The sequence below is a fragment of the Hordeum vulgare genome, chromosome 5H, assembly GCF_904849725.1.
Source record: "Hordeum vulgare subsp. vulgare chromosome 5H, MorexV3_pseudomolecules_assembly, whole genome shotgun sequence".
Taxonomy (NCBI): Eukaryota; Viridiplantae; Streptophyta; class Magnoliopsida; order Poales; family Poaceae; genus Hordeum; species Hordeum vulgare.
This window is the reverse complement of record NC_058522.1, coordinates 17,214,783-17,286,871: the sequence shown is the minus strand read 5'-3', so window position 1 is coordinate 17,286,871 and position 72,089 is coordinate 17,214,783. Positions and strand designations below refer to the sequence as shown.

General features: G+C 44.5%; 2 protein-coding genes, 1 long non-coding RNA gene and 1 other non-coding gene across 5 annotated transcripts; 2 read left to right on the top strand and 2 right to left on the bottom strand.

Moving 5' to 3' along the window:
* The first annotated feature begins 48,827 nt into the window (after positions 1–48,827).
* On the top strand, positions 48,828–52,304 carry LOC123398388 (transcription factor PCF8-like). 2 transcript variants are annotated; one of them, XM_045092867.1, is made up of 3 exons: positions 48,828–48,909; positions 49,857–50,792; positions 52,075–52,304. In XM_045092867.1, exon 2 carries the CDS (start codon positions 49,890–49,892, stop codon positions 50,775–50,777), a length of 888 nt encoding a protein of 295 aa, XP_044948802.1. In that variant the 5' UTR covers positions 48,828–48,909; positions 49,857–49,889; the 3' UTR covers positions 50,778–50,792; positions 52,075–52,304. The 2 variants fall into 2 exon arrangements, with proteins under 2 accessions (XP_044948802.1, XP_044948801.1); XM_045092866.1 differs by lacking the exon at positions 48,828–48,909 and having other exon boundaries at positions 49,271–50,792.
* A 795-nt stretch (positions 52,305–53,099) lies between these two features.
* On the top strand, positions 53,100–53,206 carry LOC123400538. The gene has a single exon (XR_006610772.1). It is a non-coding gene; the product is annotated as a small nucleolar RNA Z279/snoR105/snoR108 (small nucleolar RNA).
* Positions 53,207–54,768: 1,562 nt separating this feature from the next.
* Positions 54,769–55,318, bottom strand: LOC123398624. The gene is made up of 2 exons (XR_006610223.1): positions 54,968–55,318; positions 54,769–54,879 (listed from the first exon to the last, which is right to left on the bottom strand). It is a non-coding gene; the product is annotated as an uncharacterized LOC123398624 (long non-coding RNA).
* A 2,895-nt stretch (positions 55,319–58,213) lies between these two features.
* Positions 58,214–60,079, bottom strand: LOC123398623 (pentatricopeptide repeat-containing protein At1g11290, chloroplastic-like). The gene has a single exon (XM_045093072.1). The coding sequence runs from the start codon at positions 60,044–60,046 to the stop codon at positions 58,241–58,243; it is 1,806 nt and encodes a 601-aa protein (XP_044949007.1). The 5' UTR covers positions 60,047–60,079; the 3' UTR covers positions 58,214–58,240.
* Between the last annotated feature and the right edge of the window lie 12,010 nt (positions 60,080–72,089).

Here is a 72,089-nt window from a genome sequence, read left to right as displayed (position 1 = left end):
CATGGGAAACAAAAATTTTCCTACGCGCACGAAGACCTATCATGGTGATGTCCATCTACGAGAGGGGATGAGTGATCTACGTACCCTTGTAGACCGTACAGCAGAAGCGTTAGAGAACGCGGTTGATGTAGTGGAACGTCCTCACGTCCCTCGATCCGCCCCGCGAACAATCCCGCAATCAGTCCCATGATCTAGTACCGAACGGACGGCACCTCCGCGTTCAGCACACGTACAGCTCGACGATGATCTCGGCCTTCTTGATCCAGCAAGAGAGACGGAGAGGTAGAAGAGTTCTCCGGCAGCGTGACGGCGCTCCGGAGGTTGGTGATGACCTTGTCTCAGCAGGGCTCCGCCCGAGCTCCGCAGAAACGCGATCTAGAGGAAAAACCGTGGAGGTATGTGATCGGGCTGCCGTGGAAAAATCGTCTCAAATCAGCCCTAAAACCTCCGTATATATAGGTGGGAGGGAGGGGGCCTTGCCTTGGGGTCCAAGGACCCTCAAGGGGGTCGGCCGAGCCAAGGGGGAGGACTCTCCCCCCCAAACCGAGTTGGACTAGGTTTGGTGGGAGGGAGTCCTCCTTCCTTCCCACCTCCTCCCTTTTTTTTTCTTTTCCTCTTGATTTTTATTCTCTTGGCGCATAGACCACTTGTGGGATGTCCCACCAGCCCACTAAGGGCTGGTGTGTCTCCCCCAAGGCCTATGGGCTTCCCCGGGGTGGGTTGCCCCCCCCCCCCCCCCCCCGGTGAACTCCCGGAACCCATTCGTCATTCCTGGTACATTCCCGGTAACTCCGAAAACCTTCCAGTAATCAAATGAGGTCATCCTATATATCAATCTTCTTCATTTCCGGACCATTCCGGAAACCCTCGTGACGTTCGTGATCTCATCCGAGACTCCGAACAACATTCGGTAACCAACCATATAACTCAAATACGCATAAAACAACGTCGAACCTTAAGTCTGCAGACCCTGCGGGTTCGAGAACTATGTAGACATGACCCGAGAGACTCCTCGGTCAATATCAAATAGCGGGACCTGGATGCCCATATTGGATCCTACATATTCTACGAAGATCTTATCGTTTGAACCTCAGTGTCAAGGATTCGTATAATCCCGTATGTCATTCCCTTTGTCCTTCGGTATGTTACTTGCTCGAGATTCGATCGTCAGTATCCACATACCTATTTCAATCTCTTTTACCGGCAAGTCTCTTTACTCGTTCCGTAATACAAGATCCCGCAACTTACACTAAGTTACATTGCTTGCAAGGCTTGTGTGTGATGTTGTATTACCGAGTGGGCCCCGAGATACCTCTCCGTCACACGGAGTGACAAATCCCAGTCTTGATCCATACTAACTCAACTAACACCTTCGGAGATACCTGTAGAGCATCTTTATAGTCACCCAGTTACGTTGCGACGTTTGATACACACAAAGCATTCCTCCGATGTCAGTGAGTTATATGATCTCATGGTCATAGGAATAAATACTTGACAGGCAAAAAACAGTAGCAACAAAATGACACGATCAACATGCTACGTCTATTAGTTTGGGTCTAGTCCATCTCGTGATTCTCCCAATGACGTGATCCAGTTATCAAGCAACAACACCTTGTTCATAATCAGAAGACACTGACTATCATTGACCAACTGGCTAGCCAACTAGAGGCATGCTAGGGACGGTGTTTTGTCTATGTATCCACACATGTAAATGAGTCTTCATTCAATACAATTATAGCATGGATAATAAACTATTATCTTGATACAGGAATTATAATAATAACCATATTTATTATTGCCTCTAGGGCATAATTCCAACAGTCTCCCACTTGCACTAGAGTCAATAATCCAGCCCTCACATCACCATGTGAATTACATTGTAATAAATCTAACAGCCATACAGTTCTGGTGTCGATCATGTTTTGGTCGTGGAAGAGGTTTAGTCAGCGGGTCTGCTACATTCAGATCCGTGTGCACTTTTCATATATTTACGTCCTCTTCCTCGACGTAGTCGCGGATGAGGTTGAAGCGTCGTTTGATGTGTCTGGTCTTCTTGTGAAACCGTGGTTCCTTTGCTAAGGCAATGGCACCAGTGTTGTCACAGAACAAGGTTATTGGATTCAGTGCGCTTGGCACCACTCCAAGATCCGTCATGAACTGCTTCATCCAGACACCCTCCTTAGCCGCCTCCGAGGCAGCCATGTACTCCGCTTCACATGTAGAATCTGCTACGACGCTTTGCTTGGAACTGCACCAGCTTACCGCACCCCCATTAAGAATAAATACGTATCCGGTTTGCGACTTAGAGTCGTCCGGATCTGTGTCAAAGCTTGCATCGACGTAACCTTTTACGGCGAGCTCTTCGTCACCTCCATACACGAGAAACATCTCCTTAGTCCTTTTCAGGTACTTCAGGATATTCTTGACCGCTGTCCAGTGATCCACTCCTGGATTACTCTGGAACCTACCTGCCATACTTATGGCCAGGCTAACATCCGGTCTAGTGCACAGCATCGCATACATGATAGAACCTATGGCTGAAGCATAGGGGACGGAGCGCATATGCTCTCTATCTTCATCAGTTGCTGGGCACTGAGTCTTACTCAATCTCGTACCTTGTAAAACTGGCAAGAACCCTTTCTTGGACTGTTCCATTTTGAACCTCTTCAAAACTTTATCAAGGTATGTGCTTTGTGAAAGTCCTATCAGGCGTTTTGATCTATCCCTATAGATCTTAATGCCTAGAATGTAAGCAGCTTCTCCTAGGTCATTCATAGAGAAACTTTTATTCAAGTAACCTTTTATGCTCTCCAAAAGCTCTATGTTGTTTCCAATCAGTAATATGTCATCCACATATAATATTAGAAACGCCACAGAGCTCCCACTCACTTTCTTGTAAATACAAGATTCTCCAACCACTTGTATAAACCCAAATGCTTTGATCACCTCACCAAGCGTTTGTTCCAACTCCGAGATGCTTGCACCAGTCCATAAATGGATCGCTGGAGCTTGCACACCTTGTCAGCATTTTTAGGATCGACAAAACCTTCGGGTTGCATCATATACAACTCTTCCTTAAGGAAACCGTTAAGGAACGCCGTTTTGACATCCATCTGCCAGATTTCATAATCTAAAAATGCAGCTATTGCTAACATGATTCTGACGGACTTAAGCATCGCTACGGGTGAGAAAGTCTCATCATAGTCAACTCCTGGAACTTGTGAAAAACCCTTTGCCACAAGTCGAGCTTTATAAACGGTCACATTACCGTCAGCGTCCGTCTTCTTCTTAAAGATCCATTTGTTCTGAATAGCCTTGCGGCCCTCAGGTAGTATCTCCAAAGTCCACACTTTGTTCTCATACATGGATCCTATCTCGGATTTCATGGCTTCTAGCCATTTGTTGGAATCTGGGCCCACCATTGCTTCTTCATAATTTGCAGGTTCATTGTTGTCTAACAACATGATTGATAAGACGGGATTACTGTACCACTCTGGAGCAGCGCGTGATCTGTCGACCTGCGTGGTTCAACAGAAACTTGAACTGGAGTTTCATGATCATCATCATTAACTTCCTCCTCAACCGGCGTCGCAACGACAGAGGTTTCCCCTTGCCCTGCGCCACCATCCAAAGGGATGAGAGGTTCGACAACCTCGTCAAGTTCTATCTTCCTCCCACTCAATTCTCTCGAGAGAAACTCCTTCTCGAGAAAAGCTCCGTTTTTAGCAACAAACACTTTGCCCTCGGATTTGAGATAGAAGGTGTACCCAACTGTCTCTTTTGGGTAACCTATGAAGACGCACTTTTTCGCTTTGGGTTCCAGCTTTTCAGGCTGAAGCTTTTTGACATAAGCATCACATCCCCAAACTTTAAGAAACGACAACTTTGGCCTTTTGTCATACCACAGTTCGTATGGTGTCGTCTCAACGGATTTTGATGGTGCCCTATTTAAAGTGAATGCAGCTGTTTCTAATGCATAACCCCAAAATGATAACGGCAGATCAGTAAGAGACATCATAGATCGCACCATCTCAAAGTACGATTACGACGTTCGGACACACCATTATGCTGTGGTGTTCCAGGCGGTGTTAACTGCGAAACATTTCCACATTGTCTTAAGTGAGCACCAAACTCGAAACTCAGATATTCACCCCCACGATCAGACCGTAGGAACTTGATCTTCTTGTTACGATGATTTTCCACTTCACTCTGAAATTGCTTGAACTTTTCAAATGTTTCAGACTTGTGCTTCATCAAGTAGACATAACCATATCTACTTAAATGTCAGTGAAGGTGAGAAAATAACGATATCCGCTGCGTGCCTCTACGCTCATTGGACCACACACATCGGTATGTATGATTTCCAACAAGTCACTTGCACGCTCCATTGTTCCGGAGAACGGAGTCTTAGTCATCTTGCCCATGAGGCATGGTTCGCACGTGTCAAGTGAATCAAAGTCAAGTGACTCCAAAAGTCCATCAGCATGGAGTTTCTTCATGCGCTTTACACCAATATGACCCAAGCGGCAGTGCCACAAAAATATGGCGCTATCATTGTTTACTCTAACTCTTTTGGTCTCAATGTTATGTATATGCGTATCGCTATCAAGATTCAATATGAACAATCCTCTCACATTCGGTGCATGACCATAAAAGATGTTACTCATAGAAATAGAACAACCATTATTCTCAGACTTAAAAGAGTAACCGTCTCGCAATAAACAAGATCCAGATATAATGTTCATGCTCAACGCAGGCACTAAATAACAACGATTTAAGTTCATCACTAATCCCGATGGTAGCTGAAGTGACACTGTGCCGACGGCGATTGCATCAACCTTGGAACCATTTCCTACGCGCATCGTCACTTCGTCTTTTGCCAGCCTTCGTCTATTCCGCAGTTCCTGCTTCGAATTGTAAATGTGAGCAGCAGAACCGGTATCGAATACCCAGGCACTACTACGAGAGCCGGTTAAGTACACATCAATAACATGTATATCAAATATACCTGATTTTTCTTTGCCCGCCTTCTTATCTGCCAGATACTTGGGGCAATTGCGCTTCCAGTGACCCATACCCTTGCAATAGAAGCACTCTGTTTCAGGCTTAGGTCCAGCCTTGGGTTTCTTCGGCGGATTGGCAACAGGCTTGCCGCTCTTCTTCGAATTGCCCTTCCTACCTTTGTCGTTTCTCTTGAAACTAGTGGTCTTGCTCACCATCAACACTTGATGCTCTTTACGGAGTTCAGACTCTGCGACTTTCAGCATCGCAAACAACTCGCCGGGAGACTTGTCCATCCCTTGCATGTTGTAGTTCAACACAAAGCCTTTATAGCTTGGCGGCAGTGATTGAAGGATTCTGTCAATGATAGCTTCTTGCGGGAGTTCAATCCCCAGCTCATCTAGACGGTTTGAGTACCCAGACATTTTGAGCACATGTTCACTAACAGACGAGTTTTCCTCCATCTTGCAAGCATATAATTTATCGGAGGTCTCATACCTCTCGATCCGGGTGTTAAAACTTCAACTCCTGGAACATCTCAAATGCTCCATGATGCTCAAAGCGACGTTGAAGTCCCGGTTCTAAGCCATACAAGACTGCACATTGAACTATTGAGTAGTCCTCCTTACGTGCTAGCCAAGCGTTCTTAACATCCTGATCAGCCGTAGCGGGTGGTTCATCTCCTAGCGCAGCATTAAGGACATAATCCTTCTTCCCAGCTTGTAAGATTAGCTTAAGATTACGAGCCCAGTCTACAAAGTTGCTTCCATCATCTTTCAACTTAGCTTTCTCTAGGAACGTATTAAAATTCAGGATGACTGTCGCGTGAGCCATGATCTACAACACAAATATATTCAAAGTGGACTTAGACTATGTTCAAGATAATTAGAGTTCAACTTAATCAAATTATATGCTAAACTCCCACTCAAAAAGTACATCTCTCTAGTCATTTGAGTGGTTCATGATCCACTTACACTATCCCAAGTCCGATCATCACGTGAGTCGAGAATAGTTTCAGTGGTAAGCATCCCTATGCTAATCATATCAACTATATGATTCATGATCGACCTTTCGGTCTCATGTGTTCCGAGGCCATGTCTGCACATGCTAGGCTCGTCAAGCTTAACCCGAGTGTTCCGCGTGCGCAACTGTTTTGCACCCGTTGTATGTGAACGTTGAGTCTATCACACCCGATCATCACGTGGTGTCTCGAAACGACGAACTGTAGCAACGGTGCACAGTCGGGGAGAACACAATTTCGTCTTGAAATTTTAGTGAGAGATCACCTCATAATGCTACCGTCGTTCTAAGCAAAATAAGGTGCATAAAAGGATTAACATCACATGCAATTCATAAGTGACATGATATGGCCATCATCACGTGCTTCTTGATCTCCATCACCAAAGCACCGGCACGATCTTCTTGTCACCGGCGCCACACCATGATCATCCATCAACGTGTTGCCATCGGGGTTGTCGTGCTACTTATGCTATTACTACTAAAGCTACATCCTAGCAAAATAGTAAACGCATCTGCAAGCACAAACGTTAGTATAAAGACAACCCTATGGCTCCTGCCGGTTGTCGTACCATCGACGTGCAAGTCGATATTTCTATTACAACATGATCATCTCATACATCCAATATATCACATCACATCGTTGGCCATATCACATCACAATCATACCCTGCAAAAACAAGTTAGACGTCCTCTAATTTTGTTGTTGCATGTTTTTACGTGGTGACCAAGGGTATCTAGTAGGATCGCACCTTACTTACGCAAACACCACAACGGAGATATATGAGTTGCTATTTAACCTCATCCAAGGACCTCCTCTGTCAAATCAGATTCAACTAAAGTTGGAGAAACCGTCACTTGCCAGTCATCTTTGAGCAAAGGGGGTTACTCGTAACGATGAAACCAGTCTCTCGTAAGCGTACGAGTAATGTCGGTCCAAGCCGCTTCAATCCAACAATACCGCGGAATCAAGAAAACACTAAGGAGGGCAGCAAAACGCACATCACCGCCCACAAAAACTTTTGTGTTCTACTCGAGAAGACATCTACGCATGAACCTAGCTCATGATGCCACTGTTGGGGAACGTCGCATGGGAAACAAAAATTTTCCTACGCGCACGAAGACCTATCATGGTGATGTCCATCTACGAGAGGGGATGAGTGATCTACGTACCCTTGTAGACCGTACAGCAGAAGCGTTAGAGAACGCGGTTGATGTAGTGGAACGTCCTCACGTCCCTCGATCCGCCCCGCGAACAATCCCGCGATCAGTCCCACGATCTAGTACCGAACGGACGGCACCTCCACGTTCAGCACACGTACAGCTCGACGATGATCTCGGCCTTCTTGATCTAGCAAGAGAGACGGAGAGGTAGAAGAGTTCTCCGGCAGCGTGACGGTGCTCCGGAGGTTGGTGATGACCTTGTCTCAGCAGGGCTCCGCCCGAGCTCCGCAGAAACGCGATCTAGAGGAAAAACCGTGGAGGTATGTGCTCGGGCTGCCGTGGAAAAATCGTCTCAAATCAGCCCTAAAACCTCCGTATATATAGGTGGGAGGGAGGGGGGCTTGCCTTGGGGTCCAAGGACCCTCAAGGGGGTCGGCCGAGCCAAGGGGGAGGACTCTCCCCCCCCCAAACCGAGTTGGACTAGGTTTGGTGGGAGGGAGTCCTCCTCCCTTCCCACCTCCTCCCTTTTTTTTTCTTTTCCTCTTGATTTTTCTTCTCTTGGCGCATAGACCACTTGTGGGCTGTCCCACCAACCCACTAAGGGCTGGTGTGTCTCCCCCAAGGCCTATGGGCTTCCCCGGGGTGGGTTGCCCCCCCCCCCCCCCCCGGTGAACTCCCGGAACCCATTCGTCATTCCCGGTACATTCCCGGTAACTCCGAAAACCTTCCGGTAATCAAATGAGGTCATCCTATATATCAATCTTCGTTTCCGGACCATTCCGGAAACCCTTGTGACGTCTGTGATCTCATCCGGGACTCCGAACAACATTCGGTAACCAACCATATAACTCAAATACGCATAAAACAACGTCGAACCTTAAGTGTGCAGACCCTGCGGGTTCGAGAACTATGTAGACATGACCCGAGAGACTCCTCGGTCAATATCCAATAGCGGGACCTGGATGCCCATATTGGATCCTACATATTCTACGAAGATCTTATCGTTTGAACCTCAGTGTCAAGGATTCGTATAATCCCGTATGTCATTCCCTTTGTCCTTCGGTATGTTACTTGCTCGAGATTCGATCGTCAGTATCCGCATACCTATTTCAATCTCGTTTACCGGCAAGTCTCTTTACTCGTTCCGTAATACAAGATCCCGCAACTTACACTAAGTTACATTGCTTGCAAGGCTTGTGTGTGATGTTGTATTACCGAGTGGGCCCCGAGATACCTCTCCGTCGCACGGAGTGACAAATCCCAGTCTTGATCCATACTAACTCAACTAACACCTTCGGAGATACCTGTAGAGCATCTTTATAGTCACCCAGTTACGTTGCGACGCTTGATACACACAAAGCATTTCTCCGATGTCAGTGAGTTATATGATCTCATGGTCATAGGAATAAATACTTGACAGGCAAAAAACAGTAGCAACAAAATGACACGATCAACATGCTACGTCTATTAGTTTGGGTCTAGTCCATCACGTGATTCTCCCAATGACGTGATCCAGTTATCAAGCAACAACACCTTGTTCATAATCAGAAGACACTGACTATCATTGACCAACTGGCTAGCCAACTAGAGGCATGCTAGGGACGATGTTTTGTCTATGTATCCACACATGTAAATGAGTCTTCATTCAATACAATTATAGCATGGATAATAAACTATTATCGTGATACAGGAATTATAATAATAACCATATTTATTATTGCCTCTTGGGCATAATTCCAACAGTTTAATCACATTTAATACTACTGTGTATCTAAGCGGGATAGAACTAAATAATAAAACGTGGACTTTCGTCAATATGCAACTCGTTGCATATTGAACTTCACTTAATGTGTAGTGTTTGATTGTGTGAATTGTCATGCCATGACTTGCATATATTCAGCTGCTCATGCATCATATGTGTTGTGCATCATGTGGTGAATATCGTGTGTTGATTCTTGTTTCCGGTTTCCTTCGTCTCGATAGAGTTCCGCAAGTGTGTCGGATTGTGAGGACCCGTTCGACTACGTCGGTTCGTCTGCTTCACGGAGTCATTCTTCTTCTAAGTGGGATCTCAGGCAAGATGACCATTTCCCCAGATACCATTACTATCATTGCCATGCTAGTTTTATCGCTTCTATCGGTTATGTCTCGTTGCCTACCACCTGTTAAATATCAGCCTCTCAACAATGCCATGTTATCCTTCAACCTGTTCGACCTACCAAACCACTGATTGGCCTTGTTACCGCTTGCTTAACCCTGTGTTAGCGTTGCTAGTTGCAGGTGCATTGCTTCCATGTGAAATCATGGGTTCCTTGTTATATCACCATATTAATTGCTATTTAAACTTAATGCACCTATACACTTGGTAAAAGGTGGAAGGCTCGGCCTTTCTAGCCTGGTGTTTTGTTCCACCTTTGCCCCCTTAGTTCCGACTACCGGTGTTAGGTTCCATAAATGAGCGCTCCTAACTCGATCGGGGTTGTTATGGGGACCCCCTTGATAATTCGTTTTAGATTAAAGCTGGTCTGGCAGGGCCCAACTTTGGTACTACATTTGCCTAAACACCTAATAAAATTGCATAGGGACTTTCCGGACCCCGAGGATAATTTAATCAACCCCTGGGCCAGTGCTCCTCATGAGTGTTGGCCCCACCTGAGCGATGTCCGGCGCCCCTCTGGTCACCCGGAGGTTTATCGATCCTGACGTCTAGCTCATCCGTCGTGTCCTGAGAACGAGGTACGCGACTCCTATCGGGATCGTCGACACGTCGGGCGGCTTTGCTGGATTAGTTTTACCTTTGACGGAATATCTTGTGCATCGGGATTCCGGTGATGCTTTGGGTAATCTCAGAGTTGAGGTTTTCACCTAGACTATCCGACGAGATCGTGAGCTTCGTGATTGAGGATTTGTATGCGGCTTGTGGTAATTTGTGATGGACTACTTGGAGCACCCCTGCAGGGTTAAATCTTTTCGGAAAGCCGTGCCCGCGGTTATGTGGCAACGTGGAAACTTTGTTTAACACTGGTTCTAGATAACTTGAAGTTAACTTAATTAAAATATGCCACGGTTAAACACAGTTGGCAAGTTTTAATTAAGTTAACTTCATGTTATCTAGAACCAGTGTTAAACAAAGTTTCCACGTTGCCACATAACCGCGGCCACAGCTTTCCAAAAAGATTTAACCCTGCAGGGGTGCTCCAACTAATCCATCACAAATTACCACAAGCCGCCTAGAAATCCTCGATCACGAAGCTTGCGATCTCGTCGGACTCCTTAGTGGAAAACCTCAACTCTGAGATTACCCAAAGCATCATGGGAATCCCGATGCACAGGATATTTCGTCAAAGGTAAAACTAATCTAGGAAGGCCGCCCGACGTGTCGACGAACCCAATAGGAGCCGTGTATCTCATTCTCAGGACACAACGGATGGGTCACACTAGGAGAAACCAAACCTCGGGTTGCCCCGCGGTGGCCCCGTAGTCTGCCAGTTTGGACCAACACTCATGCAGAGCACTGGCCCGGGGGTTCATTAATTATCCTCGGGGTCCAGAAAGTCCCTATGCAATTTTATTAGGTGTTTAGGCAAATGTAGTACCAAAGTTGGGCCTTGCCAGACCAGTCTTAATCTAAAACGAATTATCAAGGGGGTCCCCATAACAACCCCGATCGTGTTAGGAGCGCTCAATTATGGAACATAACACCGGTAGCCAAAACTAAGGGGGCAAAGGTGGAACAAAACACCAGGCTAGAAAGGTCGAGCCTTCCACCTTTTACCAAGTATATAGGTGCATTTAATTAAGTAGCATTTAATAGGGTGATATAACAAAGAACCCATGTAATCACATGGAAGCAACTGCACCTGCAACTAGCAACGCTAACACATGGATAAGCAAGCGGTAACATAGCCAATCAGTGGTTTGCTAGGTTGTGAACAGGTTGAAGGTTTTCATGGCAATGTTGAGAGGCTGATATTTAAAAGGTGGTAGGTAATGAGACATAGCGACAGAAACGATAATACTAGCATGACAATGATAGTAATGGTATCTGGGGAAATGGTCATCTTGCCTGAGATCCCGCTTGGAAGAAGAATGACTCCGTGAAGCAGACGAACAGATGTAGTCGAACGGGTCCTCACTTTCCGACACGCTTGCAGAACTCTATCGAGACGAAGGAAACCGGAAACAAGAATAAACACATGATATTCACCACGGCATATGCACGACAAGATGCAAACCACATATGATGCATGATCAGCTGAATATATGCAAGACATGGCATGTCAATTCACAACAATCAAATACTACACATTAAGTGATGTTCAATATGCAACGAGTTGCATATTGACGAAACTCCACATACAAATTTATTTAGTTCTATCCCGATTAAGTACACCGCAATATTAAATGTTGCATAAACAAGGCAAGAGGTGACGCATAATTAAACTACCTATCTAGGCATTTTAAATGAGGTCGAAAATGAAATATAGCACCTCCGAGATGACCTCATATGTTAATTTGTAATTCTGTCCAGATCTGAACTAACACTTTTAAATATTTTTAAAACAGCAACATAAATAAGTTCACGTGATTCTACGCGTTGTTACAACCAATTTACACATAGAGAACATCTCCAACGGAGCTATGGTTAAAAAGACACGACACCGCAAGATATGATGGCATGAATGCAATATGTGTGCAAATGGCAGTCACAAGCATTTCAAAACATACAACCAACAAGATAATATGAAACTACACGAGATTCTAAGCAAGTTTCATGTAGGACACGATCAAAATGGAGCAACGGTTCAACAACTACGAGCAAAACAAGATATCACTACAATCTGCCAAAATCAGCCACATAGCATTTTCTACACCCCACAACTACGAGCTACACAAAACAAAATTGCTCAAACAAGGCATGTGATAGTAGAGGGCAAGATGCACTATAACATACAACTAATAACCCCTAGCATGGCAGACTTGGAGAAAATATCAGTTCATGACAGTGCAGTTTTCGATCTGAAGGCATATTGACAGCAGCAAAACCATAAGCTACAGGATTCCAAATGGCATGAAAATTCACAACATGCTAGAGAACCCTAAAGTCTACAACTAACTCCATTGCACCAACCTCAAAAGAGCTATAGATCACTAGATAAACTCAAGACAAGACAGCAACAAAATATAATAGATTTCACACTTAGAAATATTTTAGCATCTCCAAATCAGCACTATTTTCTAGCAAGTTGAGAGCAAGCAAACCACACCTAAACATGGATTTCTATTGCAACCAAAATTACCAGGGCTTAGCCTACACATCCAAGGGCATATCTCTAGTTGACAACTCATTCATATCAAGCACGGATTAAATCCCACAAAATAGACAAGAGGGCAACATGGCAAAATATCACGCAAACTAACTTGCTCAAAAGCTAAAACTAAATGCACAGTTAAATTCTATGGATTTTTTCTACCCCGAAAACATATATAACATGTGGGGTTGCAACACAAAAATATCGCCACACGTATATGCGAGATTATGTCCTAAATGCGGTATAGCAAACTAGCAACAAAATCCTACATGCAAAAATACCAACAACTACTCTAAAATACATGGCAAGAGGTCCCTGAAAACATTTATCTACGAGATTTGAGAAATCCGAACACGCACGAAAATTAATACGGGACAAAAACATAATAGGAAAGCACGCGTTTCTAGGCATTCGGCGGGTCAAACTATTTCAAACATCCATGCAAGTTGCAAATTCATAATCTACGCGAAATTATACACGAGGTACATATATAATTCATTGTAATCCGACGCACGGTTTAGATTCTACGGGCGTTTGAAAAATATGGCATTTTTCTGAAATTAACAAAATCCCACAGAAAATTCCCAAATTACTAAACAGGCTGAATCTAGCTACTGGGCCGAAACGGGAGCACGTCTTAGCTACTATGCGCGGCGGCGAGGGATAGAGGAAGTGGCTGCTCACCTAGTGGGCCAAGGACCAGGAGAGGAGGCGGCCGATGGGGAGCGGGGCCTCGGCGCTTCTGGAGCTGGTCGGGGCGCTGCTCGATCGGGCCTCGGGGTTGGAGGAGCCGGCCTGGCGGCTCGGTGCTGCCCTGGGCCTAGGGCGTTCCTAGGCCGGCGCGGAAGGAGGCCGGCTGCTGGCCCAGCTAGGCCGGGGCGAGGCAGGAGGCCCACGCGAGCGACAGGGGCGGCGCTCGGCTCCCTCGCACGAGGCAACGCATCCACACGGGAGCTTCGGCGGTAGTGCAGGGGCTAGCCGGGGCAACCAGATCCCGGCGAGATCCGGCGGCTGCGACCCAACCCGGCGACAAGACTCGGCCGGGGCAGGGCATGGCGCCGCATGAGGCTCCGATGGCCTCGGGAGTTGCGAGCTGGGCAAGGAGGCTGATGGATGGCAGCGGCGGCTGGGGGCTCCGGCGAGGTCCGGCGGCGGGGCACCGGCAACGGGGCGGCGACCGGCGAGGGTCCCTCCTCCGTGACCTGGGCTGGAGCAGGGAGCACGAGGAGGCGGTCGGGAGCACCTCGACCGTGGTGCTGGCATGGGAGGAGATGAGGTCCTCCAGATCTGGAGGTGGGGGCGGATGGGCCTGCTCGGGCCCGATCAGGGATCGGCGAGCCCGAAGGCTGGAGGAAGGTGGGAGGCGATGCTACGGTAACAAAAGTCCTTCCTTGGCGCTAGGAATTCTTCTTGCTACTTCTCTTGGTTGCGTCCGTTTTTCCCTTGAAGAGGAAAGGGTGATGCAGCACAGGAGCATTAATTATTTCCCTCAGTTTGAGAACCAAGGTATCGATCCAGAAGGAGGGTCTCGTCAAGTCCGGAGTACCTGCGCAAACACAAACAAGCTTGCACCCAACGCTTCAAAGGGGTTGTCAATCCCTTCAAGATTGTTTGCAAAGTGAGATCCGAAGGCGGAAACTGCAACGAAGTAAAAAGTGTAAGGCTGAAAATATGGTGTGGAGTAGACCCTAGGGGCCATAGTGTTCACTAGAGGCTTCTATCAAAATAGCAAGTATTACGGTGGGTGAACAAATTACTGTCGAGCAATGGATAGAACCACGCAAAGTCATGACGATATCTAAGGCAATGATCATACATATAGGCATCACGTCCGAGACAAGTAGACTGATACTTTCTGCATCTTCTACTATTACTCCACACATCGACCGCTATCCACCATGCATCTAGTGTATTGAGTTCTTGACAAACAGAGTAACGCCTTAAGCAAGATGACATGATGCAGAGGGATAATCTCAAACCAATGATGAAGACCCCATCTTTTACCCTTGATGGCAACAACACGATGTGTGCCTCGCTATCCCTTCTGTCACTGGGTGAGGTCACCGCATGGTATGAACCCAAAACCAAGCACTTCTCCCATTGCAAGAATTATAGATCTAGTTGGTCAAACAAAACCCACAACTCGAAGAGAATTACAAGGATATGAAATCATGCATAAGAGAGATCAGAAGAAACTCAAATAAGATGCATAGATAATCTGATCATAAATCCACAATTCATCGGATCTCGACAAACACACCGCAAAAGTAGATTACATCGGATAGATCTCCATGAAGATCAAGGAGAACTTTGTATTGAAGATCCAAGAGAGAGAAGAAGCCATCTAGATACTAGCTATGGACCCGTAGGTCTATGGTGAACTACTCACGCATCATCGCAGAGGTCATGGTGTTGATGAAGAAGCCCTCCGTGTCCGAATCTCCCCTCCGGCAGGGCACCAGAACATGCCCAGATGGGATCTTGCGGAGACAGAAGCTTGCGGCAACGGAAAAGTACTTTCGATGATCTCCTGATTTTTTAGGGATTTTTAGGGAATATATAGGAGCAACCCCTAGGGCAGAGGGCTCCCAGGGGGGCCACAAGCCTGTGGGCCCCGCCCTCCCCCCCCCTTGCCACTGGATGGGGGCTTGTGGGGCCCCTGAGGCCCCCTTGCCTTGGCTCTCAAGCTTCCTGATCTTCTTCCGTTACGGAAAAAATCTTTTCGGGGATTTTCTTTCGTTTGAACTCTCTTTCAAAATCTCCTCTGAAAGGGGTCAAAAACATGGAAAAAACAGGAAGTGGCACTTGGCACTGAGTTAATAAGTTAGTCCCAAAAAATATATAAAAGGCATGCAAAACATCCAAAGTTTGACAAGATAATAGCATGAAACCATCAAAAATTATAGATACGTTGGAGAAGTATCAGGCGATTAGGTGGCGGTTGGGGGTTTGATCTGCACGGAAATCGAGGGGGTTAGGGTTGGCTGGCTAGGGGTCTATATATTGACAAAACAGGATAGGGTTATCTGAATTAGGATCAGTCTTCGACCACGCAATTGCGATCAAACGGCCACGGACGCGGGAATGGCTAGGTGGTTGTGTAGAGTGGCTAGGCGGAGGTGAGAGGGAAATAGCGCGGCACGGCACCACGATTTAAAACACTGAAACACGTCCAACGAAAGACCGAATACGGTGCCGCTACGGTCGACCGTTCGGGTACAAGACGAACTCCGATTGCGACGAAATTTGACAAGTGGTCTACCTATAATATATTAAGACCGCACACCACGTCTCAACCCAAACAGAGGAAGTTTTATACACATCTTTAAAAACAGGGTTTGACGATGCCGCGGGCGCGTGCGAGTGTGGTCGGGCTAAGGACGGGCAACGACGAGAAAGGAGAGAACCGGCAACTACTAATGGATGTGATACGTCTCAAATGTATCTATAATTTTTGATGGTTTCATGCTGTTATCTTGTTATCTTTGGATGTTTTATGTATCTTTTATATCTTTTTTGGGACTAACTTATTAATTCAGTGCCAAGTGCCAGTTCCTGTTTTCTGTGTTTTTGGCTCTTTTCAGATCTGATTTTGGAACGGAGTCCAAACAGAATAAAATGCCCGAAATAATTTTTTCCCGAACGGAAGAAGATCACGGGGCTTGTGGTCCAAGCCAGGAGTGCTACAGGGAGACCACAAGCCCTGTAGCCGCCACCAGGGGGCGGCGGCTAGCAGGCTTGTGGCCTCCCTGGCGGCCCCTGACCTGGCTCCTTCGCCTATATATTCCCTAAAATACAGAAAAAATAAGGGAATCCACGAAAACACTTTTCCGCCGCTGCAAGCTTCCGTTTCCGCAAGATCTCATCTGGAGACCCTTCCCGATGCCCTGCCGGAGGGGACTTTGGAGTTGGAGGGCTTCTACATCAACATCATCGCCCCTCCAATGACTCATGAGTAGTTCACTTTAGACCTACGGGTCCGTAGTTAGTAGCTAGATGGCTTCTTCTCTCTCTTGGATCTTCAATACAAAGTTCTCCATGATCTTCATGGAGATCTATCCAATGTAATCCTCATTGGCGGTGTGTTTGTCGAGATCCGATGAATTGTGGATTTGTGATCAGATTATCTATGATATATATTTGAGTCTTTGCTGATTTCTTATATGCATGATTTGATATCCTTGTAAGTCTCTCCGAGTCTTGGGTTTTGTTTGGCCAACTAGATCTATGATTCTTGGAATGGGAGAAGTGCTTGGTTTTGGGTTCTTACCGTGTGGTGATCTTTCCGAGTGACAGTAGGGGCAGCAAGGCACACATCGTGTAGTTTCCATCAAGGGTAACAAGGTGGGCTTTGTCGTAGATATGAGATTGTCCATCTACATCATGTCATCTTGCTTAAGGAATTACTCTGTTCTTTTGGACTTAATACACTAGATGCATGCTGGATAGCGGTCGACGTGTGGAGTAATAGTAGTAGATGCAGAAAGTATTGGTCTACTTGTTTTGGACGTGATGCCTATAGATATAATCATTGCCATAGATGACGTCACGACTTTGCGCGGTTCTATCAATTGCTCGACAGTAATTTGTTCACCCACCGTCTACTTGCTTTCATGAGAGAAGCCACTAGTGAACACTACGACCCCGGGGTCTATTCACACCTATCGTTTCCACTTTCGCTTTTACTTTGCTTTGTTACTTTGTTGCTTTCAGTTCTCACTTGGAGAACAATCTATAAGGGATTGACAACCCCTTCATAGCGTTGGGAGCAAGCTTTTTGTGTTTGTGCACGCACTTGTGATACTCCTTCACTGGATCGATACCTTGGTTCTCAAACCTAGGGAAATACTTACCACCGCTGCGCTACATCACCCTTTCCGCTTCGAGGGAACACCAACGCAAGGCTCCAAGGCCACGGGGGAAATCCTTTGCATATTTGCCTAGGAAGTCCCTTAAGGCGTAGCCCTAGCAGAAGGATTCCTGGTGCCGTTGCTGAGGAGTATCAAGACAAGAACAGTCTCCCGTCAGCACGTTTCTGGCACCGTTGGAAGGTCTTTTGTTGCAGTAGCAGAAGTATTTCTGGTGCCGTTGCTGAGGAGTATCAAGACAAGAACAGTCTCCCGTCAGCACGTTTCTAGCGTCGTTGGAAGGTCTTTTGTTGCAGTAGCAGAAGTATTTCTGGCGTCGTTGCCGGGGAAGGAGAGATCTATCCAAGTAGGTCTCACAAATTCATCTCTTGCATTTACTTTTTTTGCCAGTTGCCTCTCGTTTTCCTCTCCCCCACTTCACATTTGCCGTTTTCATTTGCCTTTCTCCTTTGTCTTTTTCTTTTGCCTTTTTTTGCCGTTCCCTTTCGCCCGTTTTCCTCGTCTGCTCTTAGGCTTGTTCGTGAGAGACCTTTCCTGATGGCCAAACCAAACTATTTCAGAAAATTGGAGGAGATTGAAGCTAATGTCAAAGGTTTCATGTCTTCTCAGTTTGACCAAAATAGTTACTTCCGTAGGGAACTAAAAGAGCAAAATTCCTTTTTGGTCTGTTTGAATAAAGAAGTTGATGATCTGGCCAATGATTTCCTTGCACTTAATTCTCAGCTTGCTCACCTTGAAAAATTGGTGGGCCAAATTTCAGACAAGCGGGCTACCTTAATCAATAAGATGGCAGCTAAACCTAAAATTTGTGATACAAATCACGAAGATCTTAAAGTGCTTGGTGTGACTCCTCTTGAATCTTTGTTTTCGCGTGTCAAACCTATTGATGAAGGGGCTGGATATGAATCCACTTTGGTTGAAAAATGCCCCAATGATTCGGAGTCCACCCATCTTGATGATAGAGGTGTGGAGAGTGGAGTAGAAGAAATCAAAATTTTGGGTAGTGATGAAACTCCCACTTTGGAATTCAAGGAATTCAATTATGATAATTGCTCCTTGTTTGAATGCATTTCTTTGATGCAATCCATTGCAAACTCTCCACATGCTTATAGCCAAAGCAAAGCCTTTACCGCGCATATCGTAGATGCTATGATGAAATATCTTGAAGAGAAGCTCGAATTAGAAGTCTCTATACCTAGAAAACTTCATGGTGAGTGGGAACCTACTATCAAAATCAAGATCAAAAACTATGAGTGCAATGCTTTGTGTGATTTGGGTGCTAGTGTTTCCGCGATTCCAAAGTCTTTATGTGATATTCTTGGTTTTCATGAGATTGAAGAGTGTTCTCTTAATTTGCATCTTGCGGATTCTACTGTCAAGAAACCCATGGGAAGGATCGACGATGTTCTTATTGTTGCAAATAAGAACTATGTACCCGTGGATTTCATTGTACTTGACATAGATTGCAATCCTTCATGTCCCATTATTCTTGGCAGACCTTTCCTAAGGACTATTGGTGCTATCATCGATATGAAGGAAGGGAATATTAGATTTCAATTTCCTTCAAATAAGGGCATGGAACACTTTCCTAGAAATAAAATAAGATTGCCTTATGAATCTATGATGAGGGCTACTTATGGTTTGAGCATCAAAGATGACTATACGTGATTCCATCACCTTTTGCCTAGCTAAGGGCGTTAAACAAAAGCGCTTGTTGGGAGGCAACCCAACGAATCAATCCTTTTTCTTTCTGTTTTGTGTTTTCCACACTTTCATAATTCTGTTATGTTTGTGTTTTTTGTGTTTCTTTTTGCGTTTGTGCCAAGCAAAACCGTTATGATTAGTCTTGGGGATGATCGTTTGGTCATGCTGGAAAAGACAGAAACTTTCTGCTCACGAAAAGAATTTTCATGTTTTTTCTGTAAGAGCTTTTGAGTTGATTATTTTTGCTTCTGATTTCTACGCAAATTCTACAGACTGTCATAATTTGTCAGAATTTGTGAAGTACCAGAAGTATACGAAGTATACAGATTGCTACAGACTGCTCTGCTGTTAACAGATTCTGTTTTTGTTGTGTTGGTTGCTTATTTTGATGAAACTATGGATAGTATCGGGGGGTATTAGCCATGGAATATTGAAAATACAGTAACCCAACATCAGCATAAGTAGAATATAAGTTTGCTATAGTACCTAAGGAAGTGGTGGTTTGCTTTCTTATACTAATGTTAGCACGAGTTTTTGTTTAAGTTTCGTGTTGTGAAGTTTTCATGTTTTGGGTGAAGTTCTTATGGACAAAAAGATAAAGAGTGGCAAGATCTCAAGCTTGGGGATGCCCAAGGCACCCCAAGAGATTCAAGGATGCCGTAAAAGCCTAAGCTTGGGGATGCCCCGGGAAGGCATCCCCTCTCTCGTCTTCAATCCACCGGTAATGTTACTTGGGGCTATATTTTTATTCACCACATGTTATGTGTTTTTGCTTGGAGCGTCTTGTATCATAGGAGTCTTTTTTTGTGTCACAATCATCCTTTCTGCACACCTATAGAGAGAGACATGCACTCACCATGATTTTTTCGAGCTTCACTTATATCTTTTGGTAGACAATTCAGCTCACATGTGCTTCACTTATATCTTTTGAGCTAGATACTTTTGCTCTATGTGCTTCACTTATATATTTTAGAGCACAGCAGTGCGTGGCTTGGTAGTTGATCTATGCTAAGAAAGTAGTCTCAAAAGGGGTAGTTATCCAACGGGATACAAAAACTTCCACCTTCCTGTGCATTGAATAGTTAGAGAAGTTTGATTCATCTCAATTAGTTTTGAGTTGTGGTTATGGTAATATTGAAGTTATGCTAGTAAGGTCTTGTGGATCTAGAAATACTTGTGTTGAAGTTAGTGATTCCCGTAGCATGCACGTATGGTGAACCGCTATGTGATGAAGTCTGAGCATGATTAGTCTTTTGATTGTCATCCTTTGTGTGGCGGTCGGGATCGCGCGATGGTTTATACCTACCAACCCTTCCCCTAGGAGTATGCATTGAATGCTTTGTTTCGATTACTAATTAAACTTTTGCAACAAGTATATGAGTTCTTCATGACTAATGTTGAGTCCATGGTTTAGATGCACTTTCACCTTCCACCATCACTATCCTCTTAGTGTCGTGCAACTTTCGCCGGTGCACAAAACCCACCATTAGCCTCCCTCAAAACAGCCACCATACCTACCTACTATGGCTTTTTCAAAGTCATTCCGATATATATTGCCATACAACTACCACCATGACATGTGCCACCACTTCTACATTTCCATTGCATGATCGTAAGACAGCTAGCATGATGTTCCCACTAATGTCTATGCCATGCTAGATAATTGTCACGGTACACTACCGGAGGCATTCCATATAGAGTGATCGTGGCTCTAAGTTTTGAGTTGAAAGTGTGATGATCATCATTGATAGAGCATTGTCCCATGTGAGGAAATAAAAGAGGCCAAAGATACCCACCAAAATAAAATAAATATATATATATATAAAGAGGCCAAAGAGGCCATCCAAACAAATGAGAGAAAAAGAGAGAAGGGACAATGCTACCACTTTTCCACACTTGTGCATATTACGCACTATGATCTTCATGATTGAGAGTCTCTCGTTTTGTCACCATCATATAGCTAGTGGGAAATTTTCATTACATAACTTGGCTTGTATATTCCAATGATAGGCTTCCTCAAATTTGCCTTAGGTCTTCGTGGGCAAGCAAGTTGGATGCACACCCACTAGTTTTCTTTAAGAGCTTTCACATACTCTTAGCTCTAGTGCATCATTTGTATGGCAATCCCTACTCATTCACATTGATATCTATTGATGAGCATCTCCACAGCTCATTGATATGCCTAGTTAATGTGACCATCTTCTCCTTGTTTTTCTTGCAACCTCCACCACACTCCACACCACTTATAGTGCTAAAACCATGGCTCACGCTCATGTATTGTGTGAGAGTTGAAAAGGTTTGAGAAAGTAAAGGTGTGAAACAATTACTTGGCCAATACCGGGGTTGTGCATGATTTAAATTCGTTGTGCAATGATGATATAGCATAGCCAGACTATATGCTTTTGTAGGGATAACTTTCTTTTGGCCTTGTTATTTTGAAAGTTCATGATTACCTTGCTAGTTTGCTTGAGTTATTATTGTTTCCACGTCAATAGCAAACTATTGTTTTGAATCTAATGGATCTAAACATTCACGCCACATAAGAGGAGTTACAAAGGACATCTATGCTAGGTAGCATGAAAGCATCAAAATTCATTATTTATCACTTCCCTACTCGAGGACGAGCAGGAGTTAAGCTTGGGGATGCTTGATACGTCTCAAACGTATCTATAATTTTTTATGGTTTCATGTTGTTATCTTGTCATCTTTGGATGTTTTATGTATCTTTTATATCTTTTTTAGGACTAACTTATTAATTCAGTGCCAAGTGTCAGTTCCTGATTTTTCTGTGTTTCTGGCTCTTTTCAGATCTGACTTTGGAACGGAGTCCAAACGGAATAAAATCCCCGAAATAATTTTTTCCCGAACGGAAGAAGATCAGGGGGCTTGTGGGCCAAGCTAGGAGAGCTACACGGAGCCCACAAGCCCTGTAGTCGCCACTAGGGGGCGGCGGCTAGCAGACTTGTGGCCTCCCAGGCGCTCCCCTGACCTAGCTCCTTCGCCTATATATTCCCTAAAATACAGAAAAATCAGGGAATCCATGAAAACACTTTCCCGCCGCCGCAAGCTTCCGTTTCCGCGAGATCTCATCTAGAGACCCTTCCCGGTGCCCTGTCGGAGGGGACTTTGGAGTTGGAGGGCTTCTACATCAACATCATCGCCCCTCCAGTGACTCGTGAGTAGTTCACTTCAGACCTACGGGTCCGTAGTTAGTAGCTAGATGGCTTCTTCTCTCTCTTGGATCTTCAATACAAAGTTCTCCATGATCTTCATGGACATCTATCCGATGTAATCCTCTTTGGCGGTGTGTTTGTCGAGATCCAATGAATTGTGGATTTCTGATCAGATTATCTATGATATATATTTGAGTTTTTGCTGATTTCTTATATGCATGATTTGATATCCTTGTAAATCTCTCCGAGTCTTGGGTTTTGTTTCGCCAACTAGATCTATGATTCTTGCAATGAGAGAAGTGCTTGGTTTTGGGTTCTTACCGTGTGGTGACCTTTTCGAGTGACAGTAGGGGCAGCAAGGCACACATCGTGTAGTTGCCATCAAGGGTAACAAGGTGGGCTTTGTCGTAGATATGAGATTGTTCATCTACATCATGTCATCTTGCTTAAGGCGTTACTCTGTTCTTTTGGACTTAATACACTAGATGCATGCTGGATAGCGGTCGACGTGTGGAGTAATAGTAGTAGATGCAGAAAGTATCGGTCTACTTGTTTTGGACGTGATGCCTATAGATATAATCATTGCCATAGATGACGTCGCGACTTTGCGCGGTTCTATCAATTGCTCGACAGTAATTTGTTCACCCACCGTCTACTTGCTTTCATGAGAGAAGCCACTAGTGAACACTACGGCCCCCGAGTCTATTCACACCTATCGTTTCCACTTCCGCTTTTACTTTGCTTTGTTACTTTGTTGCTTTCAGTTCTCACTTGGCGAACAATCTATAAGGGATTGACAACCCCTTCATAGCGTTGGGAGCAAGCTTTTTGTGTTTGTGCACGCACTTGTGATACTCTTTCACTGGATCGATACCTTGGTTCTCAAACTGAGGGAAATACTTACCACCGCTGCGCTACATCACCCTTTCCGCTTCGAGGGAACACCAACGCAAGGCTCCAAGGCCACAGGGGAAATCCTTTGCATATTTGCCTAGGAAGTCCCTTAAGGCGTAGCCGTAGCAGAAGGATTCCTGGTGCCGTTGCTGAGGAGTATCAAGACAAGAACAGTCTCCCGTCAGCACGTTTCTGGCGCCGTTGGAAGGTCTTTTGTTGCAGTAGCAGAAGTATTTCTCGTGCCGTTGCTAAGGAGTATCAAGACAAGAACAGTCTCCCGCAGCACGTTTCTGGCGTCGTTGGAAGGTCTTTTGTTGCAGTAGCAGGATGCAAGTTTGAAAACTGGCGGCAACGGAGATGTCGATGCAATGCGGATGATGCGGATGATGCGATGATGATGCAACAAATAAATAAATCACACGACAAAAACGGAATAAAGGGGGAATCTTCTGGAACGTCGGTCTCGGGCTGTCACGTCTCGGCCTTTCTAGCTTGGTGTTTTGTTCCACCTTTGCCCCCTTAGTTTCGGCTACCCGTGTTATGTTCCATAATTGAGCGCTGCTAACACGATCGGGGTTGCTATGGGGACCCCCTTGATAATTCGTTTTAGATTAAGATTGGTCTGGCAAGGCCCAACTTTGGTACTACATTTTCCTAAACACCTAATAAAATTGCATAGGGACTTTCCGGACCCCGAGGATAATTAATCAACCCCCGAGCTAGTGCTCCGCATGAGTGTTGGTCCAAACTGGCAGACTACGGGGCCACCGCGGGGCAACCCGAGGTTTGGTTTCTCCTAGTGTGACCCATCCGTCGTGTCCTGAGAACAAGATACGCCGCTCCTATCGGGTTCGTCGACACGTCGGATGGCCTTGCTGGATTAGTTTTACCTTTGACGAAATATCTTGTGCATCGGGATTCCAATGATGCTTTGGGTAATCTCAAAGTTGAGGTTTTCCACTAAGGAGTCTGACGAGATCGCGAGCTTCGTGATCGAGGATTTCTATGCGGCTTGTGGTAATTTGGGATGGATTAGTTGGAGCACCCCTGCAGGGTTAAATCTTTTCTGTCACGCCCAAGATGCGACCCTATCCTCAATTTGGCACGAAGGCCTCGTCAGGGATAGAAGCGCATCTCGTCGTGTCGCAAGAATGGATATCGTTACAAGTACATGTACTGAAAAGAAGATATATATATATATATATATATAGAATTGGCTTACACTCGCCACAAGCTACATCAGAGTCACATCAGTACATTACATAGTCATCAAGAGTAAGAGCAAGGTCCGACTATGGATGAAAATAAACGAGAAAAGAAAAACGACGTCCATCCTAGCTATCCTAGGCTGCCGGCCTGGAACCCATCCTAGATCGATGAAGAAGAAGACGAAGAAGCAACTCCAAATGAACAATCAACACGCTCGCGTCAAGTACCCTTTACATGTACCTGCAACTGGTGTTGTAGTAATCTGTGAGCCACAGGGGACTCAGCAATCTCATTTCCAAAGGTATCAAGACTATCAAAGCTTAATGGGTGAGGCATGGTTAAGTGGTGAGGTTGCAGCAGCGGTTAGCATATATTTGGTGGCTAAACTTACGAGTACAAGAAATAAGAGGGCGAAGATCTACGCATAGCGGACGTGACTACTGATGATCAACTGAATGATCCTGAACACCTACCTACGTTAGACATAACCCCACCGTGTCCTCGATCAGAGTAAGAACTCATGAAAGAGACAGTCATGGTTACGCACACAGTTGGCATATTTTAATTGAGTTAACTTCAAGTTATCTAGAACCAGTGTTAAACAAAGAATCCACGTTGCCACATAACCGCGGGCACGGCTTTTCGAAAAGATTTAACCCTGCAGGGGTGCTCAAACTAGTCCATCACAAATTACCACAAGCCGCATAGAAATCCTCAATCACGAAGCTCGCGATCTCGTCGGATTCCCTAATGGAAAACCTCAACTCTGAGATTACCCAAAGCATCACCGGAATCCCGATGCACAAGATATTTCGTCAAAGGTAAAACTAATCCAGCAAGGTCGCCCGACGTGTCGACGATCCCGATAGGAGTCGCGTATCTCGTTCTCAGGACACGACGGATGGGTCACACTAGGAGAAACCAAACATCAGGGTGCCCCGCGGTGGCCCCGTAGTCTGCCAATTTGGACCAACACTCATGAGGAGCACTGGCCCGGGGGTTGATTAAATTATCCTCGGGGTCCGGAAACTCCATATGCAATTTTATTAGGTGATTAGGCAAATGTAGTACCAAAGTTGGTCCTTGCGAGACCGGCTTTAATCTAAAACGAATTATCAAGGGGGTCCCCATAACAACCCCGATCGTGTTAGGAGCGCTCAATTATGGAACATAACACCGGTAGCCGAAACTAAGGGGGCAAAGGTGGAACAAAACACCAGGATAGAAAGGCCGAGCCTTCCACCTTTTACCAAGTATATAGGTGCATTAAATTAAATAGCATTTAATATGGTGATATAACAAGGAACCCATGCTTTCACATGGAAGCAACTACACCTACAACTAGCAACACAAACACAGGGTTAAGCAAGCGGTATCACAGCCAATCAGTGGTTTGCTAGGTTGAAGGTTTTCATGGCATTGTTGAGAGGCTGATATTTAACATGTGGTAGGCAAGGAGACATAATCGATAGCATCGAAATAACTAGCATGGCAATGATAGTAATGGTATCTGGGGAAATGGTCATCTTGCCTGAGATCCCGCTTGGAAGAAGAATGACTCCGTGAAGCACACGAACCGACGTAGTCGAACGGTCCTCACATCCGACACACTTGCGGAACTCTATTGAGACGGAGGGAAACGGAAACAAGCATCAACACACGATATACACCACACGATGCACAACACAAATGATGCATGAGCAGCTGAATACATGCAAGTCACGGCATGACAATACACACAAACAAACACTACACATTAAGTGAAGTTCAATATGCAACAAGTTGCATATTGACGAAACTCCACATACGAATTATTTAGTTCTATCTCGATTAGGTACACGGCAATATTAAATGTGGTTAAACATGGCAAGAGGTGAAGCGTAATTAAACTACCTATCTTGGCATTTTAAATGAGGTCGGAAATGACATATAGCATCTCCGAAACGACCTCACATGTTAAATCTTAATTCTGTCCAGATTTGTCCTAATCACAGTTTTGGTTTGTTAAACGGCAAAACAAAGTGGTTCACGTGATTCTACTCGTCCTTCTGGTCCATCTGCCTATATGGCACATCTCCAACGGAGCTACGGACAAATAGTTACGATCTAAACCGTTTTCAACACGTCGACATGCAAACCGATGCAAACAACATAGTAAACAGTTCTAATTATGCGTGAGAGTTGGAAAATAATAACCTACGCGAAATTCTAGTCAAACTACAAAATTTAATCACTCTGATCCGATGCACGGTTTAAAAGTTGTAGCCGTTTCTTTAAAACCTGCTATTTTCTGCAAGCTAGCAAATTCGTAGGAGGGAAAAGAATGAACATGGGCCGAATTGCTATAGCTTGCAGCGGCCCAGGAGTGGACGTGCCTGTGAGTGACAAAGGTGCCCTGCCTGTCAGCTAAAGAAAGAAAAATAAAAGCCAAAAAAATATATGATGCTCCTCATACTCGAACCCAGAACCTACTAGAGGTGGGCGAGCGCATTGTCCAGTTGGGCTAGCTACTGGTTTGCAAATTAACAGCGGCTTGACAGCAGCTGAAATAGATGAAGGAGGTCATCCTCGAGACAAAAATAAATGCATAAACAAGAACATGCAACGACGGGGATTTGAACCCACAACCTGCTGGTGCGGGCGTCGTGAGCTAACCAGAAGGACTACCTAAACTAGGTGCTGAAAATGCAACCTTGCGTTCTATGAAGTACACCATCGGATGGATCTACCATCAGCAGAAAAGGCACAACCTACAGCGGTTGGGTGCGATGCAGGAGGGGTTCAGCTCATCAGAGACTGCAGGGGCAGCGCCGACGGGGATCTTCGCCAGCGGGCCGGGCAGATCCGGACGAGGGGGGTCCGTTCCCGAGGCTGTAGGCGTCGGGCGCAGCTGTCGCGATCTAGGGAGGCGGCGGCGGTCTCCCGTTCTGCTCCTGGCAGAAGAAACGAGCAGAGGGAGAGATGAGAAAAGAGATGGGGGAACAGGGAGAGAAGGGAGCAACGGCCTTACAGCTCTGTTGGACAGGGAACCCAGCGTCGAGCTCCACGGCGGCACGGCAGCGCGCGGGCGACGGCGGCTCTGACGGGCGCACATTCGGTGGGCTAGACTGGGGCTGAGGCGGCGGAGCACGACGGCATGACGAGCTACGGTGGTCGGTCTTGAGAGCACCGGCGAGCTCACCATGGCGGCTCCTCGCACCTGCGGGAGGAAGAGAGAGAGGTCGGTCAGGGAGAGAAAAGTGAGAGGAAGAGGGAGAAGAAGATGGCGCGGGGCTCGAGCACGGGAAGATCTCCTCTTGCTGATTCTGACCCTCTGGATCGAGACATGGGAGGCCGGCACGGGGACAAGGCTTGGCGATCGAAGGGAGATCTGACGCGGCTGTGGTTAGCCTGATGCGCGTGGAAGTTTGGGCAGGGTGGCGGCGCGGCACGGAAATGGAGGGAGGATCCCTAGGTTTTGGACTGATTGGATTGGATGGACCTATATATAGCAAGTGGATTAGCTTTAGAGGCATCTCGACCCTCCGATTTAGATCGGGTGGTCGAAATAAATAGGTTAGGAAGTCCACTAGACAAGCCGAAGACGGTTTGCGGTAAAACGGGGTTGATCCGGACCTAACGGTTACGACCGTGTGTTCTGGGTACCGGGAGGTTTTCGGACTGGGCTGCGAGCAGGTTGGTGCATTGTGTAGAGAGGCTAGGCGGAGATGAGAGGGAAAACGGGCAGCGCGGCAACGCGATTTGAAACACCGACAAACGTCCGACGGTAGACCGAATACGTGCCACTACAGTCGACCGTTCGGGTACCAGACGGACTCTGATCGCGACGAAACTTGACAGGCGGCCTACCTATATTAAAATAACACCGCACGACAAATTCCAACCCAATCAGAGAAAGTTTTCAACACACTTTTAAAACAGGGTTTTGATGATGCCGCGGGCGCGTGCGTGTGCGGTCGGGCTCAGAACGGACAACGACGAGAACCGGCAACTACTAACAAATGCAAGTTTTGAAAACTGGCGGCAACGGAGATGCCGATGCAATGCAGATGGTGTGAATGATGCGATGATGATGCGACAAATTAAAATACCCACATGACGAAAACGGAAAGGAAAGGGGAATCTTCTGGAACATCGGCATCAGGCTGTCACATTTTCGGAAAGCCGTGCCCGCGGTTATGTGGCAACGTGGAAACTTTGTTTAACACTGGTTCTAGATAACTTGAAGTTAACTTAACTAAAACTTTCCAACTGTGTGCGTAACCGTGGATGTCTCTTTCTTGAGTTCCTTCTTCGATCGAGGACACGGTGGGGTTATGTTTGACGTAAGTAGGTGTTCAGGATCACTCATTTGATCATCAGTAGTTCACGTCCGCTGTGCGTAGATCCTCCCCCTCTTTATTTCTTGTAGTCTTAAGTTAGCCACTAAATAAATGCTTAGTCGTGTGCTGCAGCCTCACCACTTAACCTTACCTCACCCATTAAGCTTTGCTAGTCTTGTTACCTTTGGAAATGAGATTGCTGAGTCCCCTGTGGCTCATAGATTACTACAACACCAGTTGCAGGTACAGGTAAAGGTTACTTGATGCGAGCACATTGATTGTTCATTTGGAGTTGCTTCTTCTTCTTCGTCGTCATCGGTCTAGGATGGTGCTACGGCAACACAAAACAGGGCCAAAGATTGACACGTTGATGGAGGCTGGGCTTGTGTTGTTTTTTCCCTTGAAGAGGAAAGGGTGGTGCAGCACAGGAGCAGTAAGTATTTCCCTCAGTTTGAGAACCAAGGTATCAATCCAGTAGGAGAATCTCGTCAAGTCCAGAGTACCTGCGCAAACACAAAAGAGCTTGCACCCAATGCTATAAAGGGGTTGTCAATCCCTTCAAGATTGATTGCAAAGTGAGATCTGAAGACGAAAGGGGAACGAAGAAAAAGAGTAAAGCTGAAAATATGGTGTGGAGTAGACCCGGGGGCCATAGTGTTCACTAGAGGCTTCTCTCAAAATAGCAAATATTACGGTGGGTGAACAAATTACTGTCGAGCAATTGATAGAACCGCGCAAAGTCATGACGATATCTAAGGAAATGATCATACATATAGGCATCACGTCCGAGACAAGTAGACCGATACTTTCTGCATCTACTATTATTACTCCACACATCGACCGCTATCCAGCATGCATCTAGTGTATTGAGTTCATGACGAACAGAGTAACGCCTTAAGCAAGATGACATGATGTAGAGGGATAAACTCAAACCAATGATGAAAACCCCATCTTTTTACCCTTGATGGCAACAACATGATGCGTGCCTCGCTACCCCTTCTGTCACTGGGTGAGGTCACCGCACGGTATGAACCCAAAACCAAGCACTTCTCCCATTGCAAGAATCATAGATCAAGCTGGCCAAAAAAATCCACAACTCGAAGAGAATTACAAGGATCTGAAATCATGCATATAAGAGATCAGAAGAAACTCAAATAAGATTCATATATAATCTGATCATAAATCCACAATTCATCGAATCTTGACAAACAGACCGCAAAAGAAGATTACATCGGATAGATCTCCATGAAGATCATGGAGAACTTTGTATTGAAGATCCAAGAGAGAGAAGAAGCCATCTAGCTACTAGCTATGGACCCGTAGGTCTATGGTGAACTACTCATGCATCATTGGAGAGGTCATGGAGTTGATGAAGAAGCCCTCTGTATTCGAATCCCCCCTCCGACAGGGCACCAGAACGTGCCCCAGATGGGATCTTGCGGAGACAGAAGCTTGCGGCGGCGGAAAAGTACTTTCGATGATCTCCTGATTTTTTCTGGGATTTTAGGGAATATATAGGTGGAAGATCTAGGGCAGAGGTGGCATAGGGAGCCCAAAAGCCTGGGAGGCACGGCCCCCCTGGCCGCGGCTAGGGGGCTTGTGGGATCCCTGGTGCCCCCTTGCCCTGATTCTCAGGCTTCCCGATCTTGTTCTTTTTCGGAAAAAATCTTTTTGGAAGTTTCGTTCCGTTTGGACTCCGTTTAAAATCCTCCTCTGAAAGGGGTCAAAAACATGGAAAAAACAGGAACTGGCACTTGGCACTGAGTTAATAAGTTAGTCGCAAAAAAGATATAAAAGGCATACAAAACATCCAAAGTTTGACAAGATAATAGCATGAAACCATCAAAAATTATAGATACGTTGGAGACGTATCAAGCATCCCCAATCTTAACTCATGCTCGTCCTCGAGTAGGGAAGTGATAAAGACTGAATTTTTTATGTGGAATGCTACCTAGCATAGTTGTCCTTTGTAACTTCTTTCATGTGACATGAATGTTCAGATCCGTAACATTCAAAACAATAGTTTGCTATTGACATGAAAACAATAATACTTCAAGCAAACTAGCAAGGTAATCATGAACTTTCAAAATAACAAGGCCAAGGAAAGTTATCCCTATAAAATCATATAGTCTGGCTATGCTCCATCATCCTCACACTACTAATGTAAATCATGCACAACCCCGGTATTGGCCAAGTAATTGTTTTCGCACTCTTACTTTCTCAAACTTTTTATAACTATCATGCAATACATGAGCGTGAGCCATGGATATAGCACTATAGGTGGAATAGAGTGTGGTGGTGGTTGTGACACAAAAAGGAGGAGATGGTCACATTGACTCGGCGTATCAAAGGGCTATGGAGATGCCCATTAATAGATATCAATGTGAATGAGTAGGGATTGCCATACAAAGGATGCACTAGAGCTATAAGTATGTGAAAGCTCAAAAGGAGAACTAGTGGGTGTGCATCCAACTTGCTTGCTCACGAAGACCTAGGGCAATTTTGAGGAAGCCCATCATTGGAATATACAAGCCAATTTATATAATAAAGATTCCCACTAGCATATGGTGGTGACGAAACGAGAGGCTCTCAATCATGAAGAACATGGTGCTATTATGAAGCACAAGTGTGGAAAACAAATAGTAGCATTGTCCCTTCTCTCCTTTTCTCTTTTTTATTTTATTTTTTATGGGCTCTTGGACCTCTTTTATTTATTTATTTTTATTTGGGCTCTTTGGCCTCTTCTCTTTTTTTTCCTCACATGGGACAATGCTCTAATAATGATGATCATCACACTTTTATTTACTCAGAGCTCAAAGCTTAGAACGATGATGACTCTCTAGGAAGTGCCTCCGGCAGTGTACCGGGATGTGCAACGATCTAGCTTACGATCATGCAATGGCAATATGAGAGTGACGGCACAAGTCATGAGACAGAACGGTGGGAGTTGCATGGCAATATATCTCGGGATGGCTATGAAAATGCCATAGTAGGTAGGTATGGTGGCTGTTTTGAGGAAGGCATATGGTGGGTTTGTGTACCGACGAGAATTGCGCGGCACTAGAGAGGCTAGCAATGGTGGAAGGTGAAAGTGCATCTATACCATGGACTCACTTTAGTCATCAAGAACTCATATACTTGTTGCGAAAGTTTTTATTAGTAATCGAAACAAAGTGCTAAACGGATACTCCTAGGGGAAGGGTTGGTAGGTGTTAACCATCGCGCGATCTCGACCTCAACACAAAGGATGACAATCAATAGATAAATTATGCTCCGACTTCCTAACATAGCGGTTCACCATACGTGCATGTTACGGGAATCACTAACTTCAACACAAGTATTTCTAGATTCACAACACCCTACTAACATAACTCTTAATATTACCAAATCCACGTCTCAAAACTAATTGAGAGGAATCAAGAATTCTCTTTCTACTCAATGCACATGAAGATGGAGGTTTTTGTATCCTATTTGGGTACCTATCACCTTTGGGACTACTTTCATAGCATAAGCCAACTATCAAGTCACGCACCGCCGTGCTCTAAAAGATCTAAGTGAAGCACATAGAGCAAAATTGTCTAGCTCAAAAGATATAAGTGAAGCACAATGAGCTTTCTAGCAAAATCATGATGAGTGCATGTCTCTCTCAAAAGGTGTACAACAAGGATGATTGTGACACAACAAAAAGAAAAGACTCCTACGATACAAGACGCTCCAAGAAAAACACATATCATGTGGTGAATAAAAATATAGCTCCAAGTAATGTTACCGATGGATTGAAGACGAAAGAGGGGATGCCTTCCCGGGGCATCCCCAAGCTTAGGCTTTTTGGTGTCCTTAAATTTGGCTTGGGATGCCTTGGTCATCCCCAAGCTTGAGCTCTTTCCACTCTTTATCCCTTTGTCCATGAGAACATCACCCAAAACTTGAAACCTTCACAACACAAAACTTAAAAATAAACTCGTGATATCATTATCACAAGAAAACAAACTACCACCTCTTTAGGTACTGTAGAAATCTTGATTTCTATTTATATTGGTGTTAGGTTACTGTATTCTCACTCACTTTCCCATGGCTAATACCCCCCCCCCCCGATACTATCCATAGTTTCATCAAAACAAGCAACCAACACAACAAAAAACAGAATCTGTCAAAAACACACCAGTCTGTACCAATCTGTATACTTTGTATACTTCTTGGACCTCACAAATTCTGAAAAATTACGACAGACTGGGAAAAAGGCATATCAACCAGCAGCAAAAAGAATAAACTCAAAATCTCTTTCTTAATAAAAATGAAAAATAATTTCGTGAGCAAAAAGTTTCTGTCTTTTTCCCGCAGGATCAAACAACCATCACCAAACTAGTCATAAAGGTTTTACTTGGCTCCAACACAAAAAGAAACACAAAAAACACAATCATAAAAGAATTATGATGGTGTGGACACAACAAAACAGGAAGCAAAAAGCAAAGATAAATTCATTGGGTTGCCTCCCAACAAGCGCTATTGTTTAACGCCCTTAGCTAGGCATTGATAATTCAATGATGCTCACATAAAAGATAGCAATCGGACACAAAGAAAGCATCATGAAACATGTGATAAACATATCTAAGTCTAACATAATTCCTATGCATAGGCATTTTATAGGAAAACAAATTATCAAGACAACCAATAACTACCATATGCAAGGAAGAAGAAAGAGACAATATCAATCTCAACAAAACGAGAGGTAATTTAGTGATATGAAAGTTTCTACCACAATAGTTTCCTCTCTCATAACAATTGCATGTGGGATCGTAATCAAATTCAATAATATAGATATCACAAAGGATATTCTTTTCATGATCCATATGCATGAAAAGTTGACGCTCTTCAAAAATAGTGGGATTATCATCAACTAAAGTCATGACATCTCCAAACCCACTTTCAATATTATTGCAAATATCATATTCATCATGAGGCTTAAACAAACTTTCAAGATCATAAGAAAAATCATTACCCCAATCATGATCATTGCAACAAGTAGTGGACATAGAAAAACTAGCATCCCCAAGCTTAGGGTTTTGCATATTTTTAGCATGATTGACACTAACAGGATTTATAGTGAAACCATTGCAATCATGCTTTTCATTCAAGGAGCCCTCGTGAATCACTTCATAAATTTCCTCATCACGATTTTCAGATTCACGCATCTCAAGCAAAACTCCATAGAGAAAGTCAAGTGCACTCAACTCACTAGCAATTGGATCAACATAATTGGATCTCTTAAAGAGATTAGCAAGTGGATGAGGATCCATATCAATAGATTTTCAGCAAGCGAAGATGCAAGCATATTGAAGGCACATAGCACACAAGCAAAGGAAAGGCAAACGAAAAAGGCAAAGGAAAAAGGAAAATATTTTTTTGTAAATTTTTGTTTTTCAGAAGTGGGGGAGAGCAAAACGAGAGGCAAAAAAGTAAATGCAAGAGATGAGTTTGCGACACTTACTTGGATGAGTTCTTGACTTGATCCTCCCCGGCAACGGTGCCAGAAATTCTTCTGCTACGGCAACAGACAATAGGGCCAGAGATTGACACGTTGACGGAGGCTGGGCTTGCGTTGGTTTTTCCCTTGAAGAGGAAAGGGTGGTGCAGCACAGGAGCAGTAAGTATTTTCCTCAGTTTGAGAACCAAGGTATCAATCCAGTAGGAGAATCTCGTCAAGTCTAGAGTACCTGCGCAAACACAAAAGAGCTTGCACCCAACGCTATAAAGGGATTGTCAATCCCTTCAAGATTGATTGAAAAGTGAGATCTGAAAGCGGAAAGTGCAACGAAGAAAAAGAGTAAGGCTGAAAATATGGTGTGGAGTAGACCCGGGGGCCATAGTGTTCACTAGAGGCTTCTCATAAAATAGCAAATATTACGGTGGGTGAACAAATTACCGTCGAGCAATTGATAGAACCGCGCAAAGTCATGACGATATCTAAGGCACTGATCGTACATATAGGCATCACGTCCGAGAAAGTAGACCGATACTTTCTGCATCTACTACTATTAATCCACACATCGGTCGCTATCCAGCATGCATCTAGTGTATTGTGTTCATGACAAACAGAGTAACGCCTTAAGCAAGATGACATGATGTAGAGGGATAAACTCAAACCAATGATGAAAACCCCATCTTTTTACCCTTGATGGCAACAACACGATGCGTGCCTCGCTACCCCTTTTGTCACTGGGTGAGGTCACCGCATGGTATGAACCCAAAACCAAGCACTTCTCCCATTGCAAGAATCATAGATCAAGCTGGCCAAACAAAACCCACAACTCGAAGAGAATTAAAAGGATATGAAATCAAGCATATAAGAGATCAAAAGAAACTCAAATAAGATTCATAGATAATCTGATCATAAATCCACAATTCATCGGATCTCGACAAACACACCGCTAAAGAAGATTACATCGGATAGATCTCCATTAAGATCATGGAGAACTTTGTATTGAAGATCCAAGAGAGAGAAGAAGCCATCTAGCTACTAGCTATGGACCCATAGGTCTATGGTGAACTACTCACGCATCATCGGAGAGGTCATGGTGTTGATGAAGAAGCCCTCCGTATCCGAATCCCCCCTCTGGCAGGGCACCAAAACGTGCCCCGGATGGGATCTTGCGGAGACAGAGGCGAAAGACCTAGGGCGGAGGTGGCCCAGGGAGCCCACAAGCCTGGGAGGCACGGGCCCTCCTGCCACGGATAGGGTGCTTGTGGGGTCCCTGGTGGCCCCTGCCCTGATTCTCAGCCTTCCCGATCTTCTTTTGTTTTGGAAAAAATCTTTTTGGAAGTTTCGTTCCATTTGGACTCCGTTTAAAATCCTCCTGTGAAAGGGGTCAAAAACATGGAAAACACAGGAACTGGCACTTGGCACTGAGTTAATAAGTTAGTCCCAAAAAAGATATAAAAGGCATACAAAACATCCAAAGTTTGACAAGAAAATAGCATGAAACCATCAAAAACTATAGATACGTTGGAGATGTATCAGATGGGTTCCAGGCCGGCAGCCTGGGATAGCAAGGATGGATGTCGTTTTCTTTTCTCGTTTGTTTGCGTCCGTAGTCGGACCCTGCTTTTCTTCATGATGTTTATGTATTGTATTGATGTGACTCTGATGTAGCTTGTGGCGAGTGTAAGCCAATTGCATATACTCTTCTCTTCAGTACATGTACCTGTAACGATATCCATTCTTGTGAAACGACGAGATGCGCTTCTATCCCTGACGAGGTCCTCGTGCCAAATTAAGGATAGGTTCGCATCTTGGGCGTTACAAGTTGGTATCAGAGCAGTACCGACCTAGGAGCCCCCTTGATTGATCGAACTTGGTCGAGTCGAGTCTAGTGAAAAATTGCTTTGAGTCTAGTTATATATCAGAGAGTTGGATTCTTTTTTCTCCTCTTTTATGCTCTGGTGAAGAATCTTGACGTAATAATTTTAATTATACTCCTCTTCTCACTCAAAAAAAATTAGGATCACGCGGATATTTTTGGAATCTATATGATGTCGATGTGACGGAGTTCTGTCTTGGTGCCTCCTGTCTGACTTGATTTCTTCCGGGGAGTTGAGCTCTAGGGGATTCTCGAGCACATCATTATCATTCAGATTTCATAGTATCTCAGGACTAAGGATGTTAGAAATTGCTTCAATACTAGTAGTGGCGAGAGGAGTCCGGCTTCCCCAGTACTGGTGCAGAGAGTTCCGGATGTATCGCCATACTTAGTATCGTTGTGTTTACGAATGTCTGAGATAGATGAGGTTCCAAGATTCTGGTTATGTGTTGACGGATGTGATACACTGGACGGGTTAGTATAGGAGTTGTGTGATATATTACTCCTTGTATCCGTGGACCAGATTGCATGACCAGAAATTTCGGGAGTTCTTAGGTGGGAATTCAATAGTTACTTATAGGACAATCTTCCAACAAATGCATGATGTTAGGTTGGGGTTCGACATATAGTGGATTCGTTTGTTCACGGTCGTCTTACAGCGGTTCTCGTTGTGTCTTAAAGAGTCCTTGTAGCTTGCTACGACTCGGGGATGCTTCGTATGTCGTGTGCACTGCCTTGCACAGGATGGCTACTGTAAGGATCGAGCCCGTGCGATCCTGTCCACGAAAATATCGGACGAAATCTCTCTCATGAGTTTGTTCTGGCTAATTTGCAAGCATCATCCTTTGTTTTGTTGGAATATGGTAATTCAAGTTGCTTCGATGTCAATGGTGGTTTCAGATCTTTCCTAAGTGGTGTTCTCATATTTTTATGGGTATGCTAATTCTTTTGCTCGATCAGCTTGTCTTTTCAATTTCTTGACAACCGGAGTTGTTGTGTCAATTCTTTTCAACCGGTGTGCTTCTCTTCAGTGAACTCCATCCTCTCCAATTTTGCAAGATCAATCTCTCATTTCTTTCCGAAGTTCATCCCATCTGTCCCAAGTTGTCTTTGTTTTTCCCGCCCTCACGCCCTTTTCTTCAGTGATTGGATTTCATCCAAGTGCATTTCTAGCGCTAGCAGAAGACGTGGACCTGCACACACAACAAATAACTTTGCTCCCAACGAGTACAGAGAGGTTTTCAATCTCTCTGGCCTTGTAGTTTGCAAAGTATCAAAACACAAGTGGGAAAGTAATAGTGATTGCAACGAAAAAGTAAATGAAAGCGGTAAATAATGGAGGTGTAAACAATGATGGTGATATGGACAGGAGTCACGTGATGTTCACTAGTGATGTCTCTCTCCCAAAAGACGAGAAACAACTATGCTTGGGTAAACAAATCACAGTTGGGCAATTGACAGAATTATGATCGCACTGCAATGCTAATTATGCTACTTGATAGTTAGAGGTTCAATAGTAATGGGTAGTACGCCAAGACAAGTAGACCGTTTATTCATCAGCATCTGCTTACTAATCATCCACCTTGAGATATCTATCCAGAACATCTCGCCGGTATTAAGTTGTGAGCCCCACCCAAAGTGTAAACTCAAAGCAACGGACAACTGCATTAACTAACTATGCGTAAGGTAAACGATCCTTGCAACCGTGGTCACAAGCAACATTGTTTTCTCCCTGGTGGCAACAAGCACATCCCCTAGTCTCATGTTTCTATCACTCAACCTAGACATCGAGGGCCATGAACCCACAATCATGCATAACGCTCCCTCTTGGAGTTACAATCTACTACTCGGCCAAAGCAATAAATAGCAACAGAGAACATGCATGAATCACTAAGGAACATAATATAAAGGGATAATCAAATATATAACTCATAACAATCTGAACATAATCTCATAATCCATCGGATCCCAACAAACCGAGCATAGTAATAGCAAGAGAATTACATAGATGCCTTGATCATGTAGTGCAGCTCATAAGGACTAACCATTGAAGCACAAGATTGGAGAGAATACATCACATAGCTACTGGCCATGGACTCATGGTCCAAGGAGGACTACTCACGGCACGTCTGGGAAGCGTCCATGGCGGTGGAGAAGCTCCGGCAAGGTGCCGGGAAGAGGTCTCCCGACGCTCCCGATCTTGGAAGCGCTGCGGCGGTGGAACGATGGAGAAATTCGCGATTCCAGAAGTTGTGTAAGGGTTTCCTCTCGGGACTCTAAATATAGGCCAAAGGAGGGCACCGGAGGATGTGGGACCCACCCAGGCAGCCTCCTGGCGCGGCCTAGGGCCTCGTCGCGCTAGCAGGTCGCCTGGGAGGCCCCTAGCCCCCCTCTGGCCCATCTTCGGTGATCCAGAAGCTTCTGTTTTGCTGATTTTTTTATATATTTTTTCTGGAATTTTCGGGCTTCGGAGAATTGGGTAAAAGCCCCTACAAAATAGACATCAGCAGACAGAAACTGGCACTGGGTGCACTGAGTTAGTAGGTTAGTCCAAATATGTGTAAAATGATATAAAAGTATAGCAAAACATATAAGAATGTCACCCAAAAGATCATGAAACAAGAATAAATTATAGATACGTTTGGAACGTATCAGCAATCATCACCGGAGGCCATCTTCATCATCCCCATGGTCACCATGACGAGGAGGGAGTAGTTCACCCTCGGGGCTGAGGGTATGTACCAGTGTGTTTGATCTCTCTCTCTCTCTCTCTCTCTCTCTCTCTCTCTCTCTCTCTCTCTTGTTCTTGAGATGTCATGATCTTGGTGTATCATGGGCTTTGTTAATATAGTTGGACCATATGGTGTTTGTACCTTGCTATCTTGATGTGATGAACTAAATCTTTCCATTTGAGAGGTTGTTATGTTGGATTCAATATTGGATTTGAGATCAATTGATGTATGTCTTGCATGTGGATACCCATGGTGACAATGGGGTGTTCTATTGATTCACTTGATATATGTTTTGGTACTCAACTTGCAGATTCCCTAGGTGGCATTGGGGTAATCTATGCATAGCGGTTGATGCACATTCTTGTCCTACTTTCTCCGATACAAATCTTGGGGTACTCTTTGAAGTTCTTTGTGTTGGATTGAATATGGTGAATATGAAATTGTTTGATGCATGTCGAATAATTAAGACACGGATACTTGAGGTGACATTGGAATATCTAGGTGACATTAGGGTTGATTGATATGTATCATAGGTGTTATTCTAGTATGAACTCTAGGTTTGTTTGTGACACTTATAGGAATAGCTCAAAATATTGATCGGAAAGAATAACTTTGAGGTGGTTCGCTGCCTACAACAACTTCTTCTTATGTTCTCCGCTAATAAGAACTTTGGAGTGATTCTTTGTCGCACGTTGAGGGATGATCATATGATTCTACTATGTTAGCATTGTTGAAAGATTGCACTAGTGAAAGTATGAGCCCTGGGTCTTATTTCCAAGCATTTATACAATGTTTTGCTCCTTGTTTGCCACTTTCTACCTTGTTGTTTTTATTTATTCAGATTATAAAAATCTATTTATACTATCCATACTACACTTGTATCACCATCTGTTCGCCGAATTAGTGCACCTATAAATTTTGCCATTGTATTGGGTGTGTTGGGGACACAAGAGATTTATTGTACTTGATTGCAGGGTTGTTTAGCCATTCTTTGCAATTTAATCTTGACCATATGGTCACAACCATCTTCTAGTTTTCTTGGAATTGAAGTCTCTAGCTAGAGCTTCTCCTCCCTAGCTTTGATAAGATCATTGGTAATATGCTCGGTGAAGGCAATATTGAGTGTACTAGTATGGGGGGCTTATCCATTCTTTGCAAAAAAGTGATAACTTCGGAAAGACTACAATTATCAAAATCAAGATTACTACCATTAATTAAAGTGGTGGTGATGTCATCTAAGCTCATTCTTTTGGTAGTCTCTAAGTTCAAAGGACCTTCTTGTCCTAAAGTTGAGGTATCTAATAGTTTTGAGATCTTCAACAACTTGTATAGTAGCAAGGGTAGTGTGGGTAGGAAGGCTCTTAATCCTATCTTCCTCTTATTTTTCTCTAGCCCGTCTATCCTTAAGTTTGGCTAGCATTCTTATGTTCTCATTAATTTGGACTTGGATAGCATTCATGGGTGTGGTTTTCCTTTCCTCAAGGGGGAAGTTCCAATTTTAAGCATCTCTACATTATGAGCTATGTTGTCTACCTTCTTAGAGAGACTATCTATTTTTTCTAATTTCTCTTCCACACTCTTGTTGAAGGCTTTTTGATAAGTGATAAATTCTTTAAGCATGCTCTCTAATTCAAAAGTGGAGTTCTTGGTGCTAGGATAATTGTTGTTGTTCCCATAGTTGTTGGATGGGAATGGTCTAGGTTTGCTACCAAAATTACTCATATAAGCATTATTATTAAAGTTGTTCCTAGAGATAAAATTAACATCAACTTGCTCTCTTTCTTGAGCAACCAAAGAATTTAAAGGAACATCATGAGGATCAATAGGAGCTTTCTTAGTAAGTAAAGTCATGATCATATCAACCTTATCATTAAGGGAGGAGATATCCTCAACAGAGTTTACCTTCCTACCTGTTGGAGCTCTCTAGGTGTGCCATTGAGAATAATTTGTCATCATCTCGTCCAATAGCTTCGTGGCAGCACCAAGTGTAGTCGACATAAAGGTTCCTCCCGCGGCCGAGTCCAACAAATTCCGCAAGGTAAAGTTCAATCCTGCATAGAAAGTTTGGATAACCATCCAAGTAGTCAAACCATGTGTAGGGAAATTCTTAACAAGAGATTTCATATGTTCCCAAGCTTGGGCAACATGTTCAGTATCCAGTTGCCTAAAATTCATAATGTTACTTCTTAACTGGATAATCTTAGCAGGCGGGTAATACTTCCCAATAAAAGCATCTTTGCACTTATCCCAAGAATCTATGTTATTCCTAGGCAAAGATTGAAGCCATACTTAGAAAGGAAAAAAATCTTATGTTTAACAATATCACCATCTCCTTCTTTATATTTTTGCATATCACAAAGATCAACAAAATTATTCAAGTGCAACCCAGCAGCATCTCCAGCACCGGAGAATTGATCTTTCATAACAAGGTTCAGTAAAGCAGGTTTAATCTCATAGGAGGTCACCTCAGTGGCGGGAGCAGCAATAGGAGTGCAGATAAAGTCATTGTTGTTGTGACTAGTGAAGTCACACAACTTGGTGTTCTTAGTGGAACCCATAGCAGCAGCAACAAGCAAGAACAAGCAACTATTTTTTTTTGGTTTTTGGTATAAGACTCTAAAGAAAAAACTAGAAAGAAAACTAACAAGATTAAAAGAAAAGGTAAAAGATAGTGTGCACCTCCCCTATCTTGAAGAATGGACTCCCCGACAATGGCGCCAGAAATTTGCTTGATGACGAGTTGATGGATATACTTCTCGCCCCTCGTTGGTTACCCCAAGTGGAAGGTGGTGATGTAGTCAACAGCAGATTTCCCTTACACGGGGACTGTAAGGTTTATCGAACCAGGAGGACTCCGAGGATCAACAAGTAGGTGTCCGTTGCTCTGGCGCTAGCAAAAGACGTGGACCTGCACACAAAACAAATAACTTTGCTCCCAACGAGTTCATAGAGGTTGTCAATATCTCCGGCCTTGTAGTTTGTGAAGGATCAAAACACAAGCGGGAATAGTGATAGCGATTGCAACGGAAAAGTAAATAAAAGCAGTAAATGGTGGAGGTGTAAACAATGCTGGTAATATGGACCAGAGTCCCATGATGTTCACTAGTGATGTATCTCTCCCAAAATACGATAAACAACTATGCTCGGTAAACAAATTATAGTTGGGCAATTGACAGAATTATAAACGCACCGCAATGCTAATCATGCTACTAGAAAGTTAGAGGCTCAAAAGTAATGGGCAGTACGCCAAGACAAGTAGACCGTTTATTCATCAGCATCTACTTACTAATCATCCACCTTGAGATATCTATCCAGAACATCTCACTGGTATTAAGTTGCGAGCCCCACCCAAAGTGTAAACTCAAAGCAACATACAACTGCATTAACGAACTTTGCGTAAGGTAAACAATCCTTGCAACCGTGGTCACAAGCACCGTTGTTTTCTCCCTCGCGGCAATAACACATCCCCTAGTCTCATGTTTTTTTCACTCAAGCTAGACATCAGGGGGCATGAACCCACAATCATGCATAACACTCCCTCTTGGAGTTACAATCTACTACTCGGCCAAAGCAATAAAAAGCAACGGAGAACATGCATGAATTACTCAAGAACATAATATAAAAGAATAACCAAATATATAACTCATCACAATCTGAACATAATCTCATAATCCATCGGATCCCAGCAAACCAAGCATAGCAATAGCAGGAAAATTACATAGATGCCTTGATCATGTAGGACAACTCACAAGGGCTAGACATTGAAGCACAAGATTGGAGAGAAGACATCACATAGATACTGGTCATGGAATCATGGTCCAAGGAGGACTACTCAAGGCATGTCTGGGACCGGGAAGCGTCCATGATGGTGGAGAAGTTCCCGGAGGTCAATCCTCCCTCCGGTAGGGTGCTGAGAAGAGGTCTCCTAGTGCTCCCGATCTCGGGTGTGCTGCGGCGGCGGAACGATGGAGAAATTCGCGACTCTAGATCTCCTCGAAGGGTTTCCTATCGGAGAGGTAAATATAGGCCGAAGGAGGGCACCAGAGGAGGTGGGCTCCACCCAGGCGACCTGGTGGCGCGACCAGGAGGGGGGCCGCGCACGGAGACTGTCTTGGCAGGCCCTGGCTCCCCTCTGGCCCACCTTTGGTGCTCGTGAAGCTTCCGTCTCGTTGATTTATATATTTTTTTCTCGGGATTTTTGGGACTCGGTAAATTGGGGTAAAAGTCCGTGCAAAAAAGACATCAGCAGACAGAAACTGGCACTGGGTGCACTGAGTTAGTAGGTTAGTCCAAATATGTGTAAAAAGATATAAAAGTGTAGCAAAACATATAACAATGTCACCCAAAAGATCATGGAACAAATAGAAATAATAGATATGTTTGGGACGTATCAACCACCAACACATTATCTCTGATGAGCCTTATAGAATAAAAGCACTCTCTGTTGGGGAAATAATCTCACGCAAAATTCTTTTCAAACTGTTAGCAATCATCTTTGAGATAATTTTATATACCACATTACATAGAATAATTGGACTATATTGTGTAATTACCTCAAGGCTCTCAACTTTCGGTATCAAGATAATGTTTGTAGAATTCCAAGAGAAAGTTATCTTTGTCTTATTTATAGATTCCAGAACTTCATTAGTTAATTCTTCTTCCAATATGTGTCAAAAACGCTAGAATAAGATTGCATGTAAGCCATATGGTCCCGGGGCCTTCATATCACATATCTCGAAGAGGGCCTTTCGCACATCATCTCGCATATACGGCAAAATAAGGTATTCATTCATATCCCGGATAACGAGAGTTTTGACACACGACAAAAGCCCCCTCATTGACCTCTCCCGATCTAGAAGTAAACATATTACAAAAGCAGTCACTCACAAGAGCTTTGAGGTTATCATTGCCTTCCACCCAGTGTTGGCTCTCATTTTCCAACTTTTTATCAAGTTCTCGTACCTCCGACCTGAAGCAAATTGCTGAAAATAAGAGGAGTTTCTATACCCATGTGAAGACAATTAATATGCCCTCTCTGGGCCTAATATGTCATGTATTTCTCAAGTAGATTCTCAATAAGAACTGAAAATTCTTTTTTGCTTCATTTTGGCTTCGGTAATATAAGGTTCTCGCATAAGCTCCTCAAGATCATCTTGCGACTTATGGAGTCTGTCATGTGATGCCTTAAGGACAAGACGATCCCATGCAAGCAAATCATGGTGCAAGAATTTAGTTTGTCTTTAGCAGTAGGGCAAAGGCCAAGGTGCAAAGCCTTCTGCCAAACAACCTTGACAATTTCTTCCACATATTCTTCTGTGAGCTAACTTGCCTCAAACTTCATCTCACATCTGAATAAATTCTCTGCCACTCCAGCAAGATGTTCAGTATCAAGTAAGATGGGCCTATGATCAGATTTCATCATCTCTAAGTTACAAAGCCTAGCATAAGGATAACCTTGTGACCATGCAATGTTGGCCATAGCTCGGTCTAGTCTTTCTCGTAATCCACCACAAAACCAAGTGAAAACACCCCCTTCATATCAACCGTCCTCGAGCGAGCAGTCTGACAACGCATCCTGGAATGCCTTGAGTTGCGATCGGTGTCGGGGAGCCCCTCCATCCTTTCAAGTCGAGTATAAAATATCTTATGATGGTTCACGGCAGCATCCACTGGCATAAAGATCACGCAAGTAAACATTTGATACGTGTCCATGTTCAAATCCGATAACACGTGTATTTGCATTCATATTTGTTTTGAAAATATGAAAACAGAAGTGCCAAGAGCACTATATACGCATTTGACCCGTTTCCAACCCTAGTAGAGGTGATGTCACCGTGTGGTATGAGCGGGCGCGCTCGTACCATGTGTCGTCTTGTGCTCTAGACACACTAGCGCAATTTGTCGGCAAAGAAAAATTGCTTCATTTCATTGGATCTTGATTGTTTTTTCAAACAAATATGATTCTCAACCACTAGTGGTAGACCTTGAGGCGGCATCCAAACTTGGTGGACTTGCTAATGTGATAACATAAAACTTGGGTTAAGATCATTTCTTCAAAACTGCACCAACAAGTTCCAAGTATTTGAACATTTTTGGATCACATTGCATGGACTTGGTAATGTGATAACATAATGGTACTTTGCAAGTATAAAACGGAAAGAGTCTTCATATTTATGAGTGGGGGCATTCTGCCAAGGGGTAAAATAGGGAAAATATAATTGGTGGATGAAGAATCATTTTAAAGGTTTTTGGAGAAGGTTTTGGCATCTTCTTCAAACATCAAGGCTATTAAAAAAATGTATGATCAACTAAAGGTATGAAATCTAGAAAATCAAGCAATTAAGAAGAATAGAATGGAGTATCACAACAAAACTCTAAAGTTATACATGATTGTGAAGAAAACTCATCTTGTTTGATTATGACAACTGCCTACTCCACATGTGGTGTTCTATGGATGGGCTACACAAGGAGGCAAGAATGTCCTTGTTCCTAGCCCAAGATGGTGGCATCCATTCGGTGCTCTTCTCCCAGTCTCTATCCCCCCTCTCTCCATCTCTCTTTGTGTGTGTGTTTTTGTGAGTGAAGAGCCGAGTTCCCAGGCGCTTTGCTCTCTAGGCAACATGTCAACTGAGATGGACGGTGTGTTTTATGTCGGTTGAGCTTGCTCGTGAAAACAGGCGTGGACACATGGGACAATCACCCACCGAAAAGCATTGACACTGTGTTTGGTTGGGGCAATAATTAAGAGCCACGTAGTGAAAATCTGAAACAATATGAGATTTTAATAAATATATGTGTTGCACACGTGCATAAGAATTGAGGAGGGCCAAACAATGGGAGTTAAATGTCACAAGACTTTAGTAATATTTCGTATAACTAGGGGCATGCGAATTGAAGAGGGGTGAATAATGAAAACTGAGAGTTCAGGTGCCGCCATTTCATTGAAAGAGGGATTCAACGTGGAAACTAAGAGTTTAGAGGTTCAAACCTAGAAATCGAGAGTTTATAAGGGTCATGAAAACCGAGAATTCAATTGTCACCATTTCATTGAAAGAGGGGTCAAACATGAAAACTGAAAGTCCAAGTGCCACCATTTTGTTGAAGGGGTCAAACATGAAAATTTAGAGTTCAACTGTCGCCATTTTAAAAAAAGGGGGTTAAACATGAAGACTCTGAGTTCAACTATCATTTATTGATGAATGGTCAAACATGAAAACGAGAGTTCAACTGTCGACGTATTATTTCACGGGTCAAAAGTGGAATTGAGAGTTCAACTGTCGTCGTCTTACTTCAGGAGTCAAATATGAAAACCAGGAGTTCAACTGCTCATGTTTCGCTAAAAGAGGGGGTCAAGCATGAAAACCGGGAGTTCAACTGCTCATGTTTCACTAAAAGAGGGGGTCAAACATGAAAACCAGGAGTTCAGTTGCTGTCGTTTCACTAAAAGAGGGGGTCAAACATGAAAACCGGGAGTTCAGCTGCTGGCGTTTCACTAAAAGAGGGGGTCAAACATGAAAACCGGGAGTTCAGCTGTTGGCGTTTCACTAAAGAGGGGGTCAAATATGAAAACCAGGAGTTCAACTGCCGTCATTTCACTAAAAGAGGGGGTCAAACATGAAAACCAGGAGTTCAAATGATGTTGTTTCACTAAAAGAGGGGGTCAAACATGAAAACCAGGAGTTCAACTGCTGACGTTTCACTAAAAGGGGATCAAACATGAAAACCGGGAGTTCAATTGCTGGCGTTTCACTAAAGAAGGGGGTCAAACATGAAAACCAAGAGTTCAACTGCTGACGTTTCACTAAAAGAGGGGGTCAAACATGAAAACCGAGAGTTCAGCTACTGGCGTTTCACTAAAGAGGGGGTCAAACATGAAAACCAAGAGTTCAACTGCTCATGTTTCGCTAAAAGAGGGGGTCAAGCATGAAAACCGGGAGTTCAACTGCTCATGTTTCACTAAAAGAGGGGGTCAAACATGAAAACCAGGAGTTCAGTTGCTGTCGTTTCACTAAAAGAGGGGGTCAAACATGAAAACCGGGAGTTCAGCTGCTGGCGTTTCACTAAAAGAGGGGGTCAAACATGAAAACCGGGAGTTCAGCTGTTGGCGTTTCACTAAAGAGGGGGTCAAATATGAAAACCAGGAGTTCAACTGCCGTCATTTCACTAAAAGAGGGGGTCAAACATGAAAACCAGGAGTTCAAATGATGTTGTTTCACTAAAAGAGGGGGTCAAACATGAAAACCAGGAGTTCAACTGCTGGCGTTTCACTAAAAGGGGATCAAACATGAAAACCGGGAGTTCAACTGCTGGCGTTTCACTAAAGAAGGGGGTCAAACATGAAAACCAAGAGTTCAACTGCTGACGTTTCACTAAAAGAGGGGGTCAAACATGAAAACCGAGAGTTCAGCTGCTGGCGTTTCACTAAAGAGGGGGTCAAACATGAAAACCAAGAGTTCAACTGCTGACGTTTCACTAAAAGAGGGGGTCAAACATGAAAATCGGGAGTTCAGATGCTGGCGTTTCACTAAAGAGGGGGTCAAACATGAAAACCAAGAGTTCAACTGCTCACGTTTCACTAAAAGAGGGGGTCAAACATGAAAATCGGGAGTTTAGCTGCTGGCGTTTCACTAAAGAGGGGGTCAAACATGAAAAACGGGAGTTCATTTGCCGCCAATTCATTGAAAGAGGGGTCAAACATGGAAACTGAGAGTTCAGCTTTCGTCTTCTTATTTCACGGGTCAAACATGAAAACCAAGAGTTCAGTTGTCTTCGTTTTACTAAAGAGTGGTCAAACACGAAAACCGGGGTTTCAACCGCTGCCGTTTTGATGCATGGAAAGGGTGGATAGCTGAAAGAAAAATAATTTATTGATTATTATATCTCTTTCACCATAATAACCTTTGGTTATCATCCTCGTAGCTAATCACCCCTCGTCGAATCCTACCAATCAAACAACAGAATCCACGAAATCCCCACACGTTCCGCTCAAATTTAGACACCGAACAAAGCATCGAAACAAAACCGACGCATCTCCTGTCCAATCCCAGTTGCAGTTTACATTTGTAGAATTCTCAACCCAGTTTTACAATACTCCCATGCGTTCCAAAATACATGAAACTGTAGGTTTCTCATATATATATGAAAATGGCTATGTATTTTTGGGAGTACGTACTCCCGCTTCTCATGTACCACATAGATAAATATTTTATATATTATTATTATTTTTAATATACTTCATTAATAACTACTAGATACCTTAAAGTGAGTTTCATGAAAAAATTCATGTGAGTTTACGTATTTTTAAAGGTTTACGTATATACTGCTTCGTTTATACGTGAAAAAGGTATATTAAAAAAAGTACGTCGGAGCTGATATTTTTTAACAAAATTCATATTAAGGTATCTTAGAATATTTAATAAAGTATATTGAAAATGATTTTACCCAATGCGTATATGAAATATATTAAGAACAGGAGTACATACATCGAGGAGTACAGAATATTTAATAAAGTATATTGAAAATGATAAAGGGGTATTTTGGAATGAATAATACTATGTTTGTGGAGGGTCCTGCTTGACTTTGCAAGGTACAGTACCAATGTACCATTGATGCGTGCAAGACGTACAAACAACCTCCGCGCAGAGGTTAAGGACCACCACCATCATCATCTAAACGCCCGCCTTGACCAACCACGCTAATCCTCCACCATCATCTAAACTTCTCTGCACTGCACTGACAGCACGCACTAATCAATCAGGAACTAATCGCCACGGCTAGATGCCACTAACAGAAAAAAGATCAGGACCCCCTCGCAAAAAGAAAAAAAGATCAGGACCGACTCGACAGCCCCTTAACATATTCCCGGTCAAGCCCCCGTCGTCCCCCCCAAAAATGCCACGCGGTCAAGCCCCTGCCTGCATGCTACTGTGCGGCACGCCCGCGAAAAAACCGAGGGCCTCTCCGCAAAATGGGCTGGCAGGCGTCAGCCGATAAGCCAGCCCACCGGCAGCTGTCAGCCCGCTAGCTACAGCTCCACTCCCTCACTCCCCCCACCTTCTCATTTACGCGTCGCCCCCTGCCGTTTCGCACCCGCCGCGCTCCGGTCCCCCGCCGCCGCCGCCGCCGCCGTCCGTCCCCCTCCTCCTCCCCCCTCAGGTGAGCAAGCACCCTCCGCCTCCCCCTCCCCAACGTCGGCCTGTGCGGGCCGGAGCTGGGCTGGGCTCGCTCGGCGCACGCATTTTTCTCCGCGAGATTGGGTTCTTTGGGGAGTCCATGTCCGTGTCCATGCTCATCCTCATCCTCATCCTCTCTTGGATACGGTTCTGCTTTTGTTTGTATCCCCATTCCCCGGGGAATCTCAGCGCTGTATACGGTCCTTGTTCCAAAGGTTTCTCCCCTCTGGTTGATATACTATAGATAGTAGTAGATGAGTAATGGTGGTGGCGAGAGCTAGTGTGCTCGGTTGAGATTCGGGGATGTTTTTTTGCTTTTGGGATTCGTAATGCTCAAGATAAAGCTAGGGTTTTCCCCGTTATTTTCCGCGGGTTTTACGGATTTTCTCTGCTTATTACGATTATCCCCACGCCCTTGCCAGATTTGAGTGCACATACATAATTGGGAGGTTTGGATATGGAAGAATGGCTAAGTAAATTATCCTTGCTTATAATTATGTTAAATATAGATGGGAAAGAGGGTGGGGGAGCCATGCATTTATGCAGCAACATCATCTACCAGTGCTAATGTTCAGACGTAGATAGATAAGAGTAGCGGATTCCTCTGACAGAGCTGCTGCTTCTTTCACGAGCTGCAACCTTTGGGTGATATAAAAGTGCTCATCTAGCAGAGGATAAGAGCAGGTGGGCTATGAGCTGGTACCGGCATATTTGTTTCTGCAGAATTTTTTCAATTACAGTTCTGCTGTATGATTGTCTTGTTGTTTTTACTTCTCGAAAAGGAACGCTTTGTTGTTTAAAACCCCGCTTCAAGAACTTGAGTTGTTGCCGCACCTGCATCATTTCTCAAGAAAATAGAATATCCAAATGCTGTTGCAAGATTTGGTGATAACTTTTTTCCCCCTCTGAATCCTACTTCAAAATGAGCAGAGGAAGCTCCGGATTGGCATGAGCTAGGGGGCCATGGAAGAGGCAGACAAGGACCGCAATTCCTGCAAGCGACTGCGAGCGGTAGGCGGCGGCGACTCGGCGGATGCGTGGCGGACTTTCCGGGTGGCACGCGCCGCGGCGGGTGGCAAGGACCGGCACAGCAAGGTGGTGACCTCGCGCGGCCTCCGCGACCGCCGCATCCGGCTCTCGGTGCAGACGGCCATACAGTTCTATGACATCCAGGACCGCCTGGGCGTCGACCAGCCCAGCAAGGCCATCGAGTGGCTCATCCAAGCCGCCGCCACCGCCATCGATGGTCTCCCATCGCTGGACTGCTCCTTCGGCCTCCCCGTCGCCTCCCCAGCAGCAGAAGATACCGCGGAGGTCAGCACCTCGGAGACCAGCAAGGGCTCCGTGCTCTCGCTCGCCAACGGCCCTGCCGACAGTGACAATGCCGCTCACCAAGCCAATGCATACAGCGGGGGCACTGCCAATGGCACGTTTGCCGAGCTCCTGCACTGCTCCAACGCTGCCGACAAGCCAATGCAGCATCAGCATCACCAGCAGCAGCCGACGCTTGCCTACTACGCAGCCCCGGGTTCGCACGTCGCGCCCATGTCCTTTGAGATGATTCCCCAGCTCACCTTCTCCCAGGACCAGCAACACCGCCACCACCGCCACCATGCCTCTGTCGCCTTCGAGAGGAGCACACTTCAGTCCAACACCGTCTCCACGCCGCAGTGGCCGCCGTCCCAGCACCCGTTCCTGATGCAGAGGTTCTCTGCTGCTCCAGCCGAGCCTTCGCCTATGTTTCCCTTCTTTCTTGGAGGCAACAGCGCCGCCGCTGCTGCTCCTGCGGCGGCCAATGCGCCAGAGCGGAGGCTGCAGCTCTGGGACTTCAAGGAGGAAAGGAAGACATAATTTCTTCTTGGAGAGGTGAGTTGTTTCCCTGCAAAAAATAAATAAACTTTTAGAGTAGTTTAACTGCACCTGTTCATGTCATTGTTACACTGAGATAAAAATGTTGCATGAATCGCTATTGGTCATTCAATGCACAGGCTGCTGTTAGTTTACTCGAATTTGAATTGTACTCCAGAGTCCTGACGAAGTCATTTCCTAATGTGGTACTCCAGAGTCCAGACAAAGTCATTTCCAAAAATGGAGTAGTTAATTTCAGAACTTAGCAGCAGTAGCCAACCAAAGGGGGTGTTTTCTCAAGAAAATAAACCGATTCTAGCTTCCAAATTGGGGCTGGTACACTGCTATTCCAACTTCCAAGTTCCTAGAGAATAGCACTGCTAGAAAATAATTAGATATACCATACTAAATTTAGCCAAGCTTAGGAGATGTTTTTTACAGAGGTCATGCTGCAGCAGATTTACTGAATTCAGACAATTTGCTGCAACAGTGTGCAGCAGTCCAATTTGGCAACTCAGGGATTTTGATAGACATGCTGAAATACCTATTCTTGAGTGACTGGTTTTGGATTCCTTTTGAGGAAAATATTTTTGGGAGTATCTTATTTGGCAACTGTGACTTTCTAGGAAGTTTCCAACTATAGTTGTAGTTAAGAACGGCTGTTTTTTTTTTGAACAAGAATGGCTCTTTTTGAAGGGAGATCATTTCACTTCAGGGTACAGGATACTCTTACCCTTTTCTGGATTAATTGTTTGTATGCCACTGCATGTTTGTGGCACCGTCCATTCTCTTACTAACAAGGTGGGGCAGCCGACATGTCAGTGGGACAATGGTATTTTTTCTTGGAGTTATTTTTCTTCTTCTTTAGAACTCAGAACCGAGTAATAGCTGGGTGGCTAGAGTTCACAGCAATAAACTTGCCCACCAGCGAATCCGTGGGGTGCTAATGTGTGTAATCCACAGAAAGGTCTCATATTCCGCCCCCCTTTAATCAGAATTATTTTTGCTGGGAATTTGAGATCATAATACTCAAAAGTCAAGATTAGTACCACATCAATCATGCTACAACTCTATTAACTTCAAAAGACGAGTTATTTAACTATTTTCTGCACCACTCAAGGCCACTCCTATACATGCAATATGCATCATTCTTATCTGCATTCTTTCAAAAGCTTGCGGATGTTCTAACCGCACAGTCATCATCTGCTAATATTCCTTTGCCCTGATTTCATTCAGATTCGGCTGTTCTAACTGCACAATCATCATCTGCTAACATCTTTTTCGCCCTGCTTTCATTTAGATTCAGTGTTGTGCCAACCTACCAAGTCATGATCCATCCAGCACAAGCAAAACTCTGAAGGAGAGAAAGACGCAAGGCATCGAAGGTGTCGGCGCCATGGAGGCGCGTGGAATCACAAATGCTTATTAGCTGGATCTGAGATCCTTTCCTCGCGGTTTTCATTTTGTCGTTGTCATCATCTGACCTATAATGTTGTTGCGATCGGAAATCGAATGTTCTTTAGAGCTGTACTTACTCTGTTGCCCCCCCCCCCCCCCCCCCCCCCCCGCCCCTGCCGCTATCTTTTCTTTCTTTTCTGGTGAGGAACCCAATTTTACGCTTGCATGGAATGGTTGCTTTTACCCTGCGTTTTTTATTCGTCTCAAGTCAAACTTTGTAAGCTTTGACCAACTCTGTATTAAAAAATGTCAAAATCTACAACATCTAATATGATATTAATCCGGTATTGAAAATGTTGATATTTCTCTCTGCAAACATGATGGAACTTTACAAAGTTTTGTGTTTGGCGCGGGCGAAACTTTACAAAGCCGGACTTCGGTTCGATCAACGGTAATACGGAGAGTAAAAACGGGCGGGAATTTTCCAAGTTGTGCACAAGAATTGCTTATGTACCCGGGGCATCAGCATATGGTAATGCAAGCATGAATCCTTTTCTTTCTTTCACCTGATACCAGCAGCGTCCTTGCATTGCCTTGGCGAAAATTGTCGGTGCAGTCGTCCAAACGTTGCAGATTCCTGATGCCCTTTTTTTTTCATTCCGTAAATGAAGCAGTCGTGGGTCACAAGCCCATGGGCCGGACGGCTGGCCCGAGCTACCACCACCCACGCACACCCATTCACCGTGACCTTCATCATTCAGCCCACACACGCGTATGGAGTACTGTATTTCTTTGCTCGGGTCCTGGCCGCGGCGGCTGGTCTGTTTAGTCCCACACCGCTTGCCGCGGCGGACGGCGAGCCTCCGGGGGGCTATGAAAGAGGGAGCGGGTGCGGCGTTGGAGAGCATGATCCTTCAGGCAGCAAAAGGGATGTGATGAGTGGTATCTGCTCGCTGTAATCTGCGAGAGGGGTGTCCGCCCCAACCAAGCCTGTTACGACAATGGGCCGCCCCAATGACTTACCATCTGATCCCGAATTTCATTTTTTTTAACTTGTTTTTTTATTCTCTTGCTGAATTTGGAGTTTTCATTTCTTTTTTTTTTCTCGCTTGCTTTGGATATTTGTTTTCTAGGTTCGCTTTTCTCTCTTCTTTGTTTTGCCCTTACTAGCACAAATGCCGAAAGAGAAAAAAAATATCATGTCAATGACCTACTCCGGTAATCGTGAAAAAATAGAAAAATGCCGAAAGAGAAAAAAAAATATAAAATAGAAAAATGCCGAAAGAGAAAAAAAAAATATAATGTCAATGACCTACTCCGGTAATCGTGAAAAAACAGAAGATGCCATTTTTTAGGAAAGGCCTATATGGCCTGGTTTATTGATAACTAAAAGTGATTACATCTTTCACAAGATAAGCAGTTAGGACGGTTATCGTCCCAAGTACAACAAACATTATTAAGATAATTATACTTACGTGATTGCATCTTCCACAAGATAAGCAGTTAGGACGGTCATCGTCCCAAGTACAACAAACATTATTAAGATAATTATACTTACGTGATTGCATCTTCCACAAGATAAGCAGTTAGGACGGTCATCGTCCCAAGTACAACAAACATTATTAAGATAATTATACTTACGTGATTGCATCTTCCACAAGATAAGCAGTTAGGACGGTCATCGTCCCAAGTACAACAAACATTATTAAGATAATTATACTTACAGCTAGTTCATGAGCCACAACATTGGTCTCACATAGACAATGTATGAATTTGACCTTCCCTTTTAAAGACACACAATCCATGATTTCTATGTATATTGCAGCAGCTGGAAACACCGTTCGCCCGAGCACAAATTAACAACGTCGAGGCAATCAGATTCCACCATCACATTATGAATACCCCGAGGAAAAAATAAGCGATAGTATTTGTTGCATCGACAGCATGTGAAGTTTGTCTATGAAGACACCGTAAATACCAAGCGTCGACAGAAATGACCATTTGTATGGTAACTGACAGCATACACTGGCTGTGAAGGGATACAAATAAAGTGCTCCAAAATTGCAGATCCTGAGCGATTCAAGGCAGTTGCGTCCGAAATCACATGAGCTAGTCCCAACGCATTCCAAAGGGTAGTGGCTCGGCTGCAGGTAAACAAGAGATACTTGACATCTTCGGCACCCTAATTGCATATAGGACAATGACCCATTCTACCTACTTGGCGGTTAGTAAGAATTGATTTCTCCAGCAGAAGATCTGAACTTTGAGAGGTATGGATAGTTTCTAAAGACAATGCCAAACTGGGATAGTAGCTGATGGACCTGAAGATGAAACATTGGAATCCCGCCTATATCGACGAGTCCATTCAACATAGTAAGCAGTGCGAACCAAGAAAATACCAGTCCTTCTATGCAACAATAACATAAGCAAGGAGGACGGTAGCTAAGTTTATCATGACACTCAACAATATTTCTTAACTAAAGACGAGCAAACACATCAGGAAAGAGCAGTTACCACTGTGATCTCTTCTGAAGGTTCATCCTCATCAACAAAATCTGAATTATGCGCTTTCCCATTTGCAAAGGCCAGATCATCAGATGAAGCTGAGTCTACTGGTATTCCCGGGTTCTATGAACCTTTATTGCCGTATTCAAGTGGGGCGGCATCATGTTCATTCTTGGAGCACTTCTCCTCTTGAACTGATGGGCTGGCAGCATAGGACGTGTTAATGCGGGACAAAATTTTATTCATAAGAATTGGCATAAAGATAAATAGTTGCGAAGAATAAAGCATACCGGTTGTTCAAAGTAATTTCCCCTCCAATTACTGTCTGAATAGTGCTCCTTTGGTACTTCCGTCTTGGCTCTACAAAAACTTCACTCGGATCATATGAGAACGAATAATTCCTTTTCTTACTAACTTTTGCACCACCAACTTGAGGTATTTCTCCAGCTTGGTCACCTAGCTCATCAGCAAGTGATCCATTGATGTCAGCAGTTTTCCGAAGGTTTTTTGGTACACAGTTCTCAAGAAGTTTACCATTATCATGACCAGAACTCTTCTCAGGAGAGCGTTTGAATATCACCTGAGCGCATTTTCGAACTCAAGATACTGGTGTTGAGACTGAAGGCCATTAGACTCTCACATACTTCTATGCAATGTTGCTCCTCCTCTCATGGCTGGTGGGGAGGGGAAGAAGACGGAGAGACTGAAATCAATGGGCTCGAGAAAACACATACATGTAATTTGTCCAACAAATTGACTGAAACATGCAGCAAAATACACCGTCAATGGTTTTTTCCTTGCTTCACCTTAACCAACACGCAACACAATACATCGTCATTGAAATGAGATTTCAACAAAGGAAGAACGCTACTTAGTAAGTTTAAGGGGTTTCAGCCCAACATTGACTAAAACTGTTTTCGAGAAACTGGACGGTTGGACCTACACCGAGATAGAACAATATACAGAGTATTCCTTGGAGTAAACGTTGGCTCTAAAAATTGTCCAAACGAAGCCGACATGTCAATGCCCTGAGATAAACATATCCAATAAAAAAACTCCATGCATGAACAACTGTATGATCTAGCTGGATGCGCAAATAGGTGTTAAAAAAACTCACAGGAATAATCTTGGAGATCATAAGTACATATTTAGTCAAATTAAAAGGCAAAGTCAGAGCAGGGAATAGTTGATCCGAAAGACCTGCCATATGAATGCACAAACATTCATATGAGTGTTCAGGAAGAAGAAGAAAAGCACAAAGATGCCATCTCCTATAGCTAGCTAATGTACCATGATAAACATTATACATACTTTGGGGGAGAGAGTGGTGCCTCCGACGACGAGGAAAGCAGCAGGGCAAGACCAACTGTCCCGGCAAGTCGAGTCAGGCAAACCGTCAAACGGCTGGGAGGTGGTCCTGACGGTCGTGGACTCGGATGGGGGCAGCTGAAACCTGAAGCACACATCCGCCCACCGCAGGGGGATGGGGATTGGGCAGGTGGCGACCTGATCGTGCATGGAGTAGCGAACGCCGCACTCGGTCCTCCCGCAGTCCCCGTCGACGGCCGTGTCGACGCACGTGCAGCCGCAGTGGTACTGAGGCTTGCCAATCTTGCGGTTGATGAGGCGCTGCATCACCACCACCGGCACATAGAGGAGAGTAGGGCATGGCCGGCACGGCCTCCTTGCGTCGCTCCTCGCTGCCCGCCCGACCCTGGGGTTCCACGATGGTGGCGGCGCACGAGAGACGGGCGGGGGCGACAGATCTAAGATATGGCCGGAGTGGCACAGCTTGGTGACGGGAGGGGCGCAGTCCACCGCTGCGCACTCAGCCAGGATGGGCCGACCAACTGCCACGCGGGCCGCAGGCGACAGCGAGGGAAGAAGGAGAGGGGGGGGGGGGGGGAGGTCGTTGCGCAGGCGAGATGCGCCGTCGCCCGAGTCGCCCTGGGGGAGACGACCTGGGGGCATGTGGTTTCGACTCCCGCTGGTTCAATATTAAAAAGTGCAGGGTCCTTTTTGTAAGAACGAAACGTTTTCTCAGTTCAGCCACTTAAATTAGGACTACGGGTTTAATACCCAAAACAACAGGGACTTTTTCACAAAAATGCCACGACGGACAACCAGAAACCCTATTTGCTTTATTATTAGGGAGAGATTTCCTTTCTTTTGACTTTTGTCCAAATTTCGTATTTAAATATGCGCGCGCTTAGTTGTACTAAGCGACAACTAAGCGGCAGAATAGGAGTTGCAATCTTTCTCTTGCCTTATTTGTCTTCACGAGAGACCTCTTGACTTTAAAGGCATGTACACTATATGCTTGAATGGCGTTTACGTTAGTTTAAACTCCAGTCGTTTAGAAAAATCTGAATGAGACGTCATTATAAGATGCAGTTTTACAAGGATTATGCACATCATGAATGATTTAGAGTTCATAAGGATTATGCACATCATGAATCCTAAATGTGAGAATGCTTTGGAACAAATTTATGAGTTATTTTTGCAATTCTATACATAACAGAAGGACATAATTTATATGAAAAACTTCTCCTTCTAAGGGAGATACTAGAACTTAGCAGCTAATGTGTTCTCTATAGGGTAAGTCCAACGATTCAGCAGCTAATGTGTTCTCTACCAAAGTAATCGAAAGGCATGAACAGTCATATTTTGCTGCAAATGTTTACGTAAATGCAAACTTACACATGTTACTATATTTCTCACTAGAAGCTAATTCAAGATATTTTCTATATGGACTGAAGTAATAATCTTAGTCATAGTCATCAACAGTCATATTTTGCTGCAAATGTTTACGTACATGCAAACTTACACATGTTACTATATTTCTCACTAGAAGCTAATTCAAAATATTTCTATATGATTATGGACGGAACTAATAATCTTAATCACAGAGCCCTTAGTAAATTTTTTTTTTTGATATTTACAACATCTACGTATTGTCAAGTGCAAAACTGAATCAAATTGTAACTTCAATTCAACTCATATGGAAGCAAGACATTAACCTCTGGTTAAATCTACAGTGCCATAGTCCATATGCTCCATCTCGGGTTAAATTCCATGTCTGCTATGTTGAGGATGTTAATGGCTGCATTCTCATCTTTCTTTGTTTGTAAGATTATAAACACTAACCTCTAGCCCAGGTTCGTCTGGTGAACATCTAAAAAGAAACAGTGCCATCACAGGGGCTAGATATGAACAGTTTAGGCTTGTTCGCTGCCCGGGTTCCATAGGTGGCCTGGCTCCGCCACTGCCTTGGAAGCTGACCCTCATGAGGCCTCAAGCCCTCGATAAAATATTTCCTGGTTCGATGTCACATTTCTTGTTACCCCAAATCAGTGAATTGGACCAAAAAGTACCTCCAAACATCATATTTAATCATATTGGCTGCAAATATATAGTCTCCACAATACTGAACGAACTTGAGATCATGAAATTATATTCCATCATAATCAAGCTTGGTCAGAGAGTGCCAACTGTTCACCTTGAAAGAGCAAATGCCACCTGTTAGGATCGAAAAGTATGTGAATCCAGTGTTTGCAGCATGGTTAGGCACTCAGTTCAATACAACTCCTTCCAGGTTCCTTGACTAAACCTTTCTTGCTTAGTTGCGTCCTATAGGTTGTAGCCTTCTTCCAATTCCCCAAACAACTGAGCATATTAGAAATTAAGACAAAGTGGCCAGAATCTTGAGGGTCCAGGTTAAGTAATTCCTCTGACACTGAATCCATTGAAGAATCGGCACACTGAGAACTGTATGCACTGACTATAGGAGCCAAAACCTGATTCCGTAACTGAATAGGTATCTTCTTAAAGAACTCCTTAGCAGTACTAATCTGACCAGACTTGCATAGCAAATCAGTTATGCACATATAGTGTTCAATAGATGGTTCAATACCATATTCCACTGTCAAGCTGTGAAAACACCGAAGGCCTTCATCTATTAAACCAGAATAATTGCATGCTGTTAACAGATGGGTAAAGATAATGGCATCTGGTTGAACACCTTCCTTTTGCATCTCGCTGAAAAGAGCGAGAGCTTCACTGCCTTCGCCGTTGCAAGCATAGCCGTTAATCATGGCACTCCAGATAGGTAAGTCTCTATTGGTAATGGTAACATCATCAAATATTTTCCTAGCCAGCTCGACGCTCCCACACTTGCAGTACGTGTCTATCAGTCCGGTAGCAACTCGCAGGTCTGACTGAAGTCCGACTGATGCCACATGCTCCTCAACCTTTCTTGCCTGATTAGCAGAGCCCAAGTCAGCACAGGCTGAAAGAACTGATGAAACTGTTGCCCCATTCGGCTGTACATCTGTACGCAACATGCTATCGAACATTGTCAACGCCTTGTCCGGACGGCCACCTTCAACATATCCATTTATCATCGAAGTCCACAGCACTACATTCTTATAGTGAACCACATCAAAGACCTCCTGAGCAGCCTCAAGATCCCCACACTTGGCATACATGTTAACCAAAGATGACACAAGATCTTGCTCGGATTGAAAACCACTCCTGATCAGAAGAGCATGCACACCCTTGGCCACCAACAGGTTCCCTAGCAGAACAGCGGCTGAGACGAGATTAACAAGTGCGACCGAGTCAAACGTGTGCCCAGCACCCTGCATACGGTTGAGCAGAGCAAACACTTTGTTAAAGTCGCCCGTCTGCAAGAACCCTGACGCCATTGCGCTCCAGGAAACTATAGACTTCTCGCGCATAGAGTCAAACAAGAGCGACGCGGCATGCAGCTGGCCATCGCGGACAAGCATGGTGAGCACCGAGTTGGAGACCGGCAAATCCGCGTCGAGCCCAGACTTGAGGCTATATCCATACACGCACATGCCAATATTTCTAGCGGCCATGGAGTCCGAGCACCCAGAGAGCACGCCGACGAGCGTGCCCCCGGCGGGGCTCACCCCTAGTCCCCGCATCGCGTTGAACATGTTGACGGCCTCGGCGAGACGAGAGGCCTTGCTGTACGCGGTGACCATGCAGTTCCAGGACACGAGGGTCCGGCTGGTGGTGGGCATTTCGTCGAACAGGCGGCGCGCGTCGGGGAGGGACGCGCACTTGGCGTAGAAGTCGAGCAGCGAGGTGCGGACGAAGACGTCGCCGGCGGCGCCGGCGAGGAGCGCGTGTGCGTGGAGGGAGCGGCCGAGGCGCGGGAGGCGGAGCGTGGCGCAGGACTTGGCGAGGGATGGGAAGGTGGAGGCGTCGCCGCCGCGGAGGCCCGCGGCGAGGAGCGAGGCGTAGTGCCCGAGGCAGAGCGTGTGGGAGCCGGACGCGGCGGCGAGCTGGATCAGGCGGTTCCAGTGGCGGAGGGCGGCCGCCGGGGCCGGGACGCTCATGCTGGGGCTCACCGACGGGGAGAAAGATTTTGGTTGGCGATATGACCATATTTTTTTTCTTTGGAAAACGCTTTCCTCCGGAGCTTCAAATTTTACCCATCACTCGATATAATTTTTTTCCATACCCGTTATTCATCAACGCAAGTGGGTACCTACCATAAAACTACACAGATCTGCAACATATCAGTTCGAGTATTATATAATCATAAATAACAAATTTATAATAATAATATATAAACAACATTACCTCATGACATCAACACATACTTGCACACAAACGACACATCTTGGACGTCAGCTAGCTACGGGATTTGGGTACATGGGTAATGGGTATCTATTGCCATCCCTATCCCCGAGTGAGCACCTCGCCCGCCGTCCTATCGCACGAGATCGGACCGTCATCGTCTGTCCCGTCCACGTGCGCTCCCAGGTCCATTTTTCCGCAGCAATTTTTGTTGCGATCGTTTCTTTTTTTGCTTCTAGCTCGTAGCTGCTTCCACATGTTCGTTACTGCTTCCACCTCTTTTGGCGACCCGAGCGACAGAGGCGACGGAGGCCGCGTTGTCCACATCTCGAATTGTGGCGGGGGCTGGCGAGCCGGATGCTGCGAGGACGGAAAGGGCAGCCAAGGATCGATAGACGACGAGCACCTTGGCCACAACGACGAGCGAGGCGACATCGGTGAGCGGGAGGACCCGAGCAACAGGTATGGACCCCATTCCCCTGCCCCGCGAGCATGAGCTCCATTCTGTGTCCATTAGTGTTTGTTGCTGTCTTTAAGAGAGTAGATCTGCTTTCATCTGCTAGGTATGGTTACCACTCCCCTATGCCGTCAACATGAGATCCATTTCATGGCCAGGTTCGTTAGTTCATGTCGTTGAAGAGTCTCCTAGGTACGGTCATCATTTTCCAGGTTTTTTGGTTTATTTTGTGATTTTATCCATCACCTCCTTAGGGGCTCCAATTGCTGCAGAGTTGCAGATAGATCTGAGGATTCATGCGCCTAGTTGTTTTAGTGGAGGGTTGCTAGGGTTCATAGGGTTTCTAGTGTTACTGGTGCTACTTTTTGTGTGGCTAGCCTAGCCATGTTGTAGCAAGGGGAGTAATATCATCCAAGTACTAGAGGCAGGAATGTGTTATTTTTTGGTCAGTATAGCCATATTGTATCCTGTTGCTGCAATGTTACAACTATAATCTTTGTTTTTTAGAATGCAATGTAGACAAATGTTTATGACAAGATTTTCCATCTTATTGTGTTTTTTTTGTTGCATGCATGTATTCATTTTTTGTTTGTTGAGATATGTTGAACAAAATTAAAATAACCATCTGTAACCTCTCCTAATTGTAGTTGCATGATGTAATGGCTGTTTTATAAACTTGTTTAATCTACCAGTTTTTTTTGCATTTTTTGTGTTGCATATGTTGAACAAAATTGAAATAACCATATGTAACCTATTTTTGTAGTTGCATGATGTAATGGTTGTTTTATAAACTTGTTTTTTCATATAATTTTTGTTTGATCTACTAATTTTTTTGCATTTTTTGTGTTGTACTTAATACATTTTTTAAAATATTGCAGCTACTTACTAGACGAAGAAGATATAGAGTCTGATGGTGTATTTAGCCACCGTTTCGCATCAAAACATTTATGTCAAATTGTCAAGTCTAAACTCAATCCCACCAAGAGAAAATACATAGATGACACTAGCTTTGGTGATCTCAAAAGCATCTCACCTTTTACAGTATTGCACGATCTGATGGAGTGGTTTGCAATGAACATCGACACCGGCAAGCGTGAGCTTAGGTATTGATCCCACCTTGTCTTCTTCTGTTTTTCTCTGTCAGCATGTCTGCAACATGTATTTTCTTCAGTTAATGTTGTGACATCAACACTTCTAATACATTCACTGGTTTGTAGGCTGAACTAGAATAAGGATACTCCCTACATTTTTATATACAAGGCCACTATCAAAATTACAATTTGCATATATACAAGGCCATTAACACTAATCGATGTAATATTAATGATGTTTGCCTCATAGTACTAGCAAATGAGGACATTAATTATTCCTTGCATGCATGCAAAAGTGATATCATTGGTTTGATGTGCATGAGAGAGAAAAATACACATTAATTTGCACGGCAAACAAGAAGACAAGATGTCTTGCAACAAATTGACTTAAAAGGCCTTAACTTTCGCCTTAGTACCTGTAATATGAGTTTGTGATATTGTATACAAAAATGAAGGGAGTATTATTTTTACAAGAGTCATGGTGAGGAAGGTTTTCAACATTCCTTCAAGCAACAGAACAATTGAGCTTTACAAGAGGCACGAGCAGTGTGATCTCCACAACATATATCACAAGAATGACAGGGCTTCAATTGCTCATACCGTGGATGTGCTCTACAAAGCGAGGAATGATGATGGTGATACTACCAAGAGGTCATGGGTGCTCTTTGCGCTCGCAACAGTTTTAAGCCTGGCTCGATCAACATGGTGCGCTTAGAGTACTTGAAGAGACTGAAGAAATTGAGAAGGTCACTGAACATGCTTGGGATGAGCACATTTTATGTGTTGCGATGAATGAGGTCAAGAAGTGTCAGGAGAAGATTAAATCACATGATATCACCAAATTTTGGGTTGGGGGTTGTTTCCCTATGTTAGCGGTATACGTCTTCTTCTTTGAAGTTTTCAATCACCTCACATTATGTTTTTGGTTTTTTGTGATCACATTTCTTTCATGTCTGAGATATAATGTGTTTTGTTATCTGAGGTATTATGTGTTGTGTTATCAGGTTATTTACATGGATCATTTGATTTTTCCTTAAACTGCGATCAACGAGCACCAATTGAACTATTCTCTGCAAGGCCATGCTTTGTTCAACAGACTGACTTTGATATTGTGTGGGAATATGACAAGAACAAACTATCTTTGGGAAAAACCTCATTTGGGAACTATCGTGTGAGTTTTCTTCCCCTCGTCCGTTTGCAACATTTCTATTTACATTGTTTATTTTTGCTTATTTTATTGTGTGGCGTGCAGTTTCGGCCTCTGTCAGAGACACCGTATGCAACATTGTTTTGAGAAGGCGGAGTCACAGGTGTTGCTGTAGGCAATAGCAACACAACTGCTCAAGATGTGGACGACGATGATACTCAAGATTGCGGTGCTGAAGATGTCAACATTAATGGAAACAAAGATGCCGTTGGTGCAAAAGACAACCATATAGAAGATATTAATCCAATGGAAAATGGAAAAAGTGCAGAAGAATATGTCTGTGGTTCACTGGATGATTGGCTTCAGAACCCAGTCCCATTTTGGGTAGAGCTTGAGGTGAGATTATTTATATTCTTTTGCGTTGTTGTTTTCTGTTTTTTATATTGTCAAATACCCTCCGGTCATGTAGTAAGATGCAGATCCACTAACCACCTCCACTTTCATTTTCATATACATTTCAGCTCCCACCACATCTGGCTGAAATCTACAACAAACACACAAAACTCTATGATGCAGAGTTAAAAGGGGCTACTAATTCTTTTGTTCAAGTGTGGCAAGCAATGAATTGTAGGCGAATGGGGCAGCTTCTTAAACATGTTCATCTCGTTTCGTCAAGTAATCAGCAAGCAACGAATGTTGCTTTTGACATTCCACCACATCGCAGCAATGATACACCCAAGACTGATGAGCATGGGGGTAGCAAGCAAACTTCTAGCGGTACTAAAGAAGCAAACCCACACGAATAATGTGGCCATGTAAGCTGGAGATAGGGGCATCCACACACAAATCTTAAAAGTTGCACCGTATTCGATAGATTAATTGAACCACAAAAATGAAAAGAGTAAGGCATGCACGTAGTTCTAGATTGTTAATTTAACTATTTAAATATATACTATATGTAATAAATAATATAACATTAGATTCATGTAGGGTTGTAGTTTCTGAATATGTAACTTTTATCGTGTATAATATATATTTAGCTAGTTAAATTAAAAACCTAGAACTACACGCATGCTCTATACACTTGAACGGAGGTAGTACTACTGTACAAGTCAGAGCAAGATCATGTCGTGAATCGTGTTGTGATCCCTCTCTTCTGACTTTGGATGATGCCTACGTGAGATGACTTGTCTGCCCGGTCGCTGGCAGCTTAGCATCTGGATCAAATCGAGATAATTAATCACTTCGGCACTTGCTAAAGTTAACCTAAACAGCAGGTCTCGATCATGGTTCGCTTTATAGTTTGCCAAATAGCTGTTCGCAGAGACTGCATGGAGCGAGCATTAGTGATCTTGAAAGAGACAATCCGGCAAAGGAGATAATTAAACAAACGAAATGTAGAAATCTAGTACCACATGACACTTAACTAAACTGCTCTTATTAAATAACCTTGTTTCATGTTCATCGCTTGGTCATCGTAGCGGGTTAGTTTTGACATCCGATGGTTTTGTGAGATCTATCCCTGTAAGAAGCAACTAGCAAAAGAGTCCGCGCGTTACAAACGGAAGAGAAAATAACACACACTCTTAACCCAATAACCACGACTCAAGACTTTAATAGACTCATGTTTTTCAATTCCACATGACATCACATTTGTGTTGTCGATAATGGCCTCAATGCTCATACAATGAAAACATGTTTGATTGTGGTCAGTCCTAAGATCTCTCTTCTTCTCTCTCTTTGAGAAAAACATTCAATATGTTCAGTATACTTAGTTAGAGAGGGAGTATACACCAACTTGATGCATATTTAATGAACAAATCAAGAAATAAAAGCATGAAAGAACATTGAGTACAAGTATTCCAAACAATTTAAATCCATGTCTTGTGAACTTATATTATTAATGAACATATAATAAGTAAACATGGATATAATCTTACTTGATGTTTCAAGTTGCATGGTCTCTGTTCCCCTCGATGATGCCAACAAATATCTGCATTATGATGAAGATGACAAAGTATGTTTTGTTAATTAATGATAACATATGCATAAGAGCATTATTTTTATCTTGCTGATATATGTGTTTGCATTTGTAATCTAAGTCAAGTCTTAATTTGATTGCAAACATATTAGGCAGCTTCATAGAAAATAATCAATTTATAAGTACATGTATACCAAATGTTCATGGTTGCATATCAACATTAATATTTTTTAAAAATTATTAGCAAAACAGTTTATATATATGCAAAATCAGAGCTTAGCCATTTGTTTACGTACAACTTGTATAAACAACATTGCATACTTTTTATACATTAGATACATTTTTTTCGTGTGAAATCAGAAAATTTATTTAGTTTTGATGTCTAATTTTCTAATACACATTTTACATATTTTGTATGCATCATGAACGTTTTTCTATACATGTTTTACATTATCCAAATACACGATTAACATTTTTGAAAAATTCTATTTTTATGTCTACTTTGTTCCATACACATTATATATTTTTGTATATGTTTTCTTATACACTGGAAATATTTTTTATGCACATTTAAAGTTTTTTAAATACATGATCAATATTTTTCAAAATATAACAAAAATATATTATTTATTATCCAAACGCACTCTACATTTTTTTGTATATATGGAAACTTTTTTGTCTACAAAGCTGACATTTCTTTAATCCATGATTACCATTTGTGCAAAGTTTATCGAAATAAAGCCAAAAGAGAAAAAAAATGTAGAAGAAGTGCAAAAAATAAGAAAAAAAGGGTTGTAGGCCGCCCCAGGATTGAACCTAGGTCTCCTAGGTCAAGAAGTGCAAAAAATAAGAAAAAAGGGTTGTAGGCCGCCCCAGGGATCGAACCTGGGTCTCCTAGGTCAAGAAGTGCAAAAAATAAGAAAAAAAGGGTTGAAGGCCGCCCCAGGGATCAAACCCGGGTCTCCTAGGTGGGACGACTAGGACCAAACCGTCTGGGCTAGCCTCACGCTTGAGATCAAATAGAGGAACCGGTTTCTTTAGAATTAGAAAGAAGAACCGAATCGAAGCTTAAAATACGAATCGTTTTTGTCACTTACGGGTGGCATTGGTGGGTAATTTTGGTCAACTTTAAGGGTAAATTTAATGACGTACGTCAGAAGCGATCCGTGCTTTATTAGTAGGTAGGAGGTAAGATTACTTGTCCTTCTGCTTCGTGTTGGTTGACGAATAAGAACGGAGCCTCGGCTCGGCCTTCCATACGTGTTGGCTGTGGATCCGCTGAGGCTGCGAGCTATAAGACCCCTTCCAATGCTTCACTTTGTATAGGTGTTAAGATTATCATGTGAATGAAAAATTAATGTGGTAATGCAATTAATAAAAGAGAGATGAATGTGATGACCGAGGACGAAACAACATCAAATACATAAACCTAGACAAAACATTTAAATGAAAGAAATTCATCAATACATGATCAACTTTAGTTGCAAAATCATTAAATAAGGAGACTTAGCTACAACAAGTTAACTACCTACGCATTGAGGGCTTTAGTTGCTAAATTATTTAATATGTTTAACACTCATTTTAATAACACCAATGTACTCAAGGAGTATTAGGAGTGGTTTAAGACTCTGAACAAAAGCTTTGACTCGGTGAGGGTTGTCATCAATAGGATGCATACATCCTTCCTCATTGGAGGCATTGTTGAAGAGTAATTCTTCATCATTGGATCGTGTCTGCTCAGAGGATGGTGTGGCTGTTGGCTACGCCGGGCCATTACCAAGGCTTGTGGAGCAATTGTGCGTGGGTCTGGACGAGAAAGCTTTATGGCCGACAATGATCGATGCTGGCGGTAACGGCACCTATGGGTGTCGTTTCGCTTCTTCATCTTCAAAGGCATCACTCTAATGTCTCCTGCCAATGGTCGTGTAAGGTGTTGATGGGCTATTTGAACCGGTGTCGGTGTTTTGTTGTTGTTTTTTACGTTTTGCTAATTTTATTAGGTTTTTGATCTAGTTTTTCATATAACACGCATCACTGTCTTTTTTCTATCTTGATGAAATCGGTAAAGTACCTGTTGTGCATGGTAAAAAAAAGGCACCGATGAGGCAAATTGATTAATGTGGCACATACATCTTTTATATATGTATGGTCAGATACGTGGTGCATAGCACATACTCCCTTCGTTCGATAAAACCTGTCGCGGCGTAGTTCAAATTTGTTTTTACAAAAAAAACCTTGGCCTTTTAAATCCTTTGCAATCAGGCCCTTCTCCTTCCACGCGCGACGCCGTTGCCAGCCGCCGCGAGCCGCCGTTGCGAGGCACCGCCAGGTTCGCGCAGACCACCAACTACGCCTCGCAACTACGCCGCCACCGCCCTCCCGCGCCGCTGCGAAGGAGGCAACCGCCGCCGCCCACCGCCCACCGCCTCCTCCCACAGCTGGACCACCTCCTCCCCGAGCTTACCAGAAACTCTACCTCGCTGAGGGCTACACCATCCTCGAGCTACGCTGGCTGGGAAGTCGTGGATCGATGGAATCGGCCCTGTCTCCTTCCACTCCGTCCACCCTTCCCCACACGAGGTCGACGCCGTCCGTCCTCCCATGTCTTCCCCGAGCCTTTCAAAAGAATTAGGGTGATCTTCCGGTCCTCCAGGCCACCTTCCCCCTCTCAGTCGCTTGCTATTTCGCCTAGTCATCGTGGTTCGCCGCCGCCTAAGCTTGTCACGTGGCTCCTCGGGTGAAAAAAACCCAGCGTCTTTGTCATAAGCTCGCAATGTTGAGCCTCCGTGATAGTATGCACGGGGTAGCTAGGAGCCGTGAAGTCAGGCTGAACGGGCTCCGTGGAAGCCACACTGCTTCTCCGCTAAGATGGCGGGGGTACCTTATGGGGTAGCTTCGTGCCGCTAAGATGGTTGGCCGGCAGCTTGCTGGCTCTCAAGTTCCTTAAGATTTTGTAGTCTTCCATTGATCTTATGCATGTCGCTCAGCTCCGCTTTCCTCTTTCTCTCCTGGCTTGTGTAACCGCCTGCGTCGGGAAACCCAACCTTCCATGGAACGGAACCTGGTGTGCCTCATGTTCGTCAAGGGTGCTCAACATTCCCTAGGGCCTCAGTCAGCTCGTCCTTCTCTTTGTGGGGAATGAATCTCCCTTCTTGCGCTGCGGTGATATACTTCTGAAGCTTCTTGATGGGTATTGCAAGTTGCTCATACGTCCAACGGCACTTCCCTGTTTCAGGGTCCAAAGTTCCCCCAACCCCGAAGAACCAAGTCCTTGAACGGTCTGGCCATTTCAATGTCTATGGTTCGACCCCTTTAGCAATCAGGTCATTCTCAGCTTTGTCCCACAACGGCCGGGCTTTGAGGTAGCCACCTGACCCCTTGTGATGGTGATACTGCTTCTTTGCAACATTGTTCTTGTTTGTCTCTGACATTTTCTTACTCTTGTCCGATGTCTTGTAGGCCACAAATGCGGGCCAGAGATCTCTTATCTTCTCAAATCGGCCGATGAATTCTCGAGTCTTCCCTTTGTCGACAAACTTTGATTTCAACTCATTCTTCCACCTCCTGAATAGATCTACCATCTTCTTAAGAGCACACGCCTTGACCAGTGGATCTATAACTGGCTTATTCGGATCCTCCTCTGACGGTAGGGTGAAATTTGCCTTCAGCACAGTCCAAAGATCATCTTCATGTCTATCGGTGACATAATCACCTTCAGGGACGTCGTCGCCCTTAGGCTTATTCCATTGCTTGATGCTGATCGGGATGTTGTCCCTAACAATAGCTCCGCGGTGAGAAGAAAATGCGTCCTTGGTCCGCTTGGGTTGAATCGGTAGGCCATCATCCGCGAGTGCTGTGATCGTGAACCTTTCATCCTTGCGCAACCTTCTCTTCGGGCCTCGTCTCGTTACCGAAGTTCTAGAGAAGACTTTGTACTCATCATTCTCATAGTGAAGTTGTGTGGACTGGTCGTTCCAGAGTCGTGGTTTTTTACTCCTCAACTTGAGGAGGTTTTTCCACGTTAAATCATGTGTCATATGTGCATGTTGTTTGTGTTATTCCGCTGCTTACTTGTTGGTTGAAGCTGTCCTCAAAGTTCATCACAGGAGAAGGGGGCTGTGTAGTGTGCATATTTGCCGTGTAGGTGAATTTGTGCCGCTCATTGTTCTTGTCCAGCCCCAACTAAACTTCCAAGGGAAGGGAAGCAAGAAGAAAACCCTAGCCACTCCACCCCTCCCTGTGGTGGCTGCCACTTTGAGAGTGAGAGAGAGCACACAAGAGAAAACACAACCTGTTTGAGAGTGGAAGGAGAAGAAGTGGAGGTTCTTTCCAGACTTGGTGCATCTGACTAGACAGTGTTCAAGCTAGTGATTGGAGGCTCAAACATGCTTGGATCGACCCCAAACATGGTGAGCTCCTCCCTTACTTTGAGTACTTCGATCTGGTTAGCTGGTTTGAGGATTGGGTCAGTGGAGCATCAGGAACTCGTGTGTCTACTTGTCTACCAAATTTGGTGCTGTTTGGTTCAGTGATTGAAGAGCAGTTTGCAATATAGTGAAGGGGACATAAGCTGTGTGTACTCACCAGGGGGCTGATGAGGAGAGCGGCGATGGCGGCAGTAGCGAGGACGTCGACGAGGTGGAGCAGAGGGTGTCGGCGTCTGGGCAGGGGCGGCGTCGAGGGCGTTGGCGAGGACATCGATGACGAGGTGGAGCAGAGGGTGTCGACGGCGAGCTCGGGCAGCTTGGCGGCGTCGATGTGCTCGGCATCATTGGGGGGAAACTGCAGAAGGATTTGGAAAATTTCTCCAAGTCCCGCTTATATACCCAACCCTTTAGTCCCGGTTGGTGGCTCCAACCGGGAATAATGCAGCCCTTTAGTCCCGGTTGGTGCCACCAATCGAGACTAAAGGTCATTTTCAGCAGACCAAAGGGCGGGAAGCAGGGACCTTTGGTCCCGGTTGGTGGCACCAACCGGGACCAAAGTGTTGCATTGGTCCCTGTTCGTGCCACCAACCGAGACCAAAGGTCTCTTCTTTCCCGTCCTTTGGGCTGTTGAAAATGGCCTTTAGTCCCGGTTGGTGGTGCTAACCGGGACCAAAAGAGTGGCATTGGTCCCGGTTGGTGCCACCAACCGGGACGAAAGGGCTGCGTCTCACACGACGTCGGGCAGGTGGACGTTTAGTCCCACCTCACTAGCTGAAGGGCATCAGTAGTTGTTTATAAGCGCTGGTGCACCTCCCCTTTCGAGCTCCTCTCTAATGCAGTCCAACGGGCCTAAACGAGTGTAATGCCCGAGATGTAACATTGCCATATTTGGAAACCTTCCATGTTTGTATCCATGATGTCATGCTATGGAGTTATCATTTCATGTGGCTTATTTCATGTCTTCCCCTTTGTTCATGCCATCCATAGTATTCATGCCATTCTTGTGTTGTTGTTGTGTTGATCCATATGTGTGGTGTGATGAGTGCATGTGGTGTGTGAAGTGGTGTGCAAAGCTTGGGTTTCAACTTTTCTTATTCTTCCAAAAACTAGGTTTCAATAAAACCCCTTCTTCTTTATTTTCTTGAGCTCAAGATTTACTTGCTCTAAACCTGATTTTAAAATGTAGATCATTTAGAGCATTTCCTTGTGGATGTGGTGCTATGTCTAGGGGGTTTTCAAACTTTGCTTATATGGGGTTTTTAACTACAAAACAGATTAATTAATTCTGTTTTGAAAATATTTCATTGCTCCAAAAATCTTCTTAGTATTTTATTTAGTTGGGACATAATTCCCTTATGACCAGGGTCATTTTTTTATTTTTTTTGGAGACCTAGATTTCCCTAGGAGTTTTATTTTGCCGTGGCTTTTGTTTAAATGGAAAAACCCTTTGGGTTTTCTTTCCTTTTATCTGGCGCCAGCGCGGTGGGCCTCCTCCTTCCCGCCGGCCCAGAGCCCCTTCTCTCTCGCGCTCCAGGCCCAACCGGCGTCCCTCTCCTCCGTCCTCGCGACGTCACTGTGTACGACGCCTCCTCCACCACCGATCCTCCTTTTCCTTGATCTGATGGCTCCAAGCTCGCCTCCCGAGATGATATAAGGAGCCTGTCGCCTCCCCACAACATAGGGCTCCCATTTTCCCCTTCTCCTTCCCCTCGCGCCGTCAGGGAAGGGCCTCTGAGGCCGACGCCATGTGAGGTCCTCGGTGAGCTCGAGCAGCAGCAGTTCACGGACTCCTCCGCCCCTTCAACAACACCAGGTGGACGCGGTGGCCGAGGAGATCCCGTTCCCACAGCAACCCGACGGCTTCTTCCTCGACGTCCTCGACGTCCACGTCGTCCTCTTCCTCCCCTGCTGCCGGCGACTTCCTCTGCTTTGGATCAACGCCCTCCTTCCTCTCCTGCACCGGCTCTTCATCTAGGTTCTAGGTGAGCGTTCCCTGCTCCTTTCCCCTCTCTGTTAGCGCGCATAGGTGAACATAGCGACGACTTGCCGGAGTAGTGCGTAGGAGCTCGAGTAGAAGCACCACCGTAGCTAGGTGGTCGTAGATACGGCACAACAGTGCTTCTCTCGGAGAGATTAGGCCGGGAATGGGACCCTGGTGGTTCCCTCTCCCCCCGTAGCGCGTAGCCTTCGGCTGGTAGCGTAGAGTCGCCGTAGCAACGCCGGTGAGTGTCCCCTGTTCTAGCCGCTGCAGCCCTGTGGCAGTAGCAGAGGGGATGCTCAAATGAGATCCTTCCTCCTCCCTGCCGAGACTCTGTTCATAGCCCGACTGGTCAGTGCATGTGTGTGGTTGCCACATGTCATGGGTTCGAGACCCAAGTCCCCCCTTTTTATTTTCTGCTTCGTAGCTGTGGTTGCTTGGCAGGAGGGCTTAACCTGCATACACCCCCTCTCTGTTGAGCCCGAGGGTAGTAGCGCAGTGGTGGTGTAGTGTGCTGTACCCCAGGGGGTCCTGGGTTCGATCCCATGCACCCCCTTTATTTTTTCTTTTTCTGTTTTGAATTTTAGTGTATCATTCTTTGCTTGGGCAGCAAGTAGCTTATGTTAACATCAAGACCAGTAGGTTTACCTCTTTTATTTTATCTTGTGTGTGTGAGAGTGTGGGCAAGTTCTTGTATGTGTGCACTAGTGTAAGTGAG

What these genes read in the sequence shown, in the direction of transcription:
- LOC123398388 (XM_045092867.1), top strand. Translation starts at nt 49,890, where the DNA reads ATGGAAGAGGCAGACAAGGACCGCAATTCCTGCAAGCGACTGCGAGCG.
- LOC123398623 (XM_045093072.1), bottom strand. Translation starts at nt 60,046, where the DNA reads ATGAGCGTCCCGGCCCCGGCGGCCGCCCTCCGCCACTGGAACCGCCTG.